The sequence below is a fragment of the Suncus etruscus genome, chromosome 7, assembly GCF_024139225.1.
Source record: "Suncus etruscus isolate mSunEtr1 chromosome 7, mSunEtr1.pri.cur, whole genome shotgun sequence".
Lineage (NCBI taxonomy): Eukaryota > Metazoa > Chordata > Mammalia > Eulipotyphla > Soricidae > Suncus > Suncus etruscus.
In genome coordinates, this window is record NC_064854.1 from 45216595 (window position 1) to 45288683 (window position 72089).

General features: G+C 41.8%; 2 protein-coding genes and 2 non-coding genes across 4 annotated transcripts in view; 3 read left to right on the forward strand and 1 right to left on the reverse strand.

The window, feature by feature from the left end:
- The first annotated feature begins 1312 nt into the window (after window positions 1–1312).
- TFB2M (transcription factor B2, mitochondrial) lies at window positions 1313–19033 on the forward strand. Its single transcript, XM_049776531.1, has 8 exons — window positions 1313–1701; window positions 4217–4305; window positions 6900–7053; window positions 7577–7725; window positions 11168–11257; window positions 13689–13751; window positions 15681–15838; window positions 18680–19033. Exons 1-8 carry the CDS (start codon window positions 1392–1394, stop codon window positions 18855–18857), a joined length of 1191 nt encoding a protein of 396 aa, XP_049632488.1. The 5' UTR covers window positions 1313–1391; the 3' UTR covers window positions 18858–19033.
- LOC126015344 (U6 spliceosomal RNA) lies at window positions 15008–15111 on the forward strand. The gene has a single exon (XR_007498217.1). It is a non-coding gene; the product is annotated as a U6 spliceosomal RNA (small nuclear RNA).
- A 21911-nt stretch (window positions 19034–40944) lies between the features above and the next one.
- SMYD3 (SET and MYND domain containing 3) overlaps window positions 40945–72089 on the forward strand; it is an 834473-nt gene continuing 803328 nt past the window's right edge. Inside the window, exon 1 of the mRNA XM_049776664.1 lies at window positions 40945–41149. Within this exon, the coding sequence (XP_049632621.1) occupies window positions 40986–41149 (164 nt within the window). The 5' untranslated portion in view covers window positions 40945–40985. The remainder of the gene's footprint in view (window positions 41150–72089) is intronic.
- LOC126014996 (U6 spliceosomal RNA) lies at window positions 50045–50151 on the reverse strand. The gene has a single exon (XR_007497907.1). It is a non-coding gene; the product is annotated as a U6 spliceosomal RNA (small nuclear RNA).

The following is a 72089-nucleotide window of genomic DNA, read 5'->3' on the forward strand; positions in this document are numbered from 1 at the left end:
TGTACATTTAAATGCCAGCCTCAATCACGCTCCTAGTCGAGTAAACAGAAAGGCTTCCACATATTTTAAAACAGAGCGGAGTGGCTAGTTTCCTGCTTGGAAGGGGGCATAGATGCTTTTTCTGAGCACCAAAGCCACTCTCACAGAATCAGGACTTCTAACTTGGCCCAATGGGTAAAAATAAATAAATAAATAAATAAATAAATAAATAAATAAATAAATAAATAAAAGACTTGCCAAATTTTCCATGATAACATCCTATTTTTAGTCTTTGGAATTAAGTCTTTTAAAATTGCTTTCCACAGCCCAATGTGCTCAAACCAAGTTTATACAGGGGAACGAAAGAAGCATCCTGAGTGAGGTCTCAGACCTTTTTAAGCTTTCACCTCTGAAGAGAAAAATAAAAAAGAAAGAAACCCAACCTGTCTTTTTCTGCATCTCAACTTGAAGTCTTTGAGACGCTGCAAATCAGATCTTTTAAAAAAATCAAGGCAAAAACATTGGCCCAGGCAAGGGGAGGAAACAGAAGGGAGAGAGAGAGACACCAGGAGGCTCTAGGACCAGTGGAGAAGTGGGGGGATCTCCAGGTAGGAAGGAAGGAAGCTTCAGAGCACCCAGTGAGCGGGGTTTGGAGAGACGGGCTGGTTTTTTTTTTTTTTTTTTTTTTGGGGGGGGGGGTCAGCTACCTAGTTGAGCTGGACCGCCTGGGAGAGACGCGATCTGAGCTGGGGGTTCGACTCGGGAGCTCGAGAGACACCTCACCATCACCTCACGCCTCAGTGAGGGACAGTGCCCGGGGAGAAGAGAAGAGAAGAGAAGGGGTTCCCTAAAAGCCTTGCTGGCCCCGGCATCCCGCTCTCCAGGGTCTCCTCACCTGGAGCAGCAAGCGAAGGAGAGAGCTGAGGCTACTACCACCGGGCGCCGGGTCTGTTTCCAGCCGATCTCGCTGACATGGCGGCCGACGAGCTGTCACCGAGGATCGCGACGGGTCTGGTCTCCCTCCTCTGATCTCCCTCCCCGGGCTCCGTCGGAGGAGACACCGAGAGCCTCGCCGCCCCGCCTCCCTCGGAGAACCCCTCCCTGCTGGCCCGCGGGCGGCCCGCGCCTGCAGAGCATAGAGCGCAGGCGGCTAGAGAGGACGGTAGAGGGGGGGCGGACAACCATAGAGTACGCGTCCGGACACGGCCCGGAAGGTCCCGTCTGTCCGCGCAGCCGTCTTACTCCCAGACCGGAAACGGAAGCGAGGGAGGAGCCCTCGAAGGAGCCGCCGTGCGCGTGCGCACGCGCAGCTCCTGGAAGGGATGTAGCGCGCGTGGTATCTACCCTGGAAGGAGTCCAGCCGTAGGAGCAAGCGAGTCATTTTGGGTGGGGGGTGGGGGGGACTTGAAAGGATGTGGGCCCCAATGGCGGGACTTCCTCCACCGCGGCTGGCTCTGTCAGTCCTGTCTGGCGCAGGCCGCTTTTGCAGGTTGAGATCCGGAGTGGCGGCTGGTCGCAAAGACGTGCCGGCGTGCCCCGAGCGTGATTCTTGCCATCCGCGTGGAAAGACGACGAGTCCAGATGTAGGAGATTCGTTCCAGTGGATGGGCAAATGCCGCTTCGATTCCAAGCGTTACATCACCTGTCCGAAGTTGGCGAAGACTTTGGGGAAATTAATGCGAGACCCCCAAAAGACTCAGCTGGTAATGGAGAGCAATCCAGGTGAGCCGCCCCGGGTTTGCTTACCCACCCACTGACCAGCCGCCAGGACTGTTTCAGAACCTTCTGCAAGTAGCTGACCTGGGGCATGTGAATGATTACATCAATTATTGCAAAATTGCCATTTTTGTAGCAATTCTTCCGCTGCAAAGTAATTTGCACGCGCCCTGCGGTGACCCCGTCATCTCCCAATATTTATTTGTTGTTGTTGTTGTTGTTGTTGCAAGTTCCCTGTTCCCCTAGCACTTTATGCATTAGTTGTGTCTCCTGTGGTCGCTAGCAAGATTGAGAGCGCAGAGTTTTAGACCTTTTGGCAAATAATGCTATAAAGCACTTTTTTCTAAGATGAGGAATCCAGTCTCTACGTTTGGGAGCCGGATATGGCCCAGTGCAAAGCTCCTGCCTCGCAGACCTAAGGCCAGGAGTTCTTGCACTGGCCCATACTATCCTGTGCTGTGTGGCTCCTTGCGACTGAATGTGTAAACTCTAATCAACTAACCAAAAGGGAAGACGGGGTCATTTTAAATTAATGTAATGAGTAAGTTTGACAATGCCTTAGATGTCTAAAGAGCACCCGGATAGCTTATGAATAAATACCAGGAAGCAACTCCTGGTGTGCATGTTTATTTTCCTTGAGAAGTGGTAGCAAAGCATTGTGATGGAGGTTTTGGATCAGGAGATAGTCCCTCGAATAGGTGCATGCACCCAGCAGGAACCTGACCTGGCTTCAATACCCAGCTCCACATGGTCCCCCAAGCATCCCAGTTACAGATCTGTAAAAATATTAATCAGGGGGGCCTAAGACATAGCACAGCATTAGGGCGATTGTCGTGAACACAACTGATCTAGGACTGATGGTGGTTGGAATCCCGGCATCCCATTTGTGCCCCCCCCACACACACACACACACACACATACCCGTGCCTGCCAGGAGCAATTTCTAAGCGCAGAGCCAGGAATAACCCCTGAGCACTGTCAGGTGTGACCTCCAAACAAACAAAAATAAATAAATAAATAAGAGGGAAGTTACATCAGTTACATCTCTGACAGAAACGCCGGGTTTGGGGGTACTTGCAGAGTTGGAGCAGAGCATTGAACCCCAGCCTGATTTGCCAACAGTAAGTAGAGCCTCAGATCTTCTGAGCAAGATTTGGGGGTCATCTTCATGCCCCCCTCACCAAAAATAAAAGAAAGTGAGGGGTTCTACAATACCTGACAGAAAAAAGATTAAAAACAGATTGCACCATTTAACTGTTGGGATGTCTGAGTGAAGTGACTTTCTAATATTACTTTTTTTTTTTTTTTGGTTTTGGAGTCACACCCGGTGGCACTCAGTGGTTACTCCTGGCTCTGCACTCAAAAATCTCTCCTGGCAGGCACAGGGGACCAAATGGCATGCTGGAATTGAACCACCACCGGCTGTGTCCTGGATAGGCTGCATGCAAAGCAAACACCCTACCGCTGTGCTATCTCTCCAGCCCCCAAATATTACTTTTCTTATAGGAAAATAAGGAGAGTAATAGCTAGTTTAGGGTAATGTAAGAATTATAGTTGAGTAATAGTTATATGGAGATGTAGCTCAGTAACAGAGTGCTCTAGATTCAGCTCCCAAAATTCGAAAATAGAAGATAAAAAGAAAATTCATGAGACTGGAGAGATAGCATGGAGGTAGGGCATTTACCTTTCATGCAGAAGGTCATCGGTTTGAATCCCGGAGTCCCATATGGTCCCCCGTGCCTGCCAGGGGCAATTTCTGAACACGGAGCCAGGAAAAACCCCTGAGCACTGCCGGATGTGACCCGAAATCCACAAAAAAAAAAAAGAAAAAGAAAAAAGAAAATTTATGCCTAATAAAAATTTGTAGAAAGAATTGATGCTGTATTGTTTGGCTTGGTTTGGTTTTGGTTTTTCTCACAACTGGCAATGATCAGGGGTTATTCAAGGCTGTGCATTCAAGTATTAATCCTTTCTGGCACTGGGGACCACAAGGGATGCCAGGGATTAAACTATGGATGGTTGCTTGCAAGGCAAACGCCCTACCCATTGTAATATTGGTCTGGCTCCCTGATTATAGTTTCTCCAATTTTTTTTGTTTGTTTGTTTTTTGTTTTTGGGTCACACCCAGTGACACTCAGGGGTTACTCCTGGCTCTTCCCTCAGAAATCACTCCTGGCAGGCTCAGGGGACCATATGGGATGCTGGGATTTGAACCAGGGTCCATCCTGTGTTGACCTCATAAACGGCAAATGCCCTACCTTGTTGCTATTGCTCTGGCCCAGTTTACAGTTTATCTTTTTTTTTTCGTTTGTTTGTTTTTTGGGGCCATACCTGGTAACGCTCAGGGGTTACTCCTGGCTATGTGCTCAGAAGTTGCCCCTGGCTTGGGGGACCATAAGGGACGCCGGGGGATCGAACCTCTGTCCATCCAAGGCTAGCACAGGCAAGGCAGGCACCTTACCTCTGGCGCCACCGCCCGGCCCACAGTTTCTCAATAAACCATTCACTCTTGCTGTTCCAGGTCCTGGATTCCTGACTAAAGAATTACTTGAAAACTACAATCAAGTCATTGCCCTTGAAAGCAACAGCACTTTTATTCCACATTTGAAGGTATAGATTTCATTTCTAAAAGTAATTCATTGTTCTGTTAACTATCTTTGCTTGATTTGGGGAAGTAAAAGTGCATGATTGGTTTTTTTTTTTCCACCCCCTGGGATCCATGATTGGTTTTTAATAGATAAATTTTGTTTTATTTTGGGGCCAACCCAGCAATGCACAGAGGTTACTCTTTGCTCTGCTCTCAGGCATTATCCTTGTCTGTGCTCAGGGGACCATATGTGGTGGTGGGGGTTGATCTCAGGTCAGCTCTGTACAAGGCAAACTATACTATAACTAGTATACTAGTTATACTGTACTATTATTCCAATCTCAAAATAGATAATATTTAAGGGCTCCTTAATGGATCCCCTGTGACTGGAACCCTGTTTTATATGTAAACATATCCATGGGATTATTATGTTACTGATCCTACCCTGATCTTCGATTGTGCCCTACCCTAGGGTGTAACCTGGCATTCTGCTCCCATCCTAGGGTGGTTCCTGATTCTGATGTATAAAAGCAAGGATCTGTGGAAGGCAATTCTGGGGCTGATTCTGGGGCTTTTGGCTTCAGCCCTATCCACGGAATAAAGCTGTTTTCTTCAGAAGCCTGACTGCCTGTTAGCTTTCTACCGCCGCATTCACCTCAGAACCACTGGCTGAACAGGTTAGCAGACGCGTGGTCCAAGCTGGAGGAGAAAGACCTCATACTCCATCCTTCCATCAGTCAACCCCATCAAGGGCTGTACTGCAACAGAACCTAGAATCAATGTTGGTGAAAGAGTGAAAGATTGAACATTCTCTTTTTTTTTTTTAATCCAGGGTCATTGGTGTTGCAATACAGCTCTTAAAGGGGTTAACTGATGGAGGGATGGAGGATGAGGCCTTTCTCCTCCAACATGTCTGTTACCCTGTTCAGCCGCTGGTTCTGAGGCGAATGTGGTGGGTAGAAAGCTAACAGGCAGTCAGGCTTCTGAAGAAAACAGCTTTTATTCCATGGAAGAGGCTGAAGCCAAAAAGCCCCAGAATCAGACCCTTGCTTTTATACATCAGAATCAGGATCCACCCTAGGGTGGGAGCAGAATGCCAGGTCACACCCTAGGGTAGGGCACAATCACAGATCAGGGTAGGATTAGTAACATAATAATCCCATAGAAATGTTTACATACACAACAGTTGGTACTCAGGGGTTACTCCTGGTTGGCTCTGCACTCAGGAATGCTCCTGGTGGGCTCAGTGGAGCCATATGAGTTGCTGGAGATTGGACCCGTGTCTGTACAAGCACCTTACCAACTGTACTATTTCTCTGAGATCTCTTCTCATTCTCTCCTGTAGACTGAGTGATTGAACAAAATGTATAATTGATTTTTCTAGACATATCTCTTCATTCTAAGGCAGGGGTCTCATACTCAATTTACCTGGGGGCCACAGGAGGAAGAGTCGGGGTGAGGCAGGGCCGCATAAGGGATTTCGCTTACTGAATATTCGCAATAAAAAATTTGCATGCCCCGAACGGAACTGCTTGGGGTATGTGAATGTTTAATGCGATTTTTTTCTTACTAATGCAATTTTTATTGCGATTATTCAGTAAGCGAATACTGCGATATTTGAAGGCCGGCCGCGGGCCACAAAATGTACGGAGGGCTGCAAAAGGCCCGTGGGCCACGAGTTTGAGACCCCTGTTCTAAGGGCTGCTTTGTGCTCCTGCTTTTTAAAATGTAATGTTGGGGCCGGGCGGTGGCGCTAATGGTAAGGTGCCTGCCTTGCCTGTGCTAGCCTCGGACGTCCCGTATGGTCCCCCAAGCCAGGGGCGACTTCTGAGCGCATAGCCAGGAGTAACCCCTGAGCATCACCGGGTGTGGCCCAAAAACCAAAAAAAATAAAATGTAATGTTAGCTGTAGGTTAAACTTTTTATAGTATTAAGATATCAGAGGCTGATATCTGATATCAGTGCTGAAAGGAGATAAAGTAACAGCATGATACCCCTTCATTGACAAGAGTGTCACAGTGTCAAAAAGGAAGAGAGAGAGAGAGAGAGAGAGAGAGAGAGAGAGAGAGAGAGAGAGAGAGATGGATTGCAGCTTTCTATCTGACCCCAGATATTGTCTCAGTATCTTTTTTTTGTTGTTTTTTGGACCACACCCATTTGATGCACAGGGGTTACTTCTGGCTAAGCACTCAGAAATTGCTCCTGGCTTGGGGGGACCATATGGGACTCCTGGGGATCGAACCACAGTCACAATCTTTCCTTGGCTAGCGCTTGCAAGGCAGACACCTTACCTCTAGCGCCACCTCACGGGCCGTCAGTATCTTTTAGGTAGTAGCTACACTGCAAGCTTGTTGAAGCCATTAAGACAGAAAGTAAAAAGATAAATGAGAATTTAATGGAGGCTTTTTTAATTTGGGGGATTACTGCTTAGAATTGCTGTATTTTCATTATTTTCCAGGCACTGACTACTTATAAACTTTTAAGCTTGAAGGTGTGTTCGTACTTTGAGATAGTAATCTATCTTATAAAAAATTTTTATTTTTAATTAAATTTCAAATGAATGAAATTTTGTAACATAATTAATTTATACTTCTTTTTTTGTTTGGCTTCTATTTAGTCTCTACAAAAAAAACTGGATGGTAATCTACAAATTGTTCACTGTGACTTCTTTAAATTGGATCCTAAAAATGGTGGAATAGTTAAACCTCCCATTATGATGTCAGAGTCGCTTTTTACAGATTTGGGAATAAAATCAGTTCCTTGGACAGGAGGTAAATTTTAATCAGTAAAGAAAAGTACCTTAAGATTTGTTAGCTTATAGCAACTCTACTATACATTGAAGAGATTGTGTGTAATTTATACTTGAAGGTTGTGGGCAGATGTTCTGAAGTTGAAATATGACATCCACTTCATTCTGTCTGTTTGTTTTGGGGCCATACCTGGTGACGCTCAGGGGTTACTCCTGGTTGTGCGCTCAGAAATTGCTCCTTGCTTGGGGGGCCATATGGGACACTGGGGCATGGAACCACGGTTCAACCTAGGCTAGTGTGCCCAAGGCAGATGCTTCACGCCCTGCAATACCACTCCGGCCCCCATGTCTACTTCATTTTGACAGTAGTCATTAAAGCAGTTCCTAAGGAGGTCCAGGTCCATGTCAGAAAAATGTGAAGTTGAGTTCTCATTGAAATAAAATTGACTTACTATACTTTGGTGTCTTAGTTTGATTCCATAAAATTCAGTCCTAGGTGAAAGGTTGACGATTTATGCAAATACTTTTCCTTATATCTTTCACAGGTATACCTTTAAGAGTCATTGGTATGTTCCCAGTTCGAAATGAAAAGAAGGTACTTTGGAAACTGTTACATGACATGTATTCCTGTGCATCTGTATTTAAATATGGACGAATAGAGCTGAATGTATTCATTAGTGAACAGGAATGCCAGGTAGGTTAACATGTACTTGATTTGAAGGTTTGGGGGGTGCTACTTGTGGTGGTGGAAGAAGTTCTGGGGAAAGTGGTTTATTTTCTGGACAAAGGAGAAAAACTCTTAAAGTAGAGGTATATGTTCAGGTGGTCTGACAGGTCAGAAGTTGCCAGTCAGGTTCACTAAATGAAAACTCAGGAGAGTTTTGAGTACAGAGCCCAGACAGCCCTGAGCACCACTGAGTGTGGCCCCAAAACAAAAATTAACAATGATTATTAGGCTGTTTGGTGTATGTGGAGATTCCATATGAAATATAGGGTGAATATTTCTTTTTCTGCTAGGAAATAAATCACGGAGGTTTTGATAAGAATTGCATGGATCTTGAATAGCTTTGAGTGGTTCTAATATCTACCAGGGGTCCTCAAACTTTTTAAACAGGGGGCCAGTTCACTGTCCCTCAGACCATTGGAGGATCTGACTGTAGTAAAAACAAAACTTATGAACGAATTCTTATGCACACGATATATATCTTATTTTGCAATGAAGAAACAAAACAGATACAAATACAATATGTGGCCCGTGGGCCATAGTTTGAGGACCACTGGATCAATATATTAAGTTTTTGTGGCCTGTCGTATAGTTCGATAGAGAACTTTCCCTAGATGTGTGAGGCCTTGTTTAATCTCTTATTACCATGTTTGTTTGTTTGTTTGTTTTTAATAAAATCTTCCAGAATTTGAATGCAAGATACATATTTTATCATATATTAATTCTCTTTTTCTTTTTTTATTTGTTTTGCTTTTGGGCCACACACTCAGGGTACTCCTGACTCTACGTTCAGAAATTTTTTTCTGCCATGCTTGGAGGGCCATGTGGTATGTTGGAGCTCTAATCCAGGGCAGCTGTGTGCAAGGCAAGCACCCTATCTGCTTTGCTATCACTCCAGCCCTATATTCGCTTTCTTTTTTATTCTTGTTCCACATCCAGCAGTGTTCATCAACTACTCCCAGTTCTCTGCTCAGGAGTTGCTCTTGGCTTTGATTTGGAGTCTGTGGTGCTGAAGAGTAAACCAACCTAGGCCTCCCACATGCAAAGCATGTCTTTAGCCTATTGAATTATCTTTCTTTTTCTTTTTTTTTTAGTTTGGTTTTGGATTTTTGTAGGCCACATCTGGTGGTGTTTGGGCTCACTCATGGTTCTGTGCATAGGAATCATTCCTAATAGGGCTTGGAGAACCATTATGGGGTGCTAGGAATCAAAACCATTTGCCACATGCAAGACAAGCATCCTACCCACTCTACTGTTGTTCTAGCTCCTTTCATTTCTTTCAGCAAGATTTTGTAGTCTGATTTATTCCCAATTCTGAATTAATCTGCATTAATTTCTAAATATATTTTTTAGTTTTCAAAATTTTTACTTTTTAATATAAAAAATAAAATAAATTTGGGGGGATAGGATTTGGGCTACTCTTGGTAGTACTTCAAGCTTACTCTCCACCCCTTCTATAAGGGATTTCTTGCAATGTTCAAAAGATCATTTACTCTGCCTGATATTATACCACTTTAGTTAACTGCATGAAAAGCTTGTTTCTTAACTCCTTTTCTATCTGTCAGCTGATCTTTGTTGATTTTGTATCCTGAAACTGGAATTTAAATATTCTAAGTTTAGGGGTAAAATCTTTAGTGGTGGGTTTTTGTTACTGTTTTTATTTGGGTTTTTTTTTGGGGGGGGTTAGTTTTGTGGGTCATACCCACGATTGCTTAGGGCTACGCCTAACTTTGTGCTCAGAAATTACTCCTGGTTTTGCTCAGGGGATTATGGGGGTGGGATACTGGAGATAGTAGAGATACTAGAGATACCGAGTTAGGTGCATGCAAGACAAGTACCTTGTCTGCTGTTCTTGTTTTTTAGTCCCTAGGATTTCTCAGATTTTAGACTTCTTTTTATTCTGTGAAAATAAATGCCCTCTTGAAGTCCTTCACATTGCCTTTCAAGTTTTTGTTTGTTTTGTCCAGAATACCTGCTAGTCTTTTAACATGCTGTAGTAGGAAAAATGCATGTTTGTTTATTTCAAAAAGCACTGTGGATTAGGGTGGTGGGTCAAGAAAGAAAGGGATAACTTTAGGAAATAAATGATAATTGTCTTTAAGAGGAAGCAGGGCTCTCAGAATCTTTCAGCTTCACTTACTCTATGTGCCCGGAAGCATGGAATTAAAAATTGGAAAGTGCTTTCTCAGGTATCATCTTGCTCCCAGGAAAAGGCTACTTTTACTGTGAATCTTTTTACAAGTGATTTTGTCCATCTTTTGTGAATGTGGGTGTAGTTTTTGGGTCACATCCAGCAGTGCTCAGGGGTTACTTTTGGCTCTATGCTCAAAATTGCTCCTGGCAGACTTGGGGGACTATATGGGATGTCAGGATTTGAACCGCTGTCCTGCATGAAAGGCAAACGCCTTACCTCCATGCTATCTCTCCAGCCCTTGATTTCGTCCATCTAATGCCTTCTCATTACTGATAGAATCTCAGAACGCGTCAGCCTGAGCAATTTTTTTTTTCTTTTTCTGTTTTAGGGCCACATCTAGCAATGCCTCGGGTTACCCCTGGCTTTGGACTCAGAAATTACTCCTACTGGTAGTCGGGACCATATGGGATGCTGGGAGTTTAACCTGGGTTGGCCGCTTGCAAGGCAAGCACTCTATTCGCTATACCATCAAGTCTAAGCAGTTCTTGATTTCATAGCCCTCCTACATTTCCGAACCAATCTCCATAATTTTTATCTTTTTTTTTTTTTTTTTTTTTTTTTGGGCCACACCCGGTGACGCTCAGGGGTTACTCCTGGCTATGCGCTCAGAAGTCGCTCCTGGCTTGGGGGACCATATGGGACGCCGGAGATCGAACCAAGGTCCATCCTAGGCTAGCGCAAGCAAGGCAGGCACCTTACCTCTAGCGCCACCGCCCGGCCCCAATTTCCTTTTTTTTTGTTTTGTTTTGTTTTGTTTTTGGGCCACACTCGGCATTGCTCAGGGATTACTCCTGGCTGTCTGCTCAGAAATAACTCCTGGCAGGCACAGGGGACCATATGGGACACCGGGATTCGAACCAACCACCTTTGGTCCTGGATCGGCTGCTTGCAAGGCAAACGCCGCTGTGCTATCTCTCCGGGCCCAATTTTTATCTTTTAAGTTTTGTCCTTGATGAGATTTTGCTGATAGGTAATATGGTTATAATAAATTCATCTCAGTTACATTGTTTGAAGTTTAAATGATGACATTATTTCAATACAAAAGTTTTATAAACAGACATTTAATCTTTGAAATGAGCGATATCTTGCATTTAGTTTCTATTTAGGTGCCATTAATATGTTCATATTAATATTGAACATTTTGTTTTGACTATAGCTTTTTTATATATATGATATAGTTTTATATATAATGTGTAACTTTAGTTTTCCTTTTAACAGAAAATACTGGCAAATCCCAAATCTGTGCGCTTTTATCAACCACTAAGTGTGCTGTGGCAAGTTGCCTGTGACATTAAGCTTCTGCATTCGGTGAGTAAAATCCCTCCAAATTTCAGGAGATTCTTTCTTTTCTATATCAAGTAAATGAAGAAAAATGCATTTATTGTTTTTCCAGTTCTTGAAAATGATAGAAAAAAAGTAACTGGTTATATTGATTAGTTGGGGTTTGGGGCATCAGAAATAGTCACATTTTCTCTGGTCAAAAAAATATTGAAGCTTTGGGGGAAATAGAAGACATGTTAAAGAATTAAAGGAGAAAGAAAAGACTTTATTTTTGAAATCACCTCTTACAAGATGTAGAAAGAGAGATCAAGTGGTAGAGTGCCTGCCTATATCATGTTTGGGATCGAGTCCAGTTCCTCGCACTGCTGGCAACTCTCAGCATAAATAGTGACCATATCCGCCTTTTCTCCCTTGCCCCAGCACCTGTGTTGATTACCTTCTTTATGTTTTGGTTTTAAATCCACACCTGATGCTAATAAACAGTTATTCCTGGCACTGTACTCAGGGATCACTCCTGACAGGCTTTGGGGACCACATGGGATTTTGGAAATTTAACCATAATTGGTGGCTACAAAGCAAGTACCCACTGTACTTAATATGTCCAGATCACCCACATTTATTTATTCATTCATTTATTTATTTTGTTTTTTTGGGGGGTCACACCTGGCAGCGCTCAGGGGGTACTCCTGGCTCTATGCTCAGAAATCACTCCTGGCAGGCTCAAGGAACCATATGGAATGCCGGGATTCGAACCACCATCCCTCTGCGTGCAGGGCAAAGGCTGTACCTCCATGTTATTTCTCCAGCCCTTCCTTTTTTAAATAATTATCACTCCCTGTTCTGTGCTTTGTTTTCCTATGTAAAGATTATTTTGTAACTTATTTTTTTCACTTAATAGGTACATCTTTCATAATAAACTTTAAATAAAAATGTTTCACCTGACACCATTTTTCTTCATTTTTAATGGCTATTTACTATTTTATTCCCCTTTTTCAATTTATTGCCTTAGAGTTGTCTGATGTAATTTTTCAATTTATGGGGTTGTTTGTTTGTTGTTTTTGTTTTTGGGTCACACCCAGTGGTGTTCAGTGGTTACTCCTGGCTCTGCACTCATAAGTCGCTCCTGGCAGGCTCAGGGGACCATATGGGATGCCAGGAATTGAACCTGGATTCATCCTGGGTTGGTCTCAGGCAAGGCAAACGCCCTATTACTTTGCTATCGCTACGACCGTAATTTTCTAATTTTTTAATGGTCACATAATAATAGGTAAAAGAAAAAGTACAACTAATTTTAATGATATATTTTGTTTACCTATCGCAAATTAAAATACAGTGACGTTGCCAGAGAGTAATACAGGAGTTAAGGCGCTTCCTTTTCACATGGCTGACTCCAGTTGAATTCATATCATTTCATTTAGTCTCCTGAGCATTTGCAAAGAGTTAACCTGAGCATGGAGCCAATGTAAGCCCTGATTATGGACAGTGTGGCCCCAAAACAAAAAAGAAAATACGGTGCCAGATTTTTGGCAACAAAAAATAAAAGACTGGTAATAAGGTAGTCACTCTGTGTGTAATCATTATCACAGTTTTTGTTAATATGCTAGGCATTTGAAATTACTTACATATTTTATATATCTCATTTCAGACTAAAAATCTTCAGTGTGACTTGATGGTTGCCAATTTTTTTTGATGGTTGCTAAATTTAATAGTAGAGAACTAGAGTGAAAGAAAAAGATACTTTATGACACAATTTGCTAATTCTCTTATTTATTTTAGTAGACCGAAGTATATGTTAGTCATATATACATATATGTGTCAGGATTTAGCCCTGAGCACAGTGGGGTATGGTTATGATTCAAAACAAAAAAAATTAAGAATCTATTATTATATTAGATAAGTATACCTCTTTATCTAGATAAGTAGAATTACCAATATTAGGGTAGATCTTGATTCTTAATTTCCCTGAAAAATCAAAAACAAGAGCCAGAGAAATTGTGCTGCGTCCATGAAGAACAGATTCCTTTTCTCGAATTGCATGATGGTTTCACTGCTATGCCAGGAGCAAGCCCCAAGCAGTCCTGGTAGCCTGAGCGATGTGGGGTGTGGCCCTAAAACAAGAAAAATTAAATAGATGGTGCATGTATTGTGATTTAACTACGTACTGCATCCTTTTTTTTTTTAAATCCTTTTAAACCTATGGAATTGGATTTAATATATCATGTTACTTGAGCATATTTTGGCAAGAGTTTTTAACCACTTCTGGCTATGTTCAGAAATCACACCTATACTCAAGTTGTGCTGGGATCAGACCTGGTTTGGCTACCTGCAAGACAAGTGTGCCCTGCTCAGTGTACTACTTCTCTGGTCCTACAAAAGATATATTTTTTAAAGAATAAATTAGGCACTTTGACCAAAGGACTAAAAGAGTGATTTTCTTTTAATTTGATCTTCTTTCAAGGAACCTTACTCTTCATTTGAAATCAGCACCCAGAATGGACAACTGGAAAAGTCAAAGCATACAGTAAGAACAAATTCCTTTTCTACATGCAAAAGATTGTTCACATAGGTCTTTGTTTTTTTTTCATTTTTGACACACACCTTGCTGTGCTATCTTCTGGCTATCTTCTGGCTCTGTGCTCAAGGACCACTTCAAGAGGTACTCAAGGAACCATGTGTGGGATTACATCCTGAATTTACCCTAAATAAAGACCTTCCCTAGCCAGCAACATAAGTCCTCTTTTTTTGGGGGGGGGTAAGGGGGGTTGGATCACACCCAACTACGCTCAGGGGTTACTCCTGGCTCTGCACTCAGAAACCACTCTTGGAAGGCTCGGGGACCATATGGGATGCTGGGATTCAAACCACCATTCTTCAGCATGCAAGGCAAACGCCCTACCTCCATGCTCTCTCTCCAGCTCCATAAGTCCTCTTTTATCCAGCCCTTTTTGTATTTTAGAAGCCTTGGTTGAAGGGCACAGGAGGGAGCAGAAGTCTTTGTATTGGAATAAAATAAGGTGTGACCTAACAATTTCCCCTATTCTGTTTACTGAACACAAAACTATTGAGTTGGGTGAAATGTGAAAGGGGTATATGAAAGAAGACCTATGCTGCTGACTAGGGAAGTTATTTTGGGTAAATGCAGGATGTAATCCTTCACATACTTAGTTCAAACCAAGAGTCAACTGTGTGCAGAGCATGTACCTTAGCTCCTGTACTCTCTTTCTAGCCACCGTCTGTATTTTTGAAATTATCTACTGTTATGTAGTTTTGTTTTTCCACACATCTCCCCAGCGCCACGACACTCCTGTGTGTGTGTTCTGTAATTTTTAAGTATTTTATAAATTCCATTTTTATAAATTTGGAAGAAAATATATTTCTCTGTTTAGACAAAGGCATAGTAACTCACAGAAAACATAGGCTCTGCCACCTCCTTATATTTCCTTTGAAATAAAAATCTATCACAATTTTGGAAAATATTTTACCATTTTCTAATTTGATACATCAAAAAATAAAATTTTATGCCACATTAATAGACTAAAATGTGTTATTCTACATTTTATTATTGCTAATCCTTCCCAAATATAAAGGCTATTCTTCCTATTCTTAATTTTACTTAATTTTTAAATTAAGATTCTTAATTTTATATAAAACTATTTAAAATAGACTATAAAAATTGGACATGTAGCAGCATAGTTTTTTGTCCATATATATATATATATATATATATACATTTTTTTTTTTTACTCAATTGTTTTTATTCTTAGAATCTAGTTTTGTGTGCTCTCTTGGGCAGCACATATACTAAAATTGAAAAGATGCAGAGATTAGCATGGCCCCTGCACAGGGATGACATGCAAATTCATGAAGCTTTCCATAATTAAAAAAAAAAAAGAATTTAGTTTTGTGCCTCAATGTTTAGTTTCATGTTTGGAGGTTGATGTGTCACCTGCTTATTACATTAATAATCTGTTTCTCTTTCATCATTGCTGGCAAGACACAAACTGGATCAGAAAATGGATTTATTTTACCCCTTACCCCTCTGTCTCTCTTCCCTCTGCCCCCCCTCACCTCTTGCAGTCCTGGGAGGTATTTGATATGACTCAGATGGGTGCTATGTATTACTGATCCCTTGGGTTTACCTTGCAACTGAGGAACACAGAGCTGGGGGCCTCAACATCTTTTATAGCAAACATTAAGCAAGCCACCTTTTTCTGCTGGATGGAGATGCTGCATCCTTCAAGTTGACTCACTGCTAACAACACTACAACATTACAAAACAGCCCAGGTAGAGTGGTTAGAGCCTTGCATTCTTGGTGCATCTGTCACCACCTCACCAGGGATAGTCTAGGACTATGGCAATTGCCACTTCTAGCACGTGTCTTGATGAGTAAGTAGACAGTGTCTTGACAGTCTCTTATGACTAACACAATTTATTTTCCCTTCTTTCCAGGAATCATTAAATCGAGAACAAAGGATGTGTTTTATCCAGATGACTCCCCGTAAAGATTTATTTTCAGAAAGCTTAACACCTATTAACTATGACATTTTTTTTCACATGATAAAGCAGTGTTTTGTAAAGCGCAATGCCAAGCTAAAAGACCATTTGCCGTAAGTAAAGAAAGAAAATAGACATAGGCACTAGTAATGTAATTCAGTGTAGAGCACTTTCTCCCTGGTGTGTGTGAAGGCATGGATCTGACAAAAATATTTATTTATTTATCGAAACTGCCAGAGAATAGATCTGATTGAATGGGTCTGAAGTAGGTGTACCATGAAGATTAAGGAAAGCCAGACACATGGGCCGCAGTGATAACACAGCAGGTAGGGCATTTGCCTTGCACGTGGCTGACCTGGGTTCCATCCCCCAAGCCTGCAAGGATTCATTCCTGAGCACAGAGCCAGGAGTGACCCCTGAGCACTTCTGAGTGTGGCCAAAAAAAAAACAAAACAAAAGCACATACACAAAATAAAAGACAAACAAGAGAGAAAAGCATGAGGTTGGGGGGCTCACTGCCTTGTAGATTGAGGTACCCAATTCTCTGTCACATTCCATATTTATTATCTTCAATCAATCAATCAATGATCCTAGGAAGAATCACAGTAATTGTATACAAATATTTGCTTATCTATATTAGCCTACACAGACTGAGCTAATACCTGTTACCAAAGTCAACAGAAACTATTGAAACTGATGGAGCAAGGGGCTATGGGACTGAAAGTCTCCAAAGTGAATTAACCTCTAAGGAATCTTCTCTGGGACAGTGATAAGAGCAGTTACAGATTTCCCACCAAGAGCATTTTTCCCTTCGTGATGCCAATTTTCCAGGAAGTAAAGGTCCCGTTATCCACTCTACCCGGCCATTCTCCTCAGTACAACTTCTCTTTTTAACTAAGTATGTCATATTTATTTCATAAGTATATGCATATCTGACACAAAGCAAGTATAAAAGGAGCAGTTTAATTTGATTATTTTTATGTTAGAGACCTTTTATTTATATTTTCTGTGTTGGGGGACCTTGGGGTTTTGAAATCAAAACAAGCCTCCTATGTGCAGAGTATGTATTTAGTCCATTGGTAATGCTCCAGCCTCTAAATCTTGTATATCTTTTTTTTTTTTAACTTTAATCATTGGTTGATTGGTTTTGGGGCCACACCCAGCAGCGCTCAGAAGCCACTCCTGGCTCTGCACTCAAATAGCCCCTAGTAGGCTGGGTGACCATATGGGGATGCCAGGAATGCAATAGTCCCTCCCAGATCAGCCGCATGCAAGGCAAATTCCCTACTGCTGTGCTATCTCTCTGGCCCTGTATATCTTGATTATAGACAGAGGTGTCATGCTTTCATTCATATTTCTTCAAAATACTTTATCTTCTGTGGTACACATTTTAAGAAAAGCATTCTCAAAATTGATTTCCTATGTTTGTTTCCTTCTATAAAAAACATAACCAGGGGCCGGGCGGTGGCGCTAAAGGTAAGGTGCCTGCCTTGCCTGCGCTAGCCTTGGACGGACCGCGGTTCGATCCCCCGGTGTCCCATATGGTCCCCCAAGCCAGGAGCAACTTCTGAGCACATAGCCAGGAGTAACCCCTGAGCGTTACCGGGTGTGGCCCAAAAACAAAACAAAACAAAAAAAAAACATAACCAGTTAGCAACAAGTATTTTTTTTTTTTTTTTTGTTGGTTTTTGGGTCACACCCGGCATTGCTCAGGGGTTACTCCTGGCTGTCTGCTCAGAAATAGCTCCTGGCAGGCACGGGGGACCATATGGGACACCGGGATTTGAACCAACCACCTTTTGGTCCTGGATCGGCTGCTTGCAAGGCAAACGCCGCTGTGCTATCTCTCCGGGCCCCAGCAACAAGTATTTTATAGTACTTTTTCTTTATTAAACCTTATTAAAATACACAGTGAAAATAAGTATTAGTGGTATAAGGTCCACTGTCCACCACATTTCCTGCCTTTTCCAGTTTCTATTAGTGCTGTTTTTTTGGGAGGGGGTCACACCCACTGCTGCCAGGGCTGACTGCTGGCTCTGTGTTCAGGGATCCCTCCTGGTGATTATAGTGGGTGCCAGGATTAGACCTGGGTCAACTGCATGCAATGCAAGTGCCCTGCCCACTTTACTATCCTTTTGGCCACCTGAACCAAGATATTTCTACCTAAAATTCTAAATAGTTTATAATATTTTTAAAACATATTAACTTTTATAGATTGATTTAGATAAAATTTATGGGAATTAGCTGTTCCTGCTTTCATAAATATACATTTTTCACTAAGACTAATCAAAATTATACATTAAACTTCATAATCCTTAGGCCATAGTCAATCATAATATTGCCAGAGGATGGGCAAAATATTAAAAGAATCACTTTACTCATTTGGTATATAACTATAAGTATGAATAAGCTATTAGTTTTAGCTTTGGTTTATTTGGTTGGTTTTGGGGCCACAGCTCATGGTGCTCAGGGGCCACTTCCAACTTAGTGCTCAGGAGTTGCTCTGGGCCTTCAGCAACCATTGCTGCTGTGGATTGAACCTGAGACTCTTGTTTGCAAAGCTCCTCTTTAAAGTCCCTCTTTAAATCATCTCCCGGGCCTAAGTGAACAGCTGATTGAACGATGTTTATGAAGCAATGATGCACTTTGGCCATGATAATCATCTGTGAGTGGCTCACATACAGGAACAGAAGTGACTCCTGAGCACAGAACCAGGAGTAAGCCCTGCCTCTTGAGGTATAGGCCCTTCCCTCCCCTAAAAAATCTGCTTTGGTTACAAATAAGCTGTGAAACTTTAGAAATAAATGTAATTAAGCTTATACAGTATACTTAAGCTCTTAAACTGAACGAGGTTAATTATATATGACAAGGTCTTTTAAATTGGATTGAAATGCTATATATAAATAGCAGCAGTTGTTATAAAAATAAACAAATACACTTTGTTTCTTTTACAGTTCCTTAAGTCCAGTTGATTCAGTGGATATAATGAAGCATGCAAATATTTCTGAGAAGTCAAAAATAATAAATATGTACCCTCAAGACTTTAAAAAACTTTTTGAAGCTATAGAATGTTCCAAAGATTATACATACAAATGGCTCTATGATGATTTTATGGAAGAAGTAATCTTATAAGGAGATGCACTGCTAAGAGCAAGAGCCATTTATTTATCTGGAAATTAGAAGATCTAAACTTACAAAGCTCACGTTCCTTCAACAGAAGATGGTGTTCATGTAATGCTGTTCATTACAAAGACCAATCAAGTGGATCATTTCTTTTGAAGTTAGTACCATAAGGATATTGGCTAAAACAGTAGCTGTTATTTATTCCCATTGGAATACAATGAAAACTTCGGTTAATTGAGGATTTGATCAGGTTGAATTTGTTTTAAATTCCTAATCGTGGGATGTTAACAGATGAAGTTTAGTTTTTAAAGTTCTTTGAACCAGGGGCCGAAGAGAGAGCATGGAGGTAGGGCATATGCCTTTCATGCAGAAGGACGATGGTTTGAATCCCAGCATCCCATATGGTCCCCTGAGCCTGCCAGGAGCGATTTCTGAGCGTAGAGCCAGGAGTAACCCCTGAGCGCTGTTGGGTGTGACCCAAAAAATAAATTAAATAAATAAATATAATTCTTTGAAACAAACCTCTTACATTGTATTAGTCACTTTTACTCGGTTTTTGCATTCTCCTTACATCGAGGGCAAGAGGTTTATTATATTTATTAGCTTAGAAAGTAAATTAACCTGGGCCCGGAGAGATAGCACAGCGGTGTTTGCCTTGCAAGCAGCCGATCCAGGACCAAAGGTAGTTGGTTCGAATCCCGGTGTCCCACATGGTCCCCCGTGCCTGCCAGGAGCTATTTCTGAGTACACAGCCAGGAGTAACCCCTGAGCGCCGCTGGGTGTGACCCAAAAACCAAAAAAAAAAAAAAAAGAAAGAAAGTAAATTAACCTACAGTGGTGTGTTTGCTTTTCAGTTTGTTGAAATGTATTATGAAATACTTTATAGTGGAATTATTTAATTTTGACATTTTAAGAAGTTTCTAGAAATTTCTATTTTTCTAAAAATTAAAATATTTGCACAATATTTTGGGATTTATTTTTTTGCCTAAACATTTAATGAAACATTAAGTGGTCCCTAAATTATTCAGTTTAAATTGAGTCTTTAAATTATGTAAATCCATATGCTTTTGGTAAGTAAATTTGACTTACTGTAAAGCTGTTTTTCTTTGTTTGACCACAAATGTTCGTCTGAAAGTAGACTTTTAATAAATCTAAATGGAATTAAGAATATTAGATTCATGAAGAATTACTATACTTAACTGGAGACAGACATATCTACTTAGTTAAATTTGCTTATTTCAAAATACCCAAGAAACTTTTCAGTAACTTTGTAAACTATTATTTAACAAACTAGTTCTTCCTAGCATTCCTACTATTGTGATTGGTTTGCAGTCAGACTAGAAAGTCTCCATGTTCCTTCCATACAATTCCATTTAGTCTGCCAAATCTTCATAAAGTCAGTTTTTCTTCTCATGGTTTTCTTCCAAATTCTGTGCCTAATTTCCTTTTTCCCATGAAGTTTCTTTGCTATCTATTTCACCATCACTTCCTGCTCTCTTGAGCAGCCATTGAAATTGGGCAGAGTCAAGAGTAGCTTCTTCAAACTACTGGGGTGACCCCAAAACAAAAAAACATAGATTAAAGTTAAAAAGGATGTAAGGGTTTTCTGGGGTAGGGCTCAGGTGTTTTGGGTCAAACCTGACAGTGCTCAGAAGCTACTCTTGGCTCTGTACTCAAGAGACTGTAGCTATGCAAGGGATCTAATTAGGGTTAGCAACAGGCAAGACAAGAGCCTTAACACCTATACTATCTCTCTGATCCCTAATTAATCAAGCTTAATAAGTGAAGGTAGCATTCGTGGTACCAGCAAAGCACTACAAAAAGTTGGAATTAAAGTTAGCATTCTTTTTACATAGTAAAAACCACAAGAGATAGTTAGCAAATCTTTGGAGAGGTCAAATAACTGAAAAAGGATTGGAGAGATAGTACAGGGATTAAAAGACTTGCCTTGAGAATGGTTGAGAGGAAAAAAAGTTATTTGGGGGTTTTATTGTGGGAATTTGGGTACATACCCAGCTCACAAGTTCCTTGCTGCTCAGTGCTCAGCATATGTTCCTGGGTGAATTGGGATGCTAGGGATTGAACCTAGGAATACTGCACAAAGCATACAGAGTCCATTGTGCTATGTTCCCAACAGAGATTGTTTTCTTTTTTGTAACTGGCTTATTGATTAACAATACTTTAATTATTGATTATACTATTACTGATTTACCTGTTGTTTTGGGTATGGCTTTACAACTCTTCATGTTTGTATAAAACCTCACCTATTGTCAAAGTTCCATTCCATTCCCCTACCCCCAAAGACCCCTCTATCTTTTCCTCAAACCCTCACTATCAACAGATTTTATCATTTTCTTTGATTTAGTAAATTGTGTAAGAAATTAATTGCAAATGAATGAAACCAGCAGGTAATTCTTTTACATCCTTATGTCACTTACCTGCTTGAATATTTTCTGAAGAGCAGAATTATTTCTTTGTTTTTTTGGTTTTTGGGCCACATCCAGCAGTACTCTGGGGTTACTCCTGGCTCTGCATTCAGAAATTACTCCTGGCAGGCTAGGAGCCAATGGAACTTAGGGGTTGAACTTGGTTTGGCCTCATGCAAGGCAGACACCCTACCTGCTGTGTTGTGCTATTGTTCCAGCCCTAGAATTTCATCTTTTAATAGGATAATCTCCCACTAGATATGTAAACCAGTTTCTTGAACCACTTGCCTCTGGGCATTGAAGTTGAATACATGTGTTGACTATTGTGAATAGTTCTATGAACACAAAGATGCAGATAACCTTTAAAGCTAGTGTTCTGATATCCTTCAGGAGTAGATACCCTTTTTGTAAAATCAAACAATTACTGTTTTGATATTCTCCAGGAAATAGTAGTTTAACTAGATCTTACAGTATTTCTACTTTCATTGATAGGTTAAGTATAGAAACAATTCAGGTTTAGGAACAAGATCAAGAGCTTAATAGTCTTCCAAAAGGATATGGTTTGCCTTTATTTGTGAGAGAGCCACACCCATCTGTGCCCTTGGCTTATTCCTGACTTTGTGCTAGGGGATCACTTGTGGTATAATACAGGAATTAAACCCAGACTAGCTGTATTCAAAGCTAGTGCCTTACCTGCTATACTGTCATTCTGGCCTCCATTTTTATTTTTCAGGGAAGGAAATCCAAATTGTAAGTGAATTAATCTTTTTTATTTTGGCAGCTTGTGATCAGGGGTTACTCCTAGCTCTACACTCAAAAATTACTTCGGTTTACCACATGTAAGGCAGATACCCCTATGCTATCACAATTGAACTAATTATATTAGCTATTTTCAGGTTGGACTGGAGAACTGGAGGTAGAACTTTGATGGTGGGTGTCTTTAATTTCTCTAGTTATAGAAATAAAATACTCATGCATTTTGTAGTAACTTGGATGGAACTGGAAGTATCATGCTAAGCTAGGTAAACGAAAGGCAGAATGACACATGAATATGATTTTATTCATCTAGTATATAGAGAAGTCAAGGGTATAGACAATATCAACAAAAAACTGTAGGTACTAAAGAGTGCCACTTTGGGAAGGGATTGAGGAAAATGAGGTTAACTAAAAGTTATGGGTCCGTCTGTAGCCCATGGGTTGTAGTAAAGGGAGCTAACAGGCACCAAAACTGTCAATTGAGACTAGTTGGGAGAGGGATAAGGGGGGAGGAAGGTAGGAACAGAAGTGACAAAGGGACAGAAGTGAAATGTCATGGACACTAGTAGCAGTGGTGTTCATTAATTCTGTACATCTACACTGTAACCTAAAGCAGGATTTTTTTTTACCTAAAGCAGTTTTAATAGATTATTGTAACCCTATTACCTAAACTATAATTTTTAAAAAATGTTTATAGTAAAACTACCTATATAAGGAAAGAAAAAAGAATACAAAATTTAGAGGAAGTTTCACTAATTTATTTTACATAATTTTTTCTGAAGATAGGAGTCACGCCTAGTGACTGGGAGCTGATAGCCTAGGCTACTCCTGCTGATGCTATGACTTTAGATTCATGGAGAGATTAAGTGGCAGAGCACATGCTTATCAAGTATGAGACATCACATGGCCACACAAGCACCAGGTGTAGCCCTGATTACAGTGTGGCTCTGATGACATTCAGAACTGCCAGGCCAAGGCAGAAGGCAATCTGGCAGTACTTTGTGCCTGGCATATGTTGAGGGCTCTATCATTTGATTCTTCAAGCCAGTCATATAAATGTATTAGGGCTGAAGAGAGAGAGCAACGATTACGGCATTTGTCTCACATACAACCAACCTGATTTAATCTGGCACTGCGTGTGGTCACTGAGCCCACCAGTAGTGATCCATGACATACAGTCAGAAGTAAGCCCCAAGCACCACAAGGTGCAGCCTCCAAACCAAATGTTACAAGGATATAAGAAACAGCTGAGTGACATTGTAAATAAAATTTAGAAAAATTTATTTGGTTTTTGAGTCACACCCGGCAGCGCTCAGGGGTTACTCCTGGCTCTATGCTCAGAAATTGCTCCTGGTAGGCTCGAGACCATATGGGATGCCGGGATTCAAACTGCCGTCCTTCTGCATCTAAGACAAACGCCTTACCGCTGTGCTCTCTCTCCAGCTAATTTAGAAAATTTTATTTGATTTTGAAAAATGGATGGAGTGAAACATCAAATACATTTTGCTCTTTGCCTAAATACAAGAAGTTCAATATGGATGCTGATAATAAAAAAAAATACACTAAGGGAATAATTACTGCCTTGCAAGTGGTGTATGCCCTGAAAGAGAAGGAACATCACTTTAGACAGGAAGGACTTGGGGATGATAAATGTCAGTGCCTTGGACAATCTGAAAAGAAGTCAAATGATACTGAAAGTAGCTAAGTATGGAAAACAAGGTTTTAATGGTATTCTCTTTGGATTTTGTTTGTTTCAATTATGAGACTGGAGCAATGGTAATTAGCAATAATTAGATAAGTTGAGGTAAAAGGATATTTGGGGGCGTGGATTTGGGCCTCACCCAGTGGTGCTCAGGGCTTACTCCTGGCAGGCTTAGGGGACCATGTGGGATGCTGGGGATCAACCTAGGTTGGCCCTAGTTGGCTGCATGCAAAGCAAATATCCTACAACTGTCCAGCCCCAAGGTAAAACGTTTTGTATGAAAATCAGCATGTACATGAGAAATTCCATTGTTTGTAGAAAAATTAATCTGGTATTCAATAAATGTCATGAAAGGAATGTGACCATAGGCAGTATTGGTGTTAACTGAAATGTAAAGGGATCACAGATCATGTACCCAGTTTCTTCCCCTGAATCTGATGAGGACTATGGAAGGTGAAGATCCTAGAGTTGAGTTACAGGCTTCTCTGGTGACTATTGGTTCAAGGATTTGCTGTTGGCCTGACTAAGCCTTACTTGGAATTTCACTATGTTCTGAGACCAGGTAATCTTCCTTTTCTTCTTTCTGTAGAATAAAAGCTTTGACTACACTGAAACTCATTCTGTGTTTTGTTTTTCTGTGTCTACCTTTTCACTTTTCTAATATTAGCTGCTACTTCTTTGCAATGCAGACTAGCCAGGAATCAAGGAATGTGAAAGTAACCAGAAGATAATATTAATCAAGCATGTTTTAAAAACTTGGTTAAGTCAGCTAAATTCTGAACAACAGCAATATTACAGCATGTAGGGCATTTACTTGTATGTGGTTAATCTGCAGTTCAATCCCTGGCACTTCATATAGTCCCCCAAGCACATCAAGAATAATCCCTATGGGGCTGGAGAGATAGCATGGAACTATGGCGTTTGCCTTGCATGCAGAAGGATGGTGGTTCGAATCCTGGCATCCCATATGGTCCTGAGCCTGCCAGAATAATCCCTAGGTACAGTGTCAGGAGTTAAACCTGAGTATTGCCGATTGTACTCCCCCCCCCCAAAAAAAAAAAATCAGCTAAATTCTGATATTTAAATTTCAGAGAAAGAATAGCAAATAATTCATGCTTAAGACCTTATAAAAATAGTTTGCCACTCCATTACTTTTTTTTCTTTTTTCTTTTTCTTTTTGGTTTTTGGGTCACACCCAGCAGTGCTCAGGGGTTACTCCTGGCTCTATGCTCAGAAATCGCCCCTGGCAGGCACGGGAACCATATGGGATGCCGGGATTTGAACCACCGTCCTTCTGCATAAAAGGCAAATGCCTTAGCTCCATGCTATCTCTCTGGCCTCCCACTTCATTACTTTTATTTTTTCATTTCATTATCTCTTGGGTGACTGGTCCATCTGAATCCTTAGAATGTCCAAGTTGAATATTAGGAATATGACTGGTATTACTGTAAAACATGTTCTTACTAAGTGTGAAATAGATTCCCATACAATTAGCTCTAGATAAGAATGTGACTAGAAATCACCAAGAGAGTGATGACCAAGAGAGTTAAGAGTTTGATTAATGGGGCTGGAGCAGTGGCGCCAGGGGTAAGGTGCCTGCCATGCCCGTGCTAGCCTAGGAAGGACCGCAGTTCTATACCCCGGCATTCCATATGGTCTCCCAAGCCAGGAGCGATTTCTGAGCACATAGTCAGGAGTAACCCCTGAGCATCACCAGGTATGGCCCAAACCAAACAAAATAAAAAAGTTTGTTAATACAACAAAAATATTCTTGTATATTTTCTGAAGTATTGATCTTTTCAAGTACAAAATAAATTTTCTTTTTTCTTTTTTCTTTTTTTTTTTTTTTTTTTGGTTTTTGGGCCACACCCGGCGTTACTCAGGGGTTACTCCTGACTGTCTGCTCAGAAATAGCTCCTGGCAGGCACGGGGGACCATATGGGACACCGGGATTCAAACCAACCACCTTTGGTCTGGATCGGCTGCTTGCAAGGCAAACACCGCTGTGCTATCTCTCCGGGCCCATCTTTTTTTTCTAAATTATTTAAGAATGCTGTAAGGGGGGTCGGAGAGATAGTGTGGAGGTAGGGCATTTATTGCCTTGCGTGCAGAAGGACAGTGGTTTGTATCCTGGCAATCCATATGGTCTCCCAAGCCTGCCAGGAGCAATTTCTGAGCATAGAACCAGGAGTAACCCCTGACCGCTGCCAGGTGTAACCCAAAAACCAAAAAAAAAGAATGTTGTTAGGGCAATCGTCACATCTGTATTCTTGAAAGAATACATTTCAAGCTCTATTCATGAAAGAGATATATAACACATCGTGAAAAACCATGGTCACAATAGCTGTGCAGCTGAAAACAGCAATCTCAGAAGGAAAGGGTGGCCAAGTCCCTGCCCTGTCAAAGCCATGCCAGCTACACCACCACCCACAAACTGCTGCTCAGACAATGGCTTAGTCTCACCACTCTTCTACAGCTCTCTGCAGAGACACCAATCTGGCCAAAGCTCCAAGTATGCCTGTATTTGAGCTGTCATCACCAGAACTTTTTTTGAAGTGAATGTGGGCACCCTCCCAATGCCCTCTCATACTTCCAGAAGAATGGCAGCCAAAAACATCCCACAAAAGCTTCATAATTAGCATAGTGCTTGGAAATTCTTGGGAAAATGCAGCTATGCAACAACTATCAATTCCCCCACACACACAACTATCAATTTTTAAATACTGTCATCCCCATAGGAGCATATCAATTTAGACATCAATGTGTATCTGAAGCCGCCTAATGTTCAGAAACAAAAAAAGTAACACAGGGCCGGAGAGATAGCGCAGCGGTCCTGCATTTGCCTTGCAAGCAGCTGACCCAGGACCAACGGTGGTTCGAATCCCGGCACCCCATATGGTCCCCCGTGCCTGCCAGGAGCGATTTCTGAGCAGAGAGCCAGGAGTAACTCCTGAGCGCTGCTGGGTGTGACCCAAAAACCAAAAAAAAAAAAAAAAAAAAAAGTGTGTCACATAGATGACATAACTGATCATAATACATTTGTTTTAGGATGATGACAGAAAGTGAAGTGTTTTTTTGTTTTTGTTTTTTGTTGATTTTTTTTTTGAGGGGGTCACACCGATGGCACTCAGGAGCTACTCCTGGCTTGCGCTCAAAAGTTGCTCCTGTCAGGCTTGGGGGAGGTGGGGTCGGACCATATGAGATGCCAAACCAGGGATTCAAACCGGGGTCTGTCCTGTGTTGGCCACATGCAAGGTAAATGCCTTACTGCTGTACTATCGCTCCGGCCCCAGAAAGTGAAGTTCTTTTTTTGTTTTTTGGGTTTTTTGGGGTTTTTTTTTGGGGGGGTCACACCTGGCTGTGCTCAGGGGTTAAATCCTGGCTCTATGCTCAGAAATAGCTGCTGGCAGGCTTGGGGGACCATATGGGATGCCTGGATTCAAACCACCATCCTTCTGCATGCAAGGCAGATGCCTTACCAACATGCTATCTCTCCAGCCCCAGAAAGTGCAGGTTTTTTAAAAATTTTTTATTATTATTATATCTTTATTTATTTAAACATCTTGATTACAAATATGATTGTGATTAGGTTTCAGTCATATAAATAACACCTCCCATCTCCAGTGCAACATTCCCACTACCAATGTCCCAAATCTCCCTTCATCCCATCCCCCCCACCTGTACTCTAGACAGGTTTTCCAGCCCCCTCATTCATTCTTTTTTTTTTTAATATATTTTTTAAGTAACATGATCATATTTGGGTTACAGTCATAACCAGAACACCCCCTTCACCAGTGTAACGTTACCCCCTTCCCCCTTCCCATCCCCTGCCTGTATTCGAGACAGGCATTCTACTACAATTGTTTTTAAGTTTAGTAAGTTGTATTTTTTTTTTCTTAAAGGAAAAAAGTAAAAAAAAAAAAAAAAAAAAAAAAAGTAAAGGTGTGACAGTAGCAATCGCCATTGTTTGCATAGGTCCAGAAAAATGGGGAAAATGGAAAAAAATCTTTGACCTGATTACTAAAAAGGCCTCACCTCAGTTTATTGGCATAAGACAGACTCTGGGTTCCAGGCAAACCAGTCTGTCCAACTCGAGTCAGTCTCAAGGTTCCGGTGAAACTTTTTCACACTTTAGCTATTGTTGGTATCAGGTTCTTATATTTAAAGACTCTGGATTCTGTACATTACTTTCATTGATGTCAGGCTGATGTGGAGCATCCTCTAGTTTCAGCATACCATTAAATGCAGAGCAATCTGCCCTGCATGCAGACTGTTGCTGAGTTGTGTGGGTGTTGGGAGCACTCTTTGGAGTAAGTCCCTGCCAAAGCGGTGGTAGGTCTTCCCTGGTAAAGGCTTGGATCCTGGTAATGTTAAAGACAATTGTGGTTGTTTTCATAGATGGTATCCATTATTCATGTGTGTATGGGCGATGCCCATTCTTCTGAGGCCTGAGCCGAATCATTATGCCAATGTTCAGGGTAAAAGGCCTAATTACATTACCAAATTTGTGTCCCCATCTCTATTAGATAAGAACTTGTTTGCATATGTATTATTTCCCCCATTTTAATGTGCCTATGCAAAAGAGAAGCAATGCCACAAGATATTGTTGATGCATCTAGGGGCTAACGAATGAAATCCAACATTCCCCATAACGTGGTACAAACATGAAATCTATACAGAGATATTCTTCTACCAGTATTGCTTATAAAACAGATCTCAAAGGGAGAAAATCAAACAATCAAGTAACAAATCCAGTAGGCAAAATTGTCACTATATGAGGATATTCGACAAGAGTTATAGATGTTAAGGGAATACATCTGAGATATACAAAGGAGATACACGTGACCCTTTTATGTTTTGGAAATAGTCAAGAGGGAGGGGGGTGTTTCCGAGACACCACTTTAGTCTGTGATTGGACAAACGAAGAGAGCATGGAGCCATGTCCTCCACTTGTTGCCTGCTGAAGCTTCCGATTCCCCGAGAGGTTTTTGCTTCCTAATTGCTGGAAGTTGAGAGTTCAGCAGTCCCCTCCCAGCCCCTTGCATGAACAAGGAAACCTGGGATCTCTTTTAAATTGCATCTCACTGGAACCCACTTGCTGGGACACTGAGCAGGTGTTCAGGAATAACCCTGGGGTGGGAAGGAAGGAGAGAGAAGGCTGTGGGGGCAACCGAGGCTACATCTTCACCTTATCTTGGCCAAAAAGCCTACAGCATGAAACCTTGCCGTGACGTATTGCCTGCTGAAGCTTCAGACTCCACCCAAAAATTACTGTGAAAGATATGCAATCCACCTTGGCCAAAACAAAAATCATTAGTACAGAAAATGGTTAAATGTGTGGGAGTGAGAGAAAGGAGCACATGGACAATGTTCAGAAAATGACTAGCGGATGAAACACAAGCCCCCGCACAGTTTCACAATTGACAGGTTTAATAAGGAAACTTTCCTGATAAGTCCTAATGCCAGAACCTATTGTGACCCATGTCCCGCACCCCCTTCCTAGGCCTGGTTAAAGCAGCCTTTGGCATGGCGGAGGGCTGCCAGACGCCATGCTGGCAGAACCTCTCGGCTCGGCTCCCAGCAAGGGAAGAGATCCTTCTTGAGCCTGAAGGCCGGGAGGTCGGAGCCCCCTCCCCCAGACCCTCCCTTTGGAAGTGGGAGGGAAATGGGGCAAGCCTAGGAACACCAATAAACCCCTCCAAGGAACCCACCCGCTATGTGGCCAGGCAAAGCCCTGCGCTCAGGGGTTAATCCTGGCTCTATGCTCAGAAATAGCTGCTGGCAGGCTTGGGGGACCATATGGGATGTCTGGATTCGAACCACCATCCTTCTGCATGCAAGGCAGATGCCTTACCAACATGCTATCTCTCCAGCCCCAGAAAGTGCAGTTTAAAAAAAAATAGAAAGAAAATAGAAAATCTAAAAAAATACAAGAAAGGGCCAGAGAGCCAGGAGTAACCCATGAGCACTGCCATGTGTGACCCAAAAACATAAAAGAAAAATAACATGGACAAAAAAGACGAAAAGGTTCATTAGTTAGTATATTCATGAAAAATATTGTATCACCAATGAAGTCATTAATACAATGCAGAAGGTTTAATAGCTCCCCCACCCTTTTTTTTTAAGATAGGAGGTACACTGAAAAAAGATGTGTGTATGTGGCAGTTGTTTGTTTGCATAGGAAGAGCAAAATATGGGAGAAATCAAAAGAAAAAAACCTTTGGCCTAAAAACATAGCCAGCCCATGTTTCCCTGTCCCCAGGTGCATGGAGGTTCGGTAATGGCGCTGGAGGACTGAGCTGAAATTTTGTCCTTTTCCCTCCACATACAAAAGTCTGTAGAATAAGGAAGTAGAAGAAGTAAAAATAGGGAGATACAATTCTGTTATTTTTTTGAGACCCTGACTCAAAAATTGAAGGTATGTGTGTGTGTGTGTGTGTGTGTGTGTGTGTGTGTGTATGTATACACACACAAGGCAAGCAAATGCCTAAAATCTATTTTGGCATACATTTTTTTGTTTGTTTTTGGGTCATATTGGCGGTGCTCAGGGGTTACTCCTGGCTCTGGGCTCAGAAATCAAACCTGGGGGCTGGCGAGGTGGCGCTACATGTAAGGTGTCTGCCTTGCAAGCACTAGCCAAGGAAGGACCATGGTTCGATCCCCCGGCGTCCCATATGATTCCCCCAAGCCAGGGGCAATTTCTGAGTGCTTAGCCAAGAGTAACCGCTGAGCATCAAATGGGTATGGCCCGAAAAACAAACAAACAAAGAAATCAAACCTGGCCGACTCTGGACCATATGGGATGCCGGGGATTGAACCTGGGTTGGCTGCATTCAAGGTAAACGACCTATAGCTGTGCTATTGCTCCGGCCCCCTTTTTTCTTTTCTTTTTTGTTTTTGAATTTTGGTATAAAAATTTATCTTGTTCAACTAAAAGTCCTAAATAAATACCATCTTAATATCCATCAGTAGCATCCTGTTCCTACCCACCTACAGGAACTTTGAGTCTTACTACTAAATTACAGTACATTCACTTATAAAAGCTGACTACAGTTGGTAACTACCAAGTCATAAGCCTGGTTCTTTGAAATAATAGAAAAAGAAAATGTTTCAGTTTTATGCCCTGTGGGTATATTTATGCTTCACTCTAAGACTTAAAAATGAGTTGATGAGGCTTTAAAAATAATTCAGTAATTCCTGATTAAATATTTATCCAATTTATTACTGACACTGCTCAGTAATTCTGTATTAAGCATTTATTGTTACCACTTAATTTACCCCTTCCTAATAAAAGAGTGTATTAAACTTTCCATTAGAGTTTATGGGGAATTGAGACACAACATTCTAGTTCCTTTGGTATTTATCTGCTCATTAAATATAAGGACATGAAAATCATGGAAGAAAAAAGAAAACGTTGATGTGTGTGTGTTTTCAATATTAGATTTTGATTCCTTGTGAAAGCCCATTGTAAAACAACGTGTTTTACATGGGTAATTTCAAGTATTTTTTTTTCTTTTTTTGGGTCACACCTGGCAGCGCTCAGGGGTTACTCCTGGCTCCATGCTCAGCAATCGCTCCTGGCATGCTCTGAGAACCATATGGGATGCCGGGATTTGAACCAGTGACCTTCTGCCTGCAAGGCCAACACCTTACCTCCATGCTATCTCTCCGGCTCCACTTCAAGTATTCTTAAAGACTTTGAAGCAGATGGTCATTTTCAGAATGGTATGGAAACCTCTATGTACCATGACTCTCATAGCATCCTCTGTTTTTCCTTAAAATGTATTCTTTCACAATTCATATAAGGGAATCACTGCAAGAATTTGTTGAAGGCAGAATAAGACTGAAATTTAGCATTCTGAGCCAAAGTTAAAATATAATATAAAATAATAATATATAAAATTAAAATTATACATAAAATATAATTTAAAATATAATACTATTCCTCCCAGACAGCATTAAAGCTAGTCAATTATCTTTAGAATAGTCTTTGATTGGGCCTGAAGAGATAGCACAGCGGCATTTGCCTTGCAAGCAGCCGATTCAGGACCAAAGGTGGTTGGTTCAAATCCTGGTGTCCCATATGGTCCCCCGTGCCTACCAGGAGCTATTTATGAGCAGACAGCCAGGAGTAACCCCTGAGCACCGCCGGGTGTGGCCCAAAAAAAAAAAAAAAAAAGAATAGTCTTTGATTTAAAATTTGGAGTCTAAGTTGGGGAGATAGCACAGCAAGGAGCTTGTCTTGAATGCAGCCAACCCAGATTCGATCTCTGACACCACAGACAGTCCCTGAGTACCACCAAAATTGAATACTGAGCTTAGAGCCAGGAGAAAGCACCAACCACTGCCAAATGTGGCCCCAAAACAAACAAAAACAATAAAATTAGGACTCTGATGCTTGTGGTTTCTCCTTTATGAATTTTGAAGGGGCTGTCCAGGACTGCACAGGGATTAAAGCTCATACCTTGCATGAGGGTGACCCTACTTATATTCTGGTACCACAAACTCCAGGATGCAGTCCTGGAGGCTTCCAAATAGCAGCAGGGTGGCCTAAGAAATTCCCAACATAACAGGACCAGAAGAGAGCTGCATCTCTCTTGTCTTGCATCCTGATTGATCGAGTATTATCATGAGAGGCCCTTGGCTTCATGAGCACTGCTTCAGAGGCCCCAACCCACAAAGAAAAAGTATTCTGGAGGCTCCAAAGAGATATCTCAACAGGTTGAGCACATGCTGTGCATGTAGAAGGCCAGGTTTGATACTTGGAACCAAATAGTCTGAGCACCACCTGCAGCACACATAGCTGGAACATACCTGAGCACTGTTGGTCTAAAAATAACATTAAGGAAACAGGACTATTTTATGACTAAATTAACTTTAAAAAGTATGTCTGGATTTTTGATCTCACCCAGCAGTAGTCAGTTGGGAGTTATACAGACTCAGTCCCTACAGTTTACTCCTGACAGTGCTCAGGGGGCCATACAGAACTGGCAATCAAGTTGGGCTCCCCCATGCAAAATGTCATCTAGTTCATTGATCTATCTCTCCATTTCTGAATTGTATTTATTTATTTATTGGTTTTTGAGTCACACCCGGCAGCACTCAGGGGTTACTCCTGGCTCTATGCTCAGAAATCGCTCCTGGCAGGCTCTGGGGACCATATGGGATGCCGGGATTCGAACCATGGACCTTCTGCCTGCCAGGTTAACGCCTTACCTCCATGCTATCTCTCAGGGCCAAATTGTATACATTTTATTAGCGCCTTGCTGGCGCTAGCCTAGGACGGACCTTGGTTCGATTCCCCGGCGACCCATATGGTCCCCCAAGCCAGGAGCGATTTCTGAGCGCATAGCCAGGAGTAACCCCTGAGCATCACTAGGTGTAGTCCCCCCCCCAAAAAAAATAAGATTTGCGGGGCCAGCATGGTAGCACAGCAGTAGGGCGTTTGCCTTGCACGCAGATGACCTAGGAAGGACCTCGGTTCGATTCCTGGAGTCCCATATGGTCCCCCAAACCAGGAGCGATTTCTGAGTGCATAGCTGGAGTAACCCCTGAGAATCACTGGGTCTGGCTAAAAAGCAACAAACAAACAAAAATAATAAGATTCGGGACCATATTGATAGTAGGGTAGGGCGTTTGCCTTGTATGCAACCAACCCCGGTTTGATCCCAAAGAGTCCCAAGTAGCAGGAAAGACAGCATAGCAGTAGGGCATTTGCCTTGCACTTTAATTTAATTGCATTTCCGGTTAGTTTTTCAACATTCTAAACAAATCTATGTCCTTAAATATCGACTTACAATACTTTAAGACCCTCCCTGGTAACAACTACTTTTTTTTTTTTTTTTTTTTTGGTGGGGAGTCATACCAGACAGCACTCAGGGGTTACTCCTGGCTCTGCGCTCAGAAATTGCTCCTGGCAGGCATGGAGACCATATAGGATGCTGGGATTTGAACCATCTGCCCTAGATCATCTGCATGCAAGGCAAATGCCCTACTGCTGTGCTATCTCTCCGGATCCAACTACCTAATTTTTATCTCTATAAATTCGTTTATTCCAGGTGCTTCATCTAAATGTCATCATAGATCACATATTTTATGTCTTGTTTGAAATTGGATTATATATGAATGTTAAGAATACGGAGAGTCCCAATAACTTCAAACGCTAACGCAGTTTGCACTTTCATACTTCAGTGCTTTTCTGTTATGGGTGTCCCCCAAAACATAAAGATAGACAATGGCTAAGACTACACCAGTAAAGCTTTTCATTTTGTAAGAAATGACAAATCAGGGGGCTGGAGAGATGGCATGGAGGTGGGGCATTTTCCTTGCATGAAGAAGGTCGGTGATTCTAATCCTGGGATCCCATATGGATCCCACACAGGACAAGCCATAGTTAAAAGAGCTCACAGAACTCTCAAAATTCAACTATTAAAATATAGAAAAATAGGGGCCGGGCAGTGGCGCTAAAGGTAAGGTGCCTGCCTTGACTGCGCTAGCCTTGAACGGACCACGGTTAGATCCCCCGGTGTCCCATATGGTCCCCCAAGCAAGGAGCAACTTCTGAGCACATAGCCAGGAGTAACCCCTGAGCGTTACCGGGTGTGGCCCAAAAACCAAAAAAAAAAAAAAAAAAAAATATATATATATATATATATATATATATATATATGTCATCTACGAACATTTTATCCTAAACATTATTTTCACTTAACTTCTTATATTTACCCCCAAGGAGAGCCTTATACAGCTGTAGAAAAAACACTTTACAGAAAATATTCAGATGAAAAAAACACTAAAACCACCATTTCAATAAATATGGATAATGAATGGATTACTGATAATTTGAGGAAAAAGATATGTTTATGTTTATGTTTCTACAAATAGCATGCTCCCATTATGACTTGTCAGAAGCAAGATTCTCACAAATGAAAAAACTCAGACACAAATTAGTACCAACACAGATAATTATAAAAAATGTGGGCAGGAGGGGCCAGAGCGATAGCACAGTGATAAGGCATTTGCCTTGCCTGTGGCCAACACAGGACGGAAGGCAGTTCGAATCCCAGCATCCCATATGGTCCCCGAGTCTACTAGGAATGACTTCTGAGCACAGAGCCAGGAGTAATTTTGAGCGCCACCGTGTGACTCAAAAACAAACAAAAAATGTGGACAGGAAACAAACTGTGACCTCAACAGGTAACTGGAATAATAAGCTGACACCACACTATGAGGCAGAGACTATTGAAGTGGAAATGACCAGTACCAGAATCTCAATACTATAAATGAGTGAACTGTCCCTGCTCTCACCAGATTTCATAATTTAGAAAACACTTGTTACATGAATTCAGTGCTACAATGACTGTATATCCCCAGTTTGACTGTTTACTTTTACCAGAACCATTATAAGAAGGATATTAACAGGTCAACTCCATTGGGACATAAAGGCAAGGTGGCAAAAAAGTTTGGTAAGATTATGGGCAGGACAGCACAGGCATATCAACCCAGAAGACTTTAAGATGGCCATTGGAAAGATAGTTTTTAGGAGACAATCAACAGGATCCACAAGAACTATTTCTATTTTTGATGGAGGGTCTTCATCAGAAAGCTGATATGCAGAATAGACATATAGAGGAAAATAGAAATCTTGTTGACTCAAAAGCTGTAAAATAACCTTGGCAGGGACATAAACAGTTTAATGAGTCTATTATTGCTACACTCTTCAAGGCCATCTTAAATCTATAATTCAATGCCTCATCTGCCACCAAGAATCTCAGACAACAGAGATTTTTACTCATTTATCCTTGCCTTTGAAATCTACAGATAAAAGTAGGTTGCAAGATTGTCTTAAACTGTTTTTTAAAGAACTAAAAGACAATAATAGGGTTTATTGCAGCCACTGTGACACACAGCAGGATTCCTTAAAAAGGACAGTATTTGAAAAATACCTTTGCTCTTAATACATTTGAAACACTTCTTGATTTTTGTTTTGTTTTGTTTTTTTCATTTTTGGGTCACACCCGGCAGTGCTCAGGGGTCACTCCTGGCTCCATGCTCAGAAATTGCTCCTGGCAGGCCTAGGGGACCATATGGGATGCCGGGATTCGAACCATGGTTTGTTTGCATGCAAGGCAAATGTCCTACCTCCATGCTATCTCTCCGACCTTGTTCTAACATTTTTTTTGGTTTGTTTTTTTGGGTCACAGCTCAGGGGTTCCTCCTGGCTCTACACCCAGAAATCGCCCTTGGCAGGCTCAGGGGACTGGGATTCAAACCAACGTCCTTCTGCATAGAAGGCAAATGCCTTACCTCCATGCTATCTCACCAGCCCCGTTCTAACATTTTTTTTACCAACAGAAAAACAGTTCATGATGTAGACTCCCACTAGAGTGCTCATTATTAGAATGTTTCAGTGTCTTAGTTTTATTCTCTTGCATTTATAATAATCATTTTTTTGTTTGTTTTTGGTTTTTGGGTCACACCGGCAGCGCTCAGGAGTTACTCCTGGCTCTACACTCAGAAATCGCTCCTGGCAGGCTCTGGGGACCATATGAGATGCCAGGATTCGAACAACCGTCCTTCTGCATGCAAGGCAAACACCCTACCTTCATGCTACCTCTCCGGCCCCTATAATACTTTTTAGTGCTATTGTAAACAGTGTTCCATGGCGATGTACTTTGGATACCCTAGTTTCACATTACAGTGATATTTTCTGTTGGACTCAAAATACAGTGCTCATTGTGATGTCTTAACAAGTATTTTAAATAATTAATTTTCTATTTGATTTTACTTACATATATATATTGTTTGTTTGGACCACAGTCAACAGCACTCAGGGACTACTCCAGGCTCTGTGCTCAGAGATTTCTCCTGGCAGGTTCGGGGGACCATATAGAATGCTGGGGATCCAACCTGGGTCCGTGCTGAATTGACTGTGTGCAAGGCATACACCCTATGATTCCAGTGCCTATATATCTTCTAATGTCTCTAGCCACAGAGATCCTTGGATAAGGCATCTGAATGCCACACTCTTTTTACAGTGCTCATCACCATCTCACTTAGTATTCTAGTCTTAAATATTATGATTGTTTTAAGAATGCTCTCTGCATGTTCTCTTTTTTTCAAGAAAGTTCACCTCCATTGATGTCGATTACTCTAAGAAAGTAGAAAACTTTTTCACCTGACTTGCCTGCTTTATATTTTGAAGTGCTTTGACCCATTTGACCTGGATAAACTTTTCTATGGGTCGATCCTTTGGTTTCTTTCTGTTCTGTGAGTCTGTGTGTGGTGGCCACCTCTATGTTTAATGTTCGTCCATATTATATGTAATATCTGTTTATATTGTATTTAGCTCTTCCTTCTTGTATATGGCCATTTATTTTTCCCAGAAGATGATGCCACTGCTGTCACAGTGGTCACATTGGTGCTTATGGTACCACTCAGTGTAAGTTTGTAGGATCTATATAAATCAGCCCAGCTGGACTTGCTGCAGACAGCCCACTGTTTAGAAAATGGGACTTGGGCAGCGCCATTGTCTTGTGAACTGCTCATGATTCTCTTCGGTGGCTCATTCTACAGGAAGCTTTCTTGCTCTATGTCATTGCTCTGGCTGCTGCTGCTGTCAGAATTACTTGAGTCTTTGAACTGCGAGTCATCCTCAAAGAAGAAGGCAGGCACACTGCTGTTGCTGATGTGTTCTTGGAGGTCAATTTCTACCACTTCATTTCACCGGAGACTGTTGCTCACAACTGGTTTCGGCTATTGAGAGATCCTCGGATCTAGGACATTTCCTAAACTGTGAATGCTGTGAGCCTTTTCTTCATACTCCACAAGACAGTATAGCAATTGGGATTGGGATTTGGAATTTATCTACTCTCCTTAGACTATCTCAAAAGACTTAGGGGATATGTATATCTTCTTTGTACACTTCTTTAACATGTATATGCTCTATGATGTATTATGCTTTCTCCTTTTTATTTAGATTTGCTAGTAGAAATTTTTAGAAGAGAGTAAAGATAGTACTCATAAAGTCTTTGTGCTTTTGATAGAACCATGATAGAAACTTATTTAATCGTGGTTTATTGTCTTCCTCCATAGGCCCCAATAGTACTATGGCACTGTTCCTTTTGCTTATCTGTGTTAAAATCAGAAAATATTAGAAACTAAGAGGAGTTATAATCCATTAGGGGTGAAGACTCAATAATTTCTTGCTACCAGGGGCCTTCCATCCTTAATATTTGCCTTGGTGACTTGACTTGGACATCAACATTTTACCCCTGACCCTTGGGTCCAGCATGGTTCTCTGCACCTAAACCAGGAATCGACCATCTACCATTACAGACCCTGGATCTGCACCAACTGACCACAGCCTGGTCTCTTCTCTATCTAGAATAGTTCTGGAGATTGGAGTCTCTCCCAACCTTGAAGAGGGATGGGTCCCTTCTAACAGGACACTCCTACAGAGAATGAGAGGTCCAAGGCTACCTTCCGGCTCATCATTTTGATTTGATCTTTGCATCTTTACAAAGGTCAAGCCCAGGTAACCCTGACACTACATGTGGACCATAAATTCAGGATGGCCTAGCAAAATTGGAGATTATCTAGGAAGGAATGGAACTGTCATGGCACTTACTTGCCTTAGGATTGGCTAACCTGCTAACCTACAGCAAAACCATGTTTGAGGAAAACCTTTCCTGGGACCTTGAAGAAAGACTATGGGGTTAGACAAATTAGGCGTCTAGAGCCTCATGGGTAGGGGTGCTCTGTTTTTAATGCCAAGATTGTTTCTATATATTTTCCCAACTTTTGCTGCGCCTATGCAAAATATTGCCAACCTTTTTTTTTTCTTTAGTTTTTGGGCCACATCCGGTGACATTCAGGGATTACTCCTAGCTATGTACTCAGAAATTGCTCCTGGCTTGGGGGACCATATGGGATGCTGGAGATTGAACCGCGGTTCGTCCTAGGCTAGCGTAGACAAGGCAAACGCCTTACCACTTGCACCACTGCTCTGGTCCCTGCCAACCTTTATTTTTATAGGCATCCTCCCTAATCATGGAATGTGAATTATTTTTTCTATAAATTGGGGGGGCAGAGAGATGGCATGGAGGTAAGGCATTTGCCTTGCATGCAGGATGGTGGTTCAAATCCCAGCATCCCATATGGTCCCCCAAACCTGCCAGGAGTGATTTCCATTTTTTTTGGGGGGTGTCACACCCGGCAGCGCTCAGGGGTTACTCCTGGCTCTACACTCAGAAATTGCTCTGGCAGTCTCAGGACTATATGGGATGCCGGGATTTGAACCAATGACCTTCTGCATGCAAGGCAAACACCTTACCTCCAAGCTATCTCTCTGGCCCCATCCAGGAGCAGTTTCTGAGCGCTGATGGGTGTGACCCCCCAAAAAAACCCTATAAAGTCAATTAGGGGGTGATGTTAGATTACTGGTCCTATCCTAAGCAATATTCATACTCCATCCTAGGATGTGATCTGGTGATGGGATTATTGGATTATTCCCTACTTGGTATTCCTCTCCTACCCAAGGGTGTAGCCTGGTTCTGGTTCCAATAAAAGCAGGGGTCTGATGAAGCTAGGCATTCATACTTCAGTCTTCCTCCACTAAAAAAACAAGTGTAGTTGGATTCCTTGCTTGAGTGCTGGATTTCCTGAACCCATTCATGTACCTTTTCACTGTGTGGATTGTTTTCTGTGTCAACGTTTGCTTTCAGACCTGCATCTCATAAGATCCTCGTTTTGGAGCACTGGGCTCCAACTAGCAATTGTTATTGTTTCATTTTTTTTATATACTCAACAAATGAGATTATTCTATGTATATTCCTCTTCCTCTCATTTTGCTCAGCATAATAATCTATATAACTACCCATATGTAAGCCAAGTTTCATGACTTCATTTTTCCTAACAGTTGCAGAGTATTCTATTGTGTACATGTACCACAGTTTCTTTAGTTAGTCATCTGTTCTTGAGCACTTGGGTAGTTTCCAGATTCTGGCTATTGTAAATAGTGTTGTGCTGATCATAGGAATACAGAAGTCTTTTCAGCATGATGATTTTGGGTTCCTAGGATATATTCCTAGGAGTGGTATTGTTGGATCAGATGAAAGCTCAATTTCTAGTTTCTTGAGGAATATCCATATTGTTTTCCAAAAAAAAAGGCTGGACCAATCTACATCTCCACCAGCAGTGAATGAGAGTCCCTTTCTCTCCACATCTGTGCCAACACTGATCTTGTTCTTTGTGATGTGTGCCAGTCTCTGTGGGGTGAGATGATACCACATTGTTGTTTTGATTTGCCTTTCCCTGATGATTAGTGATGTGGAGCATCTTTTCATTTGGCAAAAGGCAATATATAATCTTAGAATAGCTGAGTAACACACACGCACACACATCTTTATCATCAAGTACTAGATTCATTTCCATATCTTGACTATTATAGTGTTACAAAGAACGTAGAAACACACATAACTTTTCAACTTAGTGGTTTTTTTTTTTTTTTTTTTTTTTTTGGTTTTTGGGCCACACCCAGTGACGCTCAGGGGTTACTCCTGGCTATGCGCTCAGAAGTTGCTCCTGGCTTCTTGGGGGACCATATGGGACGCCGGGGGATCGAACCGAGGTCCGTCCTAGGCTAGCGCAGGCAAGGCAGGCACCTTACCTCCAGTGCCACAGCCCGGCCCCACTTAGTGGGTTTTTAAGGTGATGTAGATATATCTCAGAGGAAATCATACCATTGTTAGGTATCCAAAGGGGGTTGGTTTGTAGGATCCAAAGCAAGTACTGTGTGACCTCTCCAACCCCCATCTCCAATTTGTTGTCAATGTAGCCACACAGAAGCCTAAGTATAGAGAGGTAAAGAGAAGGAAGAAAAATGGCAGCAAAACTCTTCAGAACCCAAGAGTGTAGACGTGATTTAGAAGCACTGTGCTTCAACCTTGAGTTTGTTCATAAACGATTCAATGGAAAAACCAGGCCCTTCTCGTGCAACTAGCAGCCGGGGGAACCTGCAAAAAGAGGCCTTGATGCACCAGGAATGCGCTCTAGGTCCAGGTTGTTGCTCGCGCTGGCTCCTCCCACCGCGCATCCACTTCCGGAAAAAGAACTTCTTCTGCGCATGCTCAGAGGCTGGCCCGTGCCCGCCCCGCCCCGCCCCTCGGACACACGCATGCGCGCTTGGCTTGGGCGCGCGATTCCTGTCAGACGGCAGGCGAGACGAACGCCACAGGTAGGACCTGCGGGAGCATGGAGCCTCCTCGGGTGGAGAAGTTCCGCACCGCTGGCCGAGGAAACGGGTTGCGCGCCGTGACGTCGCTGCGCCCCGGAGAGCTGCTGTTCCGCTCGGACCCGCTGGCTTACACGGTGTGCAAGGGCAGCCGTGGCGCTGTCTGCGAGTGCTGCCTTCTCGGGTACGTACCACACCACACGTTCCATGAGCCCCGAAATGGAACTGCTCGGGGGACGGTCCAGGCTTGCGGGGCTCGTCTTGCGGGGACCACCTGCCCCGGGAACTCGGCCTGCCCCGCATGCACCCGTGCATGCACCCCCGTGCTGCTGCCCAGAGGCCCTTGCCCAAGTGCTCTCTGCACTGGGCGCGTGGTTCTTGGGGTGCGCCCCAGGACCCCAACTCAGCTCGCCTCTGAAGGTCCAAACCAGACCCTTCAAGTATGCATATTTTTTTAAAAACTAAAATGAACACATTGCAATACAGGCTATCTTCCCATCAGGAAATCAGAAATAAAGACACTGTCATAACATCTCAGAGAACAGAGCTCTACATTTTCTCATCATCATCATATACGTATCATCTTGATCAATATATACACATACACAAATACATCTACCCACACAACTGAGACAAAAGCTTCATCTATATATAAGATCTATAGGACTCCTACATGTATATGTCGTCTGTATTTCATGATCTATGTGATTCCTACATAACTGGACCCAGTTTCACATTTCAGTTCTTAGACAACTTAATGCCCTGTTCTTATTGGGATTGGTCTCCCCGGAGTGCCCAGAGCCTTGGGGTCAAACCCAGTAACACTCTGTCTAGGTCTACAGGCCTTATGGATCCAGGAGCTGGTAGTTTTCAATGTATTAGTAGTGCCAGAGATGATAAGGGCCACAACCAGCTATACTCAAGAATGTCAGGGGTTTTTCAGTGATGGAGGTCACTCATTGCTGGGGGTCACCTGGTGCTAGAGGTCATGATGGTCGGGCCCTTCCTTGCCTTGCACACGGCCGACCTGGCTTCCATCCTTCCATTCTTATCTGGTCCCGTCTGGTCCCCGAGCATCTCCAGGGAAGTGCAGAGCCAGGAGTAACCCCTGAGCACCACAGGGTGAGGTCCCAAAGCCTCCCATGATTCCCCTAATGCGGGGAGATTCCCTACTGGGAGAGTGGACTAATTTAGGGGCTACAGGCAGGACTAACTTGGCTTTGGAAACGGGCGTTCCCACTGGTTCTGTTGGACTTTGGAGGTCTGGAAGTGGAATGGGGTAGCTTTGAGAATAAGGCTGGGGAGGTGGCTCCGAGGGTACGAGCAAATGGTTTGCACAAGGAAGGTGTGAGGCTCCATCTTTGGCTTTGCACTGGCTTTGCACTGGCAGGAGCATCTGGCAAGGAGTATTTCCCACACTGTTTGTGACCCCTCCCAAACAAACCAACAAACCAAGCAAACAAACAAACAAAAAAATAGCCCAGCACCCCCTCCAATGTAAGGAACAGATAATGGGGGACAATTATAATTTATAGGAGGGCTGAAATAGAGATGCCAAGTTGTGTTGTGAGACCGTTTGAGGTTTCATGATAATGCTTTACATTTAATGGCCTGCCAGGTAAGTCTGACTCTTAATCACCCCATCAGGGTTCAAGAATTCATGAGTGTTTTCTAAGCCTGGAAACCTTGGATCAGTGGGAAGTTTGATATGAAATCCATTTTTATGTATTACGCACGAGTAATAATAAAAATGTAATATGTAGGCAAAGTCAAGAGACAAGTTTTCTTATTTTTATTCTTTTTTTGGGGGGGGGCACACCTGGCGGTGCTCAGAGGTTACTCCTGGGTCTGCACTTAGAAATTGCTCCTGGCTGGCTCAGGGGACCATATGGGATGCCGAGGATTGAATCCAGGTTCATCCTGTGTAGGCTGCATGCAAGGCAAACGCCCTTCTGCTGTGCTATCACTCGGACCTCCAAGAGACAAGTTTTCTTTTTTTTTTTTTTTTTTTTTTTTTGGTTTTTGGGCCACACCCGGTAACGCTCAGGGGTTACTCCTGGCTATGTGCTCAGAAGTTGCTCCTGGCTTGGGGGACCATATGGGACACCGGGGGATTGAACTGTGGTCCGTCCAAGGCTAGCGCAGGCAAGGCAGGCACCTTACCTTTAGCGCCACCGCCCAGCCCCGAGACAAGTTTTCTTTCAATCACCTATTATGTGCCAAGAAAGCTCAGATGGACCGGATAAATTTTTCCCCTGGACTTATTTATTAGCTTAGGTTAGGTCTGAGTGGAGTTAAGTTGAAAACTAGAATCTCTCTTTTGACCATTAGTCTTCATACATTCTGTTAGCTTTATAATTGAGGAGGGATATACTTCACTGTGTGCTTTATAGAGTTACTAGGTAATAATCGGTATTTGTTACTTCCTGAAGTGGGCCTTCTGCACAGCAGCAGCAACAGCAAAACATCTCAGGGAACTTAGAACTTAATCCTGGCTCTGTATTCAAGGACCTGTTGGCTGTGCTCAGGGATCTTATGTGGTGGTGGAGAGTGTTGACCTCTTGCAAGGCAAGTACCCTGGCTGCCTCACTATATTTCTGATGCCCTCCTTTCTTTTTTATAGATTATCACCCTAAACCCCCAATTTCTGAGAACCTGACAATGTTGAGGATGTACTGTAGTCCAAAGTAAATCTCATTGCCAAGTTATTTGGTATTGGAAAGATTTTGGAACTTTTCATACTCATGATGACAGTATGGACTGAATGGACAGAGCTGAATTCGAGGCATTTGGAATTGTTTGTTTTCCAAACAGACTATTCGGGACCAGCCCTTGTTGGGTGGGGTGCTACTTGTTTCATCATACTTGATTCATTCATGACTGCTTGCTGTCACTTTTTTTCTTTACCAACAAAAAGGAAATGATATAAACAAAGACCAGGTTGGTTATTCAGGGGAGCTTTTGTTATTCAGATAATTTTTGTTGTCAAGTCTGGTGCAATTGGGTAGGAGGGAAGAATGAAAGAAATCAGGTCTGAAAATGAGCAGGAACCTAGGAAAATTCTGAAGTCACACTTTTAGCACAGGCATGATTAGGGCTAGATCTGAGGTACTTTGTTTCTGATACTACTTGGTAATGCCAGATGCAAGGGTATGTGCCATCTGCCCCAGTATACTAGATTCTGCTATTCATTTGCTTTTTCTGCTTTTTCTGCTTTTTCTGCTTGAGAGATAGCACAGTGGTTGGGCATTCTCCTTCATGCAGCCGACCCGGGACAGACCTGTTCTGATTCCTGGCATCCCATATGATCCCCCTAGCCTGGCAATGGTGATTTCTGAGTGCAGAGCCAGGAGTAACCGCTGAGCGCTGCTGGATGTGGCCCAAAAACCAATCATATCAACCAATCAATAAATTTTAAAATTAAAAAGAAAAGAAAAACTTTATTGCTGGAGAGTTGCTTTTTCAACCATGCTTTCTCATGATATTAATATTTGATCTTTTAAAATTTTTAATAAATTAAAATTTTTTGAGGGGCCACAGTGCTCAGGCGTACTGTATCCAGAAATTACTCTTGCAGACTTGGGGGGACCATATGTGATGCCAGAGATTGAGCCCTGGTTGGTTGTATGCAAGGCAAACACCCTGCCTACTATGCTATCTCTCCAGCCCTCTCAATTAAAATCTTTTTTACTTTTAATGAATTAAAATATCCTTATTGTATTTAAATAGTTTCTATCTCCCAAACGGTAAATTTACTTTAAAGACATTTTTCACTATTTTTGTGGCATTGAAATTACTCCGTTTTTATTTTTATAACCTAACATAAGCTAACATGCTCAGAATCATACATTTTATCTTTTGTTTGTTTTTGGCCCATACCTGGTAGGGCTCTATGCTCAGAAGTTACTCCTGGCAGGCTCCAGGGACCATATGGAATGCTGTGGATAAAACCTGGGATGACCACGTGCAAGGCACTTTCTCATTAAATAAAATTTTTTGCATGCTTGAGTGTGTGTGTGTGTGTGTTTGTATGTGTATATGTTTAGGCCTTAATAGGAAGTGCTTAATAGGAAGATCATTCTGGTGGTACTTGGGGGGGGTACCTAATCTGGCCCATTTGAATCATGTACTTTTTGTTTTTTTTTGGTTTTTGGACCAGACCCAGTGATGCTCAGGGATTATTCCTGGCTATGTGCTCAGAAATAGCTCCTGGCTTGGGAGACCATATGGGAGGCAGGGGGATCGAACCACGGTTTATCCTAGGCTAGCACGGGTAAGGCAGACACCTTACCGCTTAATGCCACCGCACTGGCCCTGAATCATGCACTTTTCAAAAATAATTAAGACCTCATGATTTACAAATTATTCATAGATGAGTTCTAGGCATACTATGCTCCAGCACTGGTCTCACCATCAATGTCTCCAGGTTCCCTCCCAGTTTCCCTCTCCCCTCAGCCTGCCTCTTTGACAGGTACCTTTTAAAGTTGGGCTGTTGTGCTATGGATCTCCTGTATCTTCTATACCACCCATGTGCCTGAAGTACTTGATCTCTGCCTCTTCTTTACTCCTTGATTTCTTTCCTTCTCTAGGGTCAAGGTGATCTAGGCATCCCCCCTCTTTGCTATAGTGCATTTCCTTCTCCAGTTATTCTTTGCTCCATATAAGTGAGGTCATCCTGTGTTTATCCTTGCTCTCATCTTCCAGTTCCATCCAAGTTGCAGCAAATTGCACAATGTCGTCAATTCTTGCAGCCCCATAGTATTATTTCCTGTGTATTCTACATCTTCCTAATTCAATTTAGCTCTTGGTGAATACTTAGGTTAATTTTTTATCTATTATACTGAGTACTGCAATGAATAATGGTATATATATATATATATATATATATATATATATATATATATGCTTTTGAATGAATGTTTCTGTGTTCTAGATACCCAGAAATGAATTGTTATGTCATATGCCAGCTTAATTCTTGGTTTACTGAGAAATCTCCCTACTGTTTTCCACAGGGTTGAACCAGACAACATTCCCACCAGCAGTGGATGAGAGTTCACATTCCAACAACACAGATTGTTTCCAGTATTTTTGATATGTACCATACTAATTGGTGTAGGATGATATCTCATTGTCATCTTCATTGGGATTTCTCGAATAATAAGTAATGATGAGCATTTTTTTCATATGCCTATTAGCCATCTGTTTGTCATCCTTTGAGAAATGTCTCTTTATTTACTGTTCTCATATTCTAATATGAGAATTTTGGATTTTGTTGTTGTTGATCTTTATGTCTACTTTATTCTGGATATCAACCCTTTATTCGATATATTGAATATAAATATATTGCCATAGTATTTCAGAGCTCAGTCAAGTAAGGTCTAATTATTCCTGGTTACATACCAGGTTTTTGATGATGGATAGTAGAACCCAAAGGCCCTTAAGAGATAGTGAGGTTGGAAGAGTAGATTTGTTGCACTGACACTAATGTGTGCTGTGTGTGATCTTCAGTTATAGCAGCAAGTGTTGCTGGTGGGATTGAATGGGCAGAGTTCAAAGCCTTCCAATATCTGTTGAAGTCACAGACCATAGAAAGGCAGGGCAGGAGAACAGGTCCTTAGAAGAAGGCTTGCCCTTGTGGAGGAGGGGCCTTAAGACTGGGATAGGACCACTGTAACAGAGATGGGGGAAGTGGCAACTCTGGACGAGACTGCATACTGAAAGGAAGTAAAATAATTATGTATTTTACCCTTTCAGTAATAGTATTGCACATCACGGTGCTTAAATGGAAAAAAAAGAAAGAAAAATGTGCCTATATAGAGGCAGGCAGTGGGCAGAAATGGGGAACATTGATGGAGGAAAGATGACACCTTGTGAAGATTTGGGTGTTCGAGCATTATACACCTTCATGAATAACTTTGCAACTTTATAATTCATAAGATCCAATAAGTAATTTTTTTTTGTTTTTTGTTTTTTTGTTTGTTTTTTTTGGGTCACTCAGTTGACACTCAGGGATTACTCCTGGCTGTGCACTCAGAAGTCGCTTCTGGCTTGGGGGACCATATAGGACGCCGGGGAATCGAACCGCGGTTCGTCCTAGGCTAGTGCTGGCAAGGCAGACACCTTACCTCTAGCGCCACCACGCCGGTCCCCCAATAAATAATTTTAAAAAGAGGTCAGTGGATCCATGTGGGTAGGTCCTGGGGCCAAGGGTGGGACTTTCCCCTAGTCTGGAGACTGTTAAGGAGGCGTTGACCCTGGGTATGACTGAGTTCTTATTTGGATTTTAAGGAAAGACTCAGATTTTCCTTTCTGTGTTTACATATAATGGGAGAGCAGTAAACAAAAATAGGAAAAGAATTCCGAATAAATCTTTAGCCTCTAGTCAAAATGAAAAGAATCAAATAGATTTTCATACTAATAGGCATTTGTGTATTAATGTTTTGCATACATTATATTTGCACTTCAAATTGCTAGATATAGTTGATAAGTACTTTGTTGAAAACTTTTCTGTATCATTTCTGAAAGTGTCCAATTCTACCTTAATGCACTCTGAAATTATGTTAGGGATGCCAAATTTTCTATCAATTTTATGCAATTTTCTTCTGCATATCGTCATGGATATGGTTTCTGTATTTCTCAGAACCTGAAAGTAAAATTTATTTTTTTATCCATGAGTTGTGAATTCCTTGAAAGCAGGTATTACACCTTTTGATTTTTGGGAATCCTAAAGCATGACTGAGGTAAGCTTTTAGTTCATAGCATGACTTCTGTGTTTTTTGTTTTTGTTTTTTTTTTTGGTTTTTGGGCCACACCCAGCGTTGCTTAGGGTTACTCCTGGCTGTCTGCTCAGAAATAGCTCCTGGCAGGCATGGGGGACCATATGGGACACCGGGATTCGAACCAACCACCTTTGGTCCTGGATCGGCTGCTAGCAAGGCAAAAGCCGCTGTGTTATCTCTCTGGGCCCACCATGAACTTCTGGAAGAATTTTTCTCTAGCATGTTTGCCTTTACTATGTATTCCACTTGAATTCACTTGAATTAAGAACAGATGACTGGGTTGGAGAGATAGCACAGTGGTAGGGTGTTTGCCTTACACACAGCCAATTCAGAACGGATGGTAGGTTCGAATTTCAGCATCCCATAGGGTCCCCCGTGCCTGCCAGGAATGATTTCTTAGCACAGAGCCGGGAGTAACCCCTGAGCACCATGGGTATGACCCAAAAACAAAATAAATAAATAAATAAAATAACAGACTGGATAAAGAAACAGTGGACTACTGCTACTACTACTTTGCTATTTAATGTTTTTTTTTGTTTTTTTTTTTTGTAAGAAAACATGAAATCATATAGTTTGCTGCAACATAGATCGATCTGGAGAGTGCCATGCTGAGTAAAGTTAGTCAGGAGAGGGAGAGATACAGATCTCAATCAGATATGGGATATAAAGAACTTTTGTTAAGGGAATAACAAATGTCAAAGGCAACAGAACCTGAAAATTGGTAGACAGAACAGTGAAAGTCAAGATTGTAGGTTGAAGTGGGGGACATTCTTTTTGGGAGATGTGATGTTGGAACAACAAACTCTATTGACAATACTGTTTTTTTTCTTTTCTTTTTGGTTTTTGGGTCACATCCGGCTGTGCTCGGGTTACTCCTGGCTGTCTGCTCAGAAATAGCTCCTGGCAGGCACGGGGGACCATATGGGACACCGGGATTCAAACCAACCACCTTTGGTCCTGGATTGGCTGCTTGCAAGGCAAATGCCTCTGTGCTATCTCTCCAGGCCCTTTTTTTTTTTTTTTTTTTTTTTTTTTTTTGTAAAAATACATTTTAAATTGAATCACTGTGAGATAACAGAGATTTTTTTTTTTTTTTTGGTTTTTGGGCCATACCATTTGACGCTCAGGAGTTACTCCTGGCTATGAGCTCAGAAATCGTTCCTGGCTTGGGGGGACCATATGGGATGCTGGGGGATCGGACCGGGGGATGACCGGGGGATCGAACCAAGGTCCGTCCTATGCTAGCGCTTGCGAGGCAGACACCTTACCTCTAGCACCACCTTCCCAGCCCTGACAATACTGTTAATCATGGTGTTTAACATTAAAAAAAATTTAGGGCCCGGAGAGATAGCACAGCGGCGTTTGCCTTACAAGCAGCCAATCCAGGACCAAAGGTGGTTGGTTCGAATCCCGGTGTCCCATATGGTCCCCCATGCCTGCCAGGAGCTATTTCTGAGTAGACAGCCAGGAGTAACCCCTGAGCAATGCCGGGTGTGACCCAAACACCAAAAAAAAAAAAAAAATTTAATTAAAAATGAGAAAGATGGGGCTGAAGTGATAGCACAGCAGTAGAGCATTTGCCTTGCATGCGGTTGACTCAGGGCGAATCTGGGTTTGATTCCCAACATCCCATTTGGTCCCCCAAGACAGGAGTGATTTCTGAGTGCATAGCCAGGAGTAACCCCTGAGAGTCACTGGGTGTGACCCAAAAAAGCAAAACAAAACAAAACAAAACAAAAAACAAAGAAAGAAACTTAGTTTGTAACAATTGATGACAATTGTATGGTGGGTGAAATGCCATATAATATACAGGAAAGATGACTTATTGGAGTAAGATTCTACCAATTTTTGGGCCCGGAGAGATAGCACAGCGGTGTTTGCCTTGCAAGCAGTCGATCTAGGACCTAAAGTGGTTGGTTCGAATCCCGGTGTCCCATATGGTCCCCCGTGCCTGCCAGGAGCTATTTCTGAGCAGACAGCCAGGAGTAACCCCTGAGCACTGCCGGGTGTGGCCCAAAAACCAAAAAAAAAAAAAAAAAAAAAAAAAGATTCTACCTAATTTCTTTTTTTATTTTAAGTAAAGTGTAAATAGTTTTATTGGTCTTTTATGTCATAAGTGGAAAGAAAAATAAACCATATTAATTGGGAAAAGATTAAATGACAATGAGATTATGATCTGAGATGATAATAAATTAGAGAAATGATTTATATTCCTTTTTCTGTTGTCTCATTCATATTTGTATTTTGATGAACAGTAAAAATTGACAGAAGTATTTTACTTTTTTCTTTAAACTTGTAGTAAAAATATGGAACGCTTCATGAATTTTTGTGTCATCCTTGCGCAGGGGCCATGCTAATCTTCTCTGTATCGTTCCAATTTTAGTATATGTGCTGCCGAAGCGAGCACAGAAGTATTTTACTTTTCTGTTTGTTTTGGTAAATATAGCGTATGAAATTCTATTGTAGGTAATTGTAGATCTTCCCACATGTACAAGACTAGACTTTAATGTATGTAGTCTTTTGCTTAGAGACTTGGCAATCTATATCTTCCCTATGTTTCTGTAGTCTAACAAGGAATTCGAACTATTGATATTATATAGGGATAGTGTTTGGAGAAAATTTCAGTCACTGCATGTTTGGTTTTGCTTTTCTAAGGTCCAAAGTTGCCTGCAATTTTTGTTGTTGTTGTTGTGGTTTTTGGGTCACACCGGCAGTGCTCAAGGATTTTTCCTGGCTCCGTGCTCAGAAATTGCTCCTGGCAGGTACAGGGGACCCTATGGGACACCAGGATTCGAACCAATGACCTTCTGCATGAAAGGTAAACACCTTACCTCCATGCTATCTCTCTGGCCCCTGCCTGCAATTTTTATATCAGAACTAACTTTGGCAAATTTTGATAATAGTTGCTATACCTCTTCCTTTGTCAAAGTCAATCCTGAGTGCCATTCCAGAGGAAGGCAGAGGAATTGGAAGTGGAAAACACTTCTTTCTTAATTCTAGTGGGTTGTAGAAAGAAAAGAAAATCTTATGAGAAACCTAAGTGCTGACTTTCCCTTGCCAAAATTCTGAGAGTAGGATGAAGGTGTAAAATGGATGAAGGGGAAATAAAAAAAATAGAAGGCGTCTGCCTTTGCTCTAGTATTGAAAGGACTCTTGAAAGGATTGTGTTGATTGGTGCTAAGCCAGTGTTAGAGATATGAGTGCATCAGTGGTAAGTGGCTGGATAGAGGAGTCTGTAGAATGAGAAGGAGCTTAGTGGCCTGGGGGCCCAAAACAATATGACAAAGGATATGTGACTCTCTCCTAAAGATTGGGATTATGGAAAGCAGAGATGGAAACCAGTGTGGCACATCCAAAGATGAGGTGGTGGTCACCTTCATGCAGCAGGCACCTGTGAATGTCCACAGTGGCATTGGGATCTAAGATAAAGCAGCATGAGGATGTCTCTTAGTCCCTTTCAGAGAAGAGTTTACTGGGAAATAACCAATTAACCCTGGCAAGGAGTTATATTTAGAAATGTCTAAATAGTAACTAGAAAACTAGATATTACTGAACACATTTAAAGTTTTTGACTGCTGGTGGGGACCGAGAAAGTACAAGGGTTAAGGCATTTGCCTTGCATGCAACAGCCAACCTTGATTGGTTCCCTGGTGCTGCATATGATACAGCAGGACTGCCAGGAGTGATCCCTGAGCACAGAGCTGGGACTAAGACCTGAGACCTCTCAAACCTTGTCCTCTCCCAAAATAAAATTTTGGACCTTGGCTAGTGAGTACGGATGAGGAAGGATTAGTTTTTTGTTGTTGTTGTAGTTGTTGTTGTTTTGGTTACATCCTATGGTGCTTAGGCCTGACTCCTGGTGGTGCTTGGGGAATTGTATTTGGTTTTGGGGTGTGAACTCAGATCAGCAAGGCTTTATTCGATGTACTATCTCCCTGGTTCCAGAAGGAGGTTAATAAAATAGTCTCGTATTATCAGCTAGATAACTTGCAGAAAACAGAACAGCTACCATTTATTACAGTATTGGTACATATGACCAGGCAAAAAGGTAATTAAGTGTGCTTGATGAGATTATGTAGTCCATTTGACCAAAGACTGAACCTAAGGTGGATGCAGGAGGGCATATGTTGTTATTACTGGAATAAAAAGATAGTTACCTCTCTGAGACAGTGGTGGAAGGAAGAGATTACTCTGATAGAGTGGTATTGGTGCATTGGTATGCATGAAACCCTGCCATTTACAGTATTGGAAATCTTTGTGCTTCAAATAAAACAATTTGAAAAGATTAGCAGTAATTGAAACTGGGGAAGTGGCAACTGCGTGGCTGTTGAATCCGGGGTGGTGGTGGTGGTGGTACATCTGACAGTGTCCGGGGTTACTTCTGACTACACTTGGGAGTTAATTTCTGGTGGTGCTCAGGGTACTAAATGGCATAATTAGGATTGAACCTGAGACAGCTGAATGCAAGGAAAGCATCCTACCCACTGTACTTTTTCTCTAGCCTTTTTTGTTGAATCCTTGAAGTATTCTTTTAGGATAGCAAATAGCAAATTGCTAGTGAAATGTAGTGGAATTGATGGTGGGAAGTACTTTAATGTCTTTTTAAAACGTGTTCAGGAGGGCATTGATGGTGGGAATGTTGCACTGGTGAAGGGGGGTGATCTTTTGGTGACTAAAGCCTAACTACAGTCCTGTTTGTAATCACGGTATTTAAATAAAATTTAAAAATAACAGGGTGATGAAAAGAGATAAAGGGGTCTATTATACCCCCATCCCCAGTAATGATATTGCAAACTGCAATGTCTAAAGAGGAAAAAAATGAAAAAGCGAAAGAGAAGAAAGGAGGAAAATGTCTGCTATAGAGGCTGGCAGGGGAGAGGGCTAGGAAAATGCCAGGAGGGCTGTTGCATTAAGCCCTTTGGATGGGCTTGGATGGAGGTGGATGGTGATGGAGACCTTTCTCCTCCAGTTCAGGACCATGTGTATCCACCTCCTGTTGAGCCGGCAGTTCTGAGGTGATCGTGGCGGGTAGAAAACTCACATGCAGGCAGGCTTCAGGAAATATCAGCTTTATTTATTATATATGTGTGGCCTATAATAACCATTTGCGCTGGATTCCTATTCAGTCCTGCATTGTACCTTGTCCCTCAGAGATCTCCTCCTGCCTCCTCCTCCATCCTGCATTTATGCAAATTCTCCTTTAGCCCCTGAGGTCAAACCTTTTGTAACCTCCCAAGACCCCTCCCAGAAATGGGAGGGTCTTTCTTGTAGGTAAGCTTACACAAGAATAGGGATAGGGTAACAGAGGGTAACTGAGGACATTTATGGCAGGATATGTGCACTAGTGAAGTGTGTTATACATTGTATGACAAAAACAAAACAAAACAAACAAACAAAAAAAAAAACACGTGTTCAGGGCTGCAGAGATATAGAGCACATGATTGAACCAGGTTCCATTCCTGATACTGTGTATGTGTCCCTGTATATCACCAGGAGTGATCCCTAGATGCAGCAGCCAGGATTAGCTCCTGAGTGCTGGCAGGTGTGCCCCCCACCCCCATTTTCCAACAACAAACAAAATGTATATTCATTTGTTTAAAGTCAGAGCATTTTTATCTCTTGGTAGTTAGCTGCTTGGTTATGAGAACTTTTGTGTGTGTGTGTGTGTGTATGTGTGTGTGTGTGTGTGTGTGTGTGTGTGTGTGTGTGTGTGTGTGTGTGTGTGTGTGTGTGTGAGTGTGCTGGGTCCTATTCCTGGCTCATTGGGGGTTGCCACCTGAAGTTTTCAGAGGACCACATTATAACAAAGAGCAAATGCAGGTTTCCTACATGAACCGATTTTCAGGCTCTGGACCTTGGCTTCGATGTTCTTTGGGCCACACCTAGTGGTGCTTAGGACTTACTCCTGACTCTGCTCGTGGATCACTCCTGATGGGTCTTGGGGACCATATGGGGTGCTGGGGATTGGACTGTTCAAGGCAAGCACCATATCTGCTATACTATTTCTTCAAATCCCCCGGACTATGGTTTTTCAGCTAAAGACTGAGATGAGGAAGAATTTGATGGGCTAAAATGTGGCAGAATTAGTGGAGTAGGAGAACTGATATGGTGGTCAGAGAATGGGATGAATTGACATGTCTGTGCTATAGAAATAGTGTATGTATTGGTATAACCTGTTTTAGGGTATGGCAGAAAGTGGGGAAGTAGGGAGTAAGGTAATCCTGCTGAAATGATAAGGTAATTTAAAAGGTGGGGGTGTTTTTAGATTAATTTTCTTTCTTTTGTGTTTTTGGTTTTTGGGCCACACCCAGTGACGCTCAGGGGTTACTCCTGGCTATGCACTCAGAAATAGCTCCTGGCTTGGGGGACCATTTGGGACGTTGGGGAATCGAACTGTGGTTCCTCCTAGGTTAGTGCGTGCAAGGCAAACCGCACCCCCCCCAGATTAACTTTCTTTTCTTTTTTTTTTTTTTTGGTTTTTGGGCCTCACCCGGTGTTGCTCAGGGGTTACTCCTGGCTGTCTGCTCAGAAATAGCTCCTGGCAGGCACGGGGGACCATATGGGACACCGGGATTCGAACCAACCACCTTTGGTCCTGGATCGGCTGCTTGCAAGGCAAATGCAGCTGTGCTATCTCTCCGGGCCCAGATTAACTTTCTAAGTAAGGGAAGTTATCAGGAATGTTAGGCACTGGAATACAGTTTCAAACAATGTAGAATTCTCACATTGGCTTCCTGTGTAAGGTTTAAGGACTATTAGAATAAAATAAACCAAGGAAAAGTCCTCACTGATGTTTAAATAATGGACAAAAAGTTTTACGGCTGATTTCATGACATGCCAGCATCAATCACCACTGGAAGGTAACTACCACAGTTTTTAAGACTTTCGGAGATGATGCAGAAGTAGATGTTAAACATCAACAAATCTACAAAGTTCCCCCAAAGAGTAGTTTTGAGAGGTGGGCTGAAGTTAGATAAGCAGGTTCTTGGTAGTTATTGGATAAAGAACTTGAATTAAGATAAAGTGAAGGGGCCAGAGAGATAGCATGGAGGTAAGATGTTTGCCTTGCATGCAGAAGGTCAGTGGTTTGAATCCTGGCATCTCATATGGTCCCCCGAGCCTGCCAGGAGCGATTTCTAAGCATAGAGCCAGAAGTAACCCCTGTTACTTTTTTCGGGTGTGACCCAAAAAACAAAAAACAACAACAACAAAAAAGATAAAGTGAAAGGATTAATAATGTGGGTTGAGAAAGTACTTGGATGTGGATCTGACTCTGGATGTGACTTTTGTTTTTCTTTCCATGTGGGAGTTGTAATTTCTTTGTCTTTTGCTTCTTTTTCTTTTGCAAGGAGGTTTGGGAAAGGGCCCTGATTCCTGAGCCTGAAAACATTTGTCCATGTGAGTGCTACAGCAGAGGATATTCTGAATCAGACAGAATGACCTGCTTTGTGAATAGCAGTAAGTTCTTCAGACAGCCTGGTGCTTGTTCCGAAGGCTTAAGACCAGAGCGACTATGGGGACAGGGATGGAGGCTGGTGCCTGGACCTCAGCAGTACAGACATCACCTCACCATGGCCAAACTGGTACAGTAGCACATTTGTTACAGTAGTAGGTATCCCGAGTTTGCCAAGTGTTGACACACCTTTGGAGTAAACCTGTCAACTAGTGGCAGGTTTTTCTTTAGACCGTCCTGTCATGAAAGATCACTGGTTTGTTCTTGTTGGGACATTTATCTTTTTCCTGCATTTGGATTTGTCTTCACTACCCAAACTATCATCTTGGAAACCTTTTGAAGAATCTATCAATCTGTATTCTTTACAAGTCTACGTTGGACCTTTACAGAAAGATCATTCAAGCAATGGGTTAATTGACTGTGCAAAACCAAAGAAAAGATACGTAGTCATAGAAGATAGCTAATTTTTCAGAACAGTTTTTCCTCAGACTTGAGTTTCAGACCCCATTGAAAAAGATTTCATAGAAACAGTTTAAAATAAATTGTTTATGACTTTGAATATGTTATGTGTGACTGTATCAGTTTCACTGCATAAGAATTAAAATGGATGTTTTAAAAATTTGTATTAAAACTCAGTTTACTGCACTTGGAAAAATATTTAATGAAATGAGCAATATTTAAAAAAAACAGATTATTAAGTTGTTTGCCTTACGTTTTTTGCTTGATGCATTGGGATCTGACTTCAGAGACCATTTTTTAGACTTATAATTTCTTCTGTATTCAGTGTTTATAAAATCACTTATATAACTTTTAGAGAACTGTGTGCTCAGAATGAGAATTTTTAAAAAGGTAAAAGTGTCCTATTACTATGAGAATAATTTTTTTTATCTTATGGACCTCCTGAAATGATTTTAGGGATTTTTCTTTCTTTCTTTCTTTCTTTTTTTTTTTTTTTTTTTTTTGGTTTTTGGGTCACACTTGGCAGTGCTCAGTGGTTACTCCTGGCTGTCTGCTCAGAAATAGCTCCTGGAAGGCATGGGGGACCATATGGGACACCGGGATTCGAACCAACCACCTTTGGTCCTGGATCAGCTGCTTGCAAGGCAAACGCCACTGCACTATCTCTCCGGGCCCGATTTTAGGGATTTTCAAGGATACCTGAACCATAATTTAAGAATCATTGTTATAAACCACTGAACATATCATTTGGAGATTTGGGGATTTATTCTTTTACATGAATGATATTGTTTTTTTTTTTTAATAAATGTCAAAATATTCAGGATTAGAAATTTATGAAATCTGTGCCTCCAGATTAGGATAACTCATTTAATTTTGGCTTCTCATCTCCACATTGATTCTAATTGTTTCAAAGTCAAGGGAGAGATGATGTTCTACTGTATTAAATGGGACCAAATATGGAATTAACTTTGAATATCAAGTAAAGAAAGAGAATGACTTTGGGGGCCGGCGAGGTGGCGCTAGAAGTAAGGTGTCTGCCTTGCAAGCGCTAGCGAAGGAAGGACCGCGGTTAGATCCCCCAGTGTCCCATATGGTCACCCCAAGCCAGGGGCAATTTCTGAGTGCTTAGCCAGGAGTAACCCCTGAGCATCAAACGGGTGTGGCCCGAAAAACCAAAAAAAAAAAAAAAAAGAGAATGACTTTGTATTTCGTGTTAATAGTATCTATTAAATTTTTAACAGTATCTGACGATTCGATTTTTCTCAGTAACTAATATAACTGTTTTATGAACAGTGCCCAGCATGATTTTTTACATGCTTGACTAACCATACACAAATACCTTTAGATTCCTTTTAAGCACAATTATCGACTAGAGAATGTTCATACACATGTAGGAGTACATGTTGGTACTTTTTCTTTGGAGGAAAATTTGGTAATGTTTATCAACATTGATCATTTATGTTTTATTGACTCTACTTTGGAGAATCTGACAAGTAATAGTTGTACAAGGATGTTTAGTGTAGCATTTTTGAAATGAAATACAGATAATGATTATACAAGAATACTTAGTGTAGAATTTAAAATTTTGGGGGATTTGGCAAAATTATGGTGTAGCTGTATTATAAAGTATATTCTTGCTGTTACATTGAACTGATGTACTTAGACTGTGTATTAAATGTTGATACATTGCAAGTAAATAAAGTTGTCGACCTATATATGTATTTTAAGTAATATCTTTGTTATTCTTTTACATGTATTTTGGCGTATTGAAAAAAGATCCAAAAGCACACCCCATGTTTCTAAAATATATTACTTGTGGAGAGTGGGGCATGGAATGGGGAGGCTATCCCTTTGTTCTTTATAATATTTTGTATTTCCCCTCGAAGTTGTATCATTTTTTTCTTGTTACTAGAAATGGAAATAAATTTTCATAAAGTCTTCCTGAACCTTTATTTTCTTTGGAGTTGTAAAAAAAAGGGTTTGCTTCTTGGTATGAAGGTATCTTCAAAACATTTGTCTTCTAATTTCCCCCTTATTCCACTCTTTAAAAAAAATTAACTGATCTGATTAGCTTGAGAATGAGCCTCTGAATAGGAGAGGCTATTCACTAGCTGGCTATTGGGGCTATAGGTGGAAAAGATTACCTTGATATTCTTGCTTTGCCCTTGCTCAAGCCTGCTTTTTTGTTTGTTTGTTTTTGGATCACACTCAGTGACGCTCAGGGATTACTCCTAGCTGTGCCTCAGAAATTGGTCTAGCTTTGGGGGACCATATATGACAATGGGATCGAACCTAGGTCTGTTCTGGATCAGTCCGGTGAAAGGCAAATGCCTTACCACTGCACTATTGCTCTGGCCCCTTAAGCCTGCTTATTTTAACTCTTTGCATCTCTGAGATACCATAGGATTCAATAGTATTTTCTTTATGGGCACAGAAGATAACTACATTTCCCAGTACTTTTGCAGTTGAGTTGGGACCCACTGCCTCAGTTTTGGACAGTGGAATGTAAAATATTCCAGCTGACATTCCTTGAACTATAAAGTATCTTGTGCCATTTTTCTTGATCTCTTAACTTGCCTGAATGAACTGTGAGGGAGGTAGGTGGAGACAAGCAGAAAGCATGAATCGTGATATGGAAGAGAGCTGTTCCAGAGATTCATCATACATTCATCAGATTTAGTGGGAGCAGAATATAAACCTCCAGTGGGTTAACTTCTTTTTGTACTTGAAATGTGCTTATGAATCAACAAACATCTAAGTGATTTCTGATTTTGTTCTTTTTTTGTTTGTTTTGTTTTTGTTTTTTGGGTCACACCTGGCAGCACTCAGGGGCCACTCCTGGCTCTATGCTCAGAAATCACTCCTGGCAGGCTTGGGGGACCATATGGGATACTGGGATTCAAACCACCGTCCTTCTGCATGCAAGGCAAATGACCTATCTCCATGCTATCTCTCCGGCCCCCTGATTTCTGGTTTTGTAAGGTCACAGTTAAAAAATTGGGTATGCGATTCTACATTTCTAGCCAATTCCTAAATGAGGTTTAGTTGCAGAGCACATGGAAGTAGCAAACACTTTAAAGGATTAAGTTAAATATATACCCAACTGTTGCTCCTCTATAAGCAATTACCAAATAGATTTTAATGCATTCTGATAAAACAGAATTGCAAAGAGTATTTCTGGTCTCTGCATATATAGTGAGATGTTTAGATTATTCTTTTTCCATTTTTTTCAATTTTATTTTATTTACAAAGTCCTTTATTGTTGGATTTCAAATATACAGTGAGTCAGGGTCATTCCCACTACCAGTGTCAAAATCCCTTCACCAATGGACCCAGAGTACATCCTATACCAAAATCTTTTGCCCCCTGGCCTGCCCATTAAAGTTTAGATTAATAAAGTTTAGGTATCTTGATTCTATTGTCATTAACTTTGGCTTGGATAGTTAGTTATATCCTAATTTTTTTTTTTTTTTTTTGGTTTTTGGGCCACACCTGTTTGATGCTCAGGTGTTACTCATGGCTATGCGCTCAGAAGTCACTCCTGGCTTGGGGGGACCATATGGGACACCGGGGGATCGAACCGCGGTCCGTCCTACGCTAGCGCTTGCAAGGCAGACACCTTACCTCTAGCGCCACCTTCCCGGCCCCTGTCCTAATTTTTTCACCACAGTGCATCTGAGACCACTTGGCCCTGGCCCAGAGTCTTTCTTTTTTCCTCCTTATTACTTTTATAAAAAAAAAAATGCAGAAGAGGGCCAGAGTGATACCATAGTGGTTTGCCTTCCACATGACCAACACAGGATAGACCCAGGCTCAAATTCCTGCATCCCATATGGTCCCTGGAGCCTATCAGGAGTGACTTCTGAGTGCCACCAGGTGTGACCCAAAAACCAAAAAGAAAGAAAAAGAAAAATGCAGAAATATGTGGTAAAACAAAGTAATTCGTGTCCCAGTGTTCTATGGAAAAGATGAGAGCCCCTATTTAAAAGATTTAAGAAAAAAATGTGTTTGTGTGTATGGCAGTTGTTTGTTTGTTTTTCATAGGCACAGCAAAAGATGGGGAAAATAGAAAGGAAAAACCTTTGGCCTAAAAACAGGGAGACCCTACCCATGAAACATCCTGCCATAAGACCAACTAGAGGCTTTAGGCATACTAAGTTGTCTAACCCCAACGTCTTTCTTTGTGGTCCCAGAAAATGTTTTTTTCAATTTGTTGTAGTCAGATTTCTGTAGTTAAAGATTCTGGTTTTTGTACAGATCCTATGTTGAAGTCAGGGTGTCATGGAGCGTCTTCTGGTTTCATCTCACTGTTAGGTGGCAATGCAGGGAACCCTGCCATGAAAGCAAGTTGTTGCTGTTTCCAAGTTGTCAGGATGTCTTAGGATACCACTTTGGAGCAAGTCAGTGCCTGGGCAGCATTAGGGCCTTCTCCAGTAGAAGTCCGATTCCTGGTGCTGGTGCAAAAAACCGTGTTGGTTTCATAGATGGGATCCAACTCTGGTTTGAGGTGAATGGATAGTGTATGACCTTCTGAAGCCTAAACCAAGTCATTATGACAGTTGTTCAGGGTGTAAGGCCCCATTGCAATATATAAAATTAATGCATTCCTATCCCTAGTAGGTAATAACTTCTTTCTATATGTAAGATTCCCCCCATTTTAATGTGCCTATGCAAAAAGGAGCAATGCCACATGATACTACTGTGCATATGGGATGAAAATAACAAGTTAAACAATTTCTATAAATCACTTCTAAAATGAACTCAGAACCCAAGAGAAACTTATCTATTAGAATTTACTACTGGGGGCCGGGCGGTGGCGCTGGAGGTAAGGTGCCTGCCTTACCTGCGCTAGCCTAGGAGATGGACCGCGGTTCGATCCCCCGGCGTCCCATATGGTCCCCCAAGCCAGGAGCGATTTCTGAGCGCATAGCCAGGAGTAACCCCTGAGCGTCACCGGGTGTGGCCCAAAAACCAAAAAAAAAAAAAAAAAAGAATTTACTACTAAACAGGGGCCGGAGTGATAGCACACGGCGTTTGCCTTGCAAGCAGCAGATCCAGCACCTAAGGTGGTTGGTTCGAATCCCGGCATCCCATATGGTCCTCCGTGCCTGGCAGGAGCTATTTCTGAGTAGATAGCCAGGAATAACCCCTGAGCACCGCCGGGTGTGCTCCAAAAACCAAAAAAAAAAAAAAAAAAAAAAAGATTATTTTACTACTAAACAAATCCAAAAAATGGAATGGGGAAATCTACCTCTATATAAGGAAACAGACAATAAGAATTATACCTATTAAGAAAAAAAAGAATTATACATATTAAGAAAATATATCTAAAGAAATATATGAAGGAGACAATCATATTCCCTTTAAGTCTTTTTAAATAGCTAGGGGAATAAAATCCAGAAATCCAGAGCACAGCTTCAGCCTGCAGCATGTTCTTGTGGAGTCTGAAAAATGGCTCCCAGGAGCCACAAATCAGGAAATGTCCTTGAGCTGGGAGTTTCTCAAAAACCGAATCTGGTAGCAAGCAACAGTCCACAGCTAAGGGGAATGGGAGGAAAGGGACCACTGAGAGCAACGCAGCAGCAATGGCGGTAGCAGCTTGTTGGGTTGAGGCAAGGTGGACTGGAAGTCTCTTCACTTTGGGAGCTGTTTGGCAGCTGGTTGGGTCAGGGAGAATGTTCCAGTTTCTGATGAGTTAACTCTGAGGGTAAAATGGGCTAAATAGGAGAAATAACAGATTTGGGGTGAGGGAGTGAAGGGCTAGAAAAGGATTTATGGTAAGTGTGTCTGTGGGTGAGGACAGTATATAATACACATATATGTATTATGTATATTACAGATAGACACTAAACATTGAGGTGGCCAACACATATACTCACGCACACACATAGACACTGAGGGTTTAGATTATTAAGTATTCAACTGCTCTTTTACAGAATTAGTTTTAATAATATATTCATAAAGAAATCATGTGCATTGTGATTTCATGTTACATGGGTGGTCCTGGAGGTGTCATATAGTGCCAGAGATCAAGTCAGCACGTGCTCCTGACTTTTGATTCCCTGGGCCCTTAAAGTGGAGCAATGTTGATATACCATATTTTCCGGCGTATAAGACAACTTTTGAAACAAAAAAAGGTCAACCGAAAATCGGGGGTCGTCTTATATGCCGAGTATATCCTGAAAAATGTTTCAATATGCCGCTAAACAAAAATTGTCTGAATATTGCCACAAAACGAATTTTCCAACTTGATCCTGCACCAATCACTGCAAGGCTGCTCGGACCGCCTCTCTAACTCAGCCAATCCAAGCAGGCTTTTTATGCATGCAAATTAGACAATGTTCTGGACCCGAATCTACACTGTAAAAAGCCTGCTCAGATTGGCCAGAGTCAGAGAGGAAGTCTATTACAGTATAACCTTTGAACCTTTGCTTGTTGTGATTGGCTCACTGTGGTTCATACAGTTGCAGCACAGGAACGTTCTGTCTGATACAGCGAATATAGGCCTAAACCTATGTTTTAACTGCAAAATTAGGGGGCCGTCTAATACGCCCAGTCATCTTATACACTGGCAAATACGGTATTTATTTTGGAGCAACATCCAGCAGTTCTCAGGGCCTTGTTCTTGGGAATGGCTCCTGGCAGTGCTAAGGGACCATATGCTGTGTTTCAGTGTTGTAAAAATTTAATAAAACAATTTTATTATTTTATTTTGAGCCATACCTGCTGGTACTGAGAGATTTCTCTTGACAGTGCCTAAGGAACCATGTGGTGTCAGGGATTGAACCCTGACCTCTGCATGCAATGCATGTTCTCTAGCCTGCTGAGCCCTCTTTTGTCAATGTGACATTTTATTTTTATTTATTTATTTATTTTTGGTTTTTGGGTCACACCCGGCAGCACTCAGGGGTTACTCCTGGTTCTAGGCTCAGAAATCTCTCCGGGCAGGCTCGGGGGATGATATGGGATGCTGGTATTCGAACCACCAACCTTCTGCATAAAAGGCAAATGCCTTACCTCCATGCTATTTCTCCGGCCCCAATGTGACGTTTTATATTTAAGATGCTAATAGACTTCTGGGATTGGATGATAGAATTGGGGTTTTAGAATAGAATTCAATGCCTTTGGTCAAGAATCGTTAGTGGGTACTAAAATGAGTAAAGGTAAGTGTCATTAGAAGTCAATGTTTTTTTAAAAAAAAAAAGAAGTCAATGTTTAAGTGATTTCATGTGTGTGTGTGGGAGATACTACAATGGGTAAGGCACTTGTCTTTTATGCAGTCAACACTGATTTGATTTGTGGCATCCCATTTGATTTCCCAAGCCGCCAGGAGTGAAATAGAGCCGAGAGTAAACGCCGAGCACTGCCAAATTTGATCCCAAAACAAATGATTTTGGAGTGTCCTCTTCCATGATATTTACTTTTATTTAAGGTAAAAATAATACTTTGGGCTGGGAAGATGGTCCAGGGCTTGCTGATCCTAGTTTAATTCCTAACACCACATGATTCCCCGAGGGACTGCCAGGAGTAATTCTTGAGCACAGAGCCAAAAGTAAGACCTGAGCATTGCTGGATATAGTCTTCCATTCTAACATAATAACTGGTGATGGGACCGGAGAAATAGCACAGCAGCGTTTGCCTTGCAAGCAGCAGATCCAGGACCTAAGGTGGATGGTTCGAATCCCGGTGTCCCATATGGTCCCCTGTGCCTGCCAGGAGCTATTTCTGAGCAGACAGCCAGGAGTAACCCCTGAGCACCGCCGGGTGTGGCACAAAAACAACAACAACAACAACAACAACAAATAACTGGTGATTACAATAATGGTTGGAGAGATAGTAGAGTGGGTAAGGTACTTGGCTTGCATGCATATGGTTAACCAAGGACTGATTCTGACATTGCATTTAGTCCTAGCCATGCCAGGAATAAGCCCTGAGAACTGCTGTACATGGTAAAAACAAACAATTCCAAGCCCTCAGAATAAAGATAAAAGCTAATCCTCCCCCCCAAACAGTAATTTTACAGTGCCAAAAGTTGTTAGGCATCTCTGTTAAGCAGGTGATCAAAATTAAATATCACCAGTAATGGGGGAAACTGCCCTCATATGTCTCTTGCAACACTTCCTTGATGTATAGATATGCACACAGCCAACTGAGGAACTGCATAGGACATTGTTGACTAAGTAGTACTTTACTAAAGTATCACATAGACTGAAGAATTCTTTCAGATGAATGGAGTCCGAGGTAGCATGATAGCTAAATGCAATTTGAACACTAATGTAATATTAGATGAAATAACATCTAGAAATAAGTCTTGAATCAGTGTTAATACTTCATTATTGTTTTTGGTCCACACCCAGTGGTACTCAGGAATTATCCCTTTGTGTGCTCAGGGATCACTTCAGGGATCATTTGGGGTGCTGGAGAATGAACCCAAGTTCACCACATGCAAGGCACATGTCTTACTTGCTATACTATCTCTGATCAATTCTTTACCATTTCTTTTTCTTTTTCTTTTTTTATTTGGTTTTGGGGTCACACCCCATTTTGCTCAGGGATTACTTCTGGCTCTACACTCAGAAATTGATCCTGGCAGGCTCAGGGGACCATATGGGATACCAGGATTGTGATCCTTCTGCATGCAAGACCTTACCTCCATGCTATCTCTCCAGCCCCTTTACCATTTCTTACAACTTTTTGTCAGTCTAAAATTACTTCAAAATGAAGAGCAAACAAAAATAATGAAGGTTTATTATTATTTTTGGAGCTAGGTAATGGTGAAGAGAGGTTTATTTTATTTATTTAAATTTAAACAACATGGTTACAAAGTTGTTCATAAGTTTTTTTCCCCACAGATAAGTTGTTCATGATTGAGGTACAGTCAGTCATACAATGTACAACCTTCACCAGTGCACACTTCCCACCACCAATGTCCCTAGTTTCCCTCTCATCCTCCCTGATGCCCACTCCCTTTCCTTTCTCTGGGGCATACAATGAGAATATTATTTTAAAGAAATGAAGTTGGGAAGTTTTGGTGAGAATGTAAATGATATGATTGGCCATGCACTGATAGTTTCTGAAGTTGGTTAGTTAATGTGAATGTGTGTCCATACACATCTTTCTACTTGGAGAGAATATTCGAAATTTTTTGTTGTGTAAAACAGAAGACTTTGATGGTCTGGAGAGATAGCATGGAGGTATGGCGTTTGCCTTCCATGCAGAAGGGTAGTGGTTCGAATCCTGGCATCCCCATATGGTCCCCTGAGCCTGCCAGGAACAATTTCTGAACATAGAGCCAGGAGTAACACCTGAGTGCTGCCGGGTGTGACCCAAAAACCAAAACAAAGAAACAAATAAAAAGAACCCAGAAGATTTTGAGATTAGGGAGATACCTCCAATGGATGTACCTCATACTTTGAATGAACCTTAAGTTCAATCTTCAGTACTGTCTATCCCCCTCCTCCCCAGTCCTACTCTATGTGGCCCTGGTGTCTTCAGCACTAATGCCCAGCAGCAGAGAAGAGAGAAACAGGAACTTCCTATTAGAACACATTCAGTGACTAGTGATATGAGAAAATTCTCTGCATCATTGACCATCAGGGTAATAAAAGTCAAACAATGAGATTATCACCTCACACCAGTGAGACTGGCACACATCAAGTAGTATGAAAGCAACCATGATATAGGGAAAAAGGAATCCTCATCCATTGCTGGTGGAAAAGTTGAATGATTCAGCTCTTTAGGCGAACAGTATTGACACTTCTCAAAAAACTAAGAATTGAGCTGATACAGCAATAGTGTTTAGAAGACATTTGTGCTCCTATGTTCATAATAGCATGGAGGTAAAGCGTTTGCCTTTCATGCAGAAGGTCATCGGTTCGAATCCCAGCATCCCATATGGTCCCCTGAGCCTGCCAGGAGCGATTTCTGAGCGTTGGAGCCCAAAAAAAAAAAAGAGTATGAAACTTTCTATTACCAATTCTTGGATGGTTTCATTCTTATAACTGAATTATATTTGCCATTTGCTAATGATAGCTTTGATATCCTAAAACCCCAACCATTCTTCAAGATCCTCTGCCTTCTATATTGGTCAACCTGGCAAGTTGAATGAGGATATTAAGGAAATCTCTATTTGGTGCCTCTCATTTATGGCAGTAGAATGAAGCCTCCAGAAATAAGGCATGATTTTAGTTTACTATTCAGGTAGAATAAAGGCAGCTCTTAGTCACAATCAGTTGACTTATTTGCCTTATTGCTTTTTGGACCACACCTAGAGGCTCCCAGTGTGACATGGGATTCAACTTGCGTCAGCTGTGTTCATCATGGCCATTACTCTCTTTTGCGGAGAAAGGGGGGTTATGACAGTTGCTGAGGATCTGTATTTTAACTAAGTAAATTTGAACAGGAGAATGTACAAATGGATCCTCAGTAAGCTGAAGCTCAGTCTACACCTACGATTTCCATTGCTCCTATTCCCAAGAGGTAGGATTGCAGTTGTACTTTGCAGTTACCTTGAGAGCGGGTCCCAGTAAGTCCCAAGGTCTTCTTTTGTTCTCTTCCCTATTGCATCCTTTTAAGAGATCTGGGTCTCTTTTGGAAAGTCTGAATAAAAGATTTCTAGTACATATCTTTGGCTTTGTGTCAGAGTTCTTTCTCAAAGGAATTTGTTCTTTTCCTTTAAGAGATTCTGAGTCTCTGAAGTGGTTCATTATTTGGGAATTTCTAGAGGGGACACACTATTTATTTGGTGATTTATGGCATATCTGTTTACTATAATAAGAAATTTTCAAGTTATATAATCAAGAAAACTTTTATAGAATATCTGTATTTTGGTTCTGTATATTTAGCCTTGTGGTTTAGTAGCAAATGCCAACAATCTTTACAGTTTGAACCTTTTTTTTTTCTTTTCTTTTTTTTTCTTTTTTTGGTTTTTCGGCCACACCTGTTTGATGCTCAGGGTTTACTCCTGGCTAAATGCTCAGAAATCGCCCCTGGCTTGGGGGGCCATATGGGACGCCGGGGGGGATCGAACCACCGTCCTTCCTTGGCTAGCGCTTGCAAGGCAGACACCTTACCTCTAGCGCCACCACACCGGCCCCACAGTTTGAACCTTTATTTATTTATTTTTTTGGTTTTTGAGTCACACCTGGCATTGCTCAGGGGCTACTCCTGGCAGGCTCAGGGGACCATATGGGATCCCGGGATTCGAACTACTGTCCTTCTGCATGCAAGGCAAATGCCCTACCACTGTGCTATCTCCCTGGCCCCAATTTGAACCTTTTTGATTACTTTAGGGATCTCAATATGGTTTTATTCCCACTTAATCTTTGGTAATTAAGTGCTGCTGCTACTTAGTCCTTGCCACTATGGGATCCCATTGTTTAGTAAATTCAGGGAGTACAGTTTCATGGCAGGAATTACCAGTTTTGCTCCCCATATATGGAAAATATAATATAATAAAGGACACAAAAAAACGAAAGAACACCAGGTTGGCTTTTCTCTGGAAAGGATTTTCTGTTGGTTTGTTTTTTATTTTGAGTCACAGTGCTGCTACTTCTGGCTCAGGACTAGCGGAGTTGCTTCATTGATTCTTGACGATCATGTGGGGCCAAGGACTGAACCCAGTCTCCCCTGTGAAGCATGTTTTTTTTCTGTTGAACTCTGACTCTGGCTCTTAGGCCATATTGTTGAGTGATGGTTCATAGGATCCTCACAGGACATAAGGGTGGGCTGATTTTCTAGGTTAAATTCCTCAGCCTACTGATCCCTATACCATTATATAAACATCAAAGAAGTTCTGATGTTTCATCCTTTAGTATATGGTACTTTTGGATGTAATTTTGAGTTAACCAAATAGACACAGTTCAGATCTTCTCAGCTCCTTGGGCCAAACTCTTGAATATATAATTTCTATTTATTTATTTATTTATTTATTTATTTATTTATTTATGACTATATTTGGGTATGAGCAGTGGTTATTCATGGTTCTGCAATCCTTGGACCATCTGGGGTGCCAGGAATGAAACCTGAGTTGGCTGTGTGCAAGGTGAACACTCTACCTGCTATATTGTCACTCTGGCACTTCATAATTTTTTTTAGATGCATCTGTATCTATAAATTCAGCTTAACTCAATCTTATCTTCTATCCTAATTCAATATTTCCATACTGTAGGGTCTTTTTTGTTGTGTTACCCAAGTTTTTGTTGGTGCATATAGGCAAAATCCTGTAATTCTTTTGGTGTGTAATATAATTTTCAATGGGCTGTACTTTGTACTTCTTGATTGATCCTCTGGGATTTCAGACTAGTCATAGGTTGAGAAACACTGAGAGGCAGTAAGGGTAGTTACTGAGGGTGTTTAGTACTTTACAAGGTACTTGTCATAGGGCGGATTATTGAAGACAAAGGAGACTAGCCTCTTCATGGTACTTTTCCTGGCAGTATAGCAGAACTCAGTATACTCCTTGGTTTATTTTATTTTATTTTGCTTTAGGGCCACACCCAGTAATGCTCAGGGGCTACTCCTGGCTATGCGCTAAGAAATTGCTCCTGGCTTGGGGGGACCATATGGGATGCTAGGGGATTGAATTACTGTTCGTCCTAGGTTAGCATGCCCAAGACAAACGCCCTACTGCTTGTGCCACTACTTTGGCCCTATTTGGTTTATTGTTTCACAATATTTTGATGCTCAAATGTTTGGATCCAAAGTAGGGTTATATTCCTCCCTCCCTCCCTCCCTCCCTCCCTCCCTCCCTCCCTCCCTCCCTTCCTCCCTCCCTCCCTCCCTCCCTCCCTCCCTCCCTCCCTCCCTCCCTCCCTCCCTCCCTCCCTCCCTTCCTTCCTTCCTTCCTTCCTTCCTTCCTTCCTTCCTTCCTTCCTTCCTTCCTTCCTTCCTTCCTTCCTTCCTTCCTTCCTTTCTTTTCTTTTTTTCTTTCATTCGTTTTTGGGCCATACCCGGTGATGCTCAGGGATTACTCCAGGCTATGTTCTCAGAAATTGCTCCTGGCTTGGGTGACCATATGGGACTTGGGGGGATGGAACCAAGGTTTGTCCTAGGCTAGAGCAGGCAAGGCAGATGCCTTACCCCTTGCGCTACCGCTCTGGCCCCAGGGTTGTATTTCTTAGACTAATTTAATTTAAGAGTTCCGACTCACTTTATACATGTGTGTTTGAAAATTTAGTTCACATTGTCATTCAGTTTTTATAACTGTGTGGTCTATGAATTTGTGTATAGCATTAAAATGCATTGCAGTCAAGTGCAAGTGCATAATTTACAAAGCAGTACAGTTTTTGCTGCACACATAGTAGACTTACAGAACCAGAATACACTTTTTTGGGGGGCACACCCGACAGCGCTCAGGAGTTACTCTTTTTTTTGGGGGGGGGCATACCCGGCGTTGCTCAGGGGTTACTCCTGGCTGTCTGTTCAGAAATAGCTCCTGGCAGGCATGGGGGACCATATAGGACACCGGGATTCGAACCAACCACCTTTGGTCCTGGATCGGCTGCTTGCAAGGCAAACACTGCTGTGCTATCTCTCCGGGACCTCAGGAGTTATTCTTGGCTCTGCACTCAGAAATCATTCCTGGCAGGCTTGGGGAACCATGTGATATGAACCCAGGTCAGCCACATGCAAGGCAAACACTCTACCCGCTGTGCTATTGCTTCTGCCACTACAACACACTTTGAAAAAAATTAAATACCTCTCCTGCTGTTATTTGGGAACCACGTGGTGCTGGAGATTGAACCCAGGATGTGGCCATGACAGCATGTGTGTCAAACATTCGGATCTACATCTACATCAACAGCCACAATATACACTTTTGTATATAACTTCAAGATGGATACGTGGGATTGTAGTCACATTAAAATTCTTGGAAGCCAAGTTACTTGTTAAATAATTGGGCACTTTGTAATTTTATCTTTACATATAAAATGTTGACATCAAATTTCAGGTGATTTCATTTCTACCGGCTTGTCTTAATTAGATCTGATGCTCCCTCTGGTGGTCAACAGGGTAAAAAGCACATTTTTCAGAACAGTGACTTGATTTTCAACTTTTATCTTTTTTTTTTTTTTTTTTTTTTTTTTGGTTTTTGGGTCACATCCAGCAGCACTCAGGGGTTACTCCTGGCTCTGTGCTCAGAAATCGCTCCTGGCAGGCTTGGGGAACCACATGGGAAGCTGGAATTCGAACCACCATCCTTCTGCATGCATGCACCTTACCTCCATGCTATGTCTCCGACCTCTGCTTTTCAACTTTTAAAACTCAGCCACAAACCTTTTCAAGCTGTTCTCAACCTTGACATATACTTTAAGCTTGTTTTGAATTTGATCAAAGAAGACAGACAAGCAGAGTATTAGCTACCAGACATTGCTTGGTACAAGCCATCATGAAGAGGAGTAGAAGTTGCCATGGTAACCAGGGCTGTTATTCACATTAAAAATGGATATACTAGCAGCATAATAGTACAGCAGGTCACATATTTGCCTTGCATGTGGCTAACTCAGTTTCAACCCTGGGCATCCCATATGGGTCCCAAACCCACCAGTAGTGCAGAGCCAGCTGTAAACTCTGAATACCACTGGATGTGGCCCTGAAACAAACAAAAAAATTGATATATTCTGAAATTGGTAGCCAACTTTGAATTTGTGACATTTGGGAGAGGGAGATTATGTTTCTTGACATACTTTGATATACTTTATTTTACTTTTAATTTTTTAAATTTATTTTTTCCTGGTTTGTTTATTTCTTTTTTTTTTGTTTGTTTTTGTTTTTGGGCCACACCTGGCAGTGCTCAGGGGTTACTCTTGGCTGTCTGCTCAGAAATAGCTCCTGGCAGGCATGGGAGACCATATGGGACACTGGGATTCGAACCAACCACCTTTGGTCCAGGATTGGCTGCTTGCTAGGCAAATGCCGCTGTGTTATCTCTCCAGGCCCGGTTTGTTTCTTTCTTTCTTTCTTTTTTTTTTTTTTTGTGGCTTTTTGGGTCACACCCGGCAGTGCTCAGGGGTTACTCCTGGCTCCATGCTCAGAAATTGCTCCTGGGAGGCACGGGGGACTATATGGGACGCCGGGATTCGAACCGATGACCTTCTGCATGAAAGGCAAATGCCTTACCTCCATGCTATCTCTCCGGCCCCTGTTTATTTCTAATTTTTATTATAACAGCTCAAATTATGAAGTTATTCAAAATAAAGTTGTTTCAGGTATTAAATGCTCAAACACCAATTCCACCATCAGTGTGACCTTCCTTTCACCATTGTCCCCAGTCTTCCATCCATCACCAAGACCTGCCTCCATACAGGCACAAACAAATTTTCTTCACATTGCCTTTTTTTTTTTTTTTTTTAAATTTTGGGCCATACTTGGTGACACTCAGGGGTTATTCCTGGCTATGTGCTCAGAAATCACAACTGGCTTGGAGAACCATATGGGACATTGGTGTGTGTGTGTGTGTGTGTGTGTGTGTGTGTGTGTGTGTGTGTGTGTGTCGAACTGCGGTCCATCCTGGGTCAGCCACATACAAGTCAAATGCCCTAATGCTGCGCCATCGCTCTGGCCCCTTCATACTGCTTTTTATAACACAAAGGCAAATGGAATTATCAAAACTTAGATTAACATGTATCAATTTGAAATGATTGTATATATCTCCATGGCATTACTAAAGTCATTGTCTGAGAATTTACTGGGCCATGGTTGGTGCCAGTTGAGTTTTCTGTATTACTATTTAGATTCATTGAGCTTCGTAAATTACTATGTAATTTTATAAAGTTACTATGTAACTTTACCATTAGATTTCCTGTGATGTCAGGAATGTGATGTCAGGGCTGACAGTACTATAAAATATTGAGGTGTCATGTCACCATGTGCAACTGCATGGTCCCGGATTTATAGATCTAAAACAAATGAGGTGGCTTGAAAGCTTGATAAGGTTAAGTCGAGGAGCTGGGCCTTTTCTGTCAGAGGGTGTAGGGGTTGGCATTGGGCTGTTGCAGTTCATGCAGAAAGGGCAGAAAGGGGAATCTGCCCATGCTCCTCCCCACTCCCCTGCCTTTCTGAGAGTTCTATAGAGGTATCAACCTAGATCAGGTTACCTGGGGAGTATCAGCAGCCATTATTTTCTTTGGGAGCATGGTTGGGGAGCCAGGCCATTTTTCTGCCAGGAATATGGTGGATGTGGGCAGTGTTTTAATTCCTGTAGTCCCTTCTCACCAGAGAAAGAGGATTTAGCTGCTCATATCATTTGATTTTCAGTTGTCGAGCTGATGACCTCACAGTGAGCACCACAGCTAAAAACATGTAAGCTCCACCAGCAGCCATGTGGGCAACCCCATTTCTTGCAACATCAGCAGCAACACTGAAGAAAATGGTAAAGAAAGGGGATAATGAAAATGAAAACAACCGCTCCACTCTGGTGTGATGGTGTGAAT

Coding starts and splice junctions, on each gene's coding strand:
- TFB2M (XM_049776531.1), top strand. CDS start 1,392: ATGTGGGCCCCAATGGCGGGACTTCCTCCACCGCGGCTGGCTCTGTCA. Junction 11,258..13,688: donor ACATTAAGCTTCTGCATTCG/GTGAGTAAAATC, acceptor TCTTCTTTCAAG/GAACCTTACTCTTCATTTGA. Junction 13,752..15,680: donor TGGAAAAGTCAAAGCATACA/GTAAGAACAAAT, acceptor CCTTCTTTCCAG/GAATCATTAAATCGAGAACA.